Below are 60,948 nucleotides of genomic sequence, written 5' to 3'. Positions count from 1 at the left end.
GATGGATTAGTTGCCACAATACAAAATTTGAACACCTGCACACAAAAGCACTGAAAATGGCTACATGTATCAATGGCAAGAACAGGACCAGAATAATCCAGGCACATGGATGTGAAGCAACAGATAGGCCCTAGCCCATAAAAACCAATGACCTCAGCCAAGCTTAGGCATCTTTCATAAGACAATAGTTAGTTTATTGCCATATAAACTCGATGAGACATATATTTCTGCGACATATATTTTCTCATATATAGTTCCACAAAATTAAATAGAAACTTATTCCTTGAACATGCCAGTGAAAAATATTAAGTTCCACAATCTTAGGACACATAATAAGCATGCATGTAATCATGTCAAGCAGGTAGCCAAGAGTGAACACATACATCAAAGTAGACCTGAAATAAGGATACTGATAAACCTGAAATCCTTCTCCCTACTACCTGTCCACAGCTACAGATCTGTCCTAGAAAATTTAGAAAGACAGGACACACCTAAGATGATACATTATTGGATGGAAGGGACTGCTAGCTTATATTAGATATGATTATTAGAGTTCAAGTGGATTTCCATTATTATTAGTTGATGAAATTAGCAGGAATGATGATACTTAACAAGACAGGACCATCTGAGTGGAATGTCCTGATAAAGTAAAGTATTCTATTTCAAGATATATGTTCATAATATAAGCTGACATAACATATTCATCTTGGTCCCAAAACATATTCATCTTGTTATAAACCCTAAACCTGCCCTCAAAAAAAATCTTGGTCCCAAACCTGCCCATATTGTTATAAACCAAAATGTGAAATAGTAAAGAATCAAATAGAGAAAATTGTAGGCTAGTGATATTGTATCCTGTAATACCCTTTGTTTGCATGTCCAAAAATATAGTGAATAAACTAGTCCTGTATTATGATCTTTTTGATTTCATGAATGTTGTGGGATAGACCCATGTGACAGATGGTCTTTTCACAGTAAAAAAAGGTTCTGTTTACATGGAACTAGAATAAAGAATAGTCATCAGGAATTAGAAAATCATGTTAACATAAACAGTCCCCCAAAAATATTAACCTAGAACTACTTTAGCTAATCGATTGAAGTATATACTAAGAATACCTAGATCCACCCATGACCAGTTTGTTACATGAATTGAGAAAGGCTAAAATATACAATAGCACACACATGCATGCCACATGCTGACCACAATATCCAGAGATGAATCAGATGCAACCACGACCTATGCTACATATGAGCGATGGAACCCTAAAACAGACACTGCAAACAAAAAAAAACAAGTTCACTCAACAAATTCACACATGACAGAACTTCACACATGCATGGAAAACACAAAATGGCAGTGAGAGACTATGATAAGAAGCTTACCATTTCTATCCTTGGCGGCGACATGAATGGTGGGTACCCAAAATAAGGATGGATATGAACATAAAGGTAGTTCATGGAGTTGACCCTCTCAATCTTCAACGTCTTAATCTCAAGGGAATAACACGCTGCCTCCACTCTGCCTTGGTGTGTTTCAACACCTAGGAAGAATATGTATCCTTCAAATGCGCCAGCAATGTTGCAATTGTATGGCAAAGGGATTGTATTTTCCACCAGCCACTCACTAGCTTCGATCTCCTCAGCCTTACTTTTCATACTGGTAAAATAATGCATATCTCTGCCATCCCTAGTGAGACTAAACATCCCAAGCCTGCCTTCCCCTGACTCCACAATGACAACTTCCCGCCCATTGTTGCCTGGTGGGAGGTTCACAGTGGAGAACTCCATCCTGTCCATGTCGAGCTTGAGCAGCTTGTTCCTCCAGTTCACTTTCCAGTAGAAGCAGCCACGCTCATACTGCGGCCAACCCAGAACGAAGTTTGGAGGTGCTGCGCTCAAGCCTAGATCAACCCAAGTGGTAGATGTGCCAAGACTCCAGAGGTTAGAGTCTGAGGAGAAAATAAAAACCACCAACTTGTCATTCCAGTGTGTCCTGCCAATCACTTTGAACGATGTCCCCTCCTGTCCGGATGGCACAAGGAAGGCCTCGAAGAGGGTGTTCTTGTGGACCTGGGCATAGGCGGCGATTAGCTCTTCTGGTATGGGGGGCAGCAGCCTGAAACTCCGGTACACGGGGTCGCACACCGCGAGCTCGGGGGAGAAGACGCTGTCTTCGTCGTCCAAAACGAGGCGCTCTAGGAGGAGACGGCCGTCACGGACGTCGCAGCGTTGCCAACGATCGCCAGGGAGGTAGCAGTCGAAGGAGAAACCAGCGTCGTTGTTGGCGAGAGAACGGGCAGCAGGAGCGTTGGGGTGGGGCGCCGCGGCGGGCTGGATGCCATCGCAGAGGATGCCGAGGAGGAGCGGCGGGTAGAGGGAGCGGTACCGGCGCTGGAAGGACGGATTAGTGATGATGCGGCGGAAGGATCTGCACGTCGCGGCGGCGCGGGCGAGGTCGACGGGGGAGGCGACCCGGAGCAAGATATCTTCCAGGAGATCTTCGCTGAGGGCCGGCGGTTGCCGGGGCGGCGCCGTGTCTTCGAGGCGGGGGAGGATCCGACGATGCGGCGGCGACGTCATCGCTGGCTAGCCTCTCGGCATCCGATCCGGCGAGTGGTGTGAAATGGAATTCAGGGTTTGGGGGGCTGGGGAATGAACCTGGTCACGTGAATTTTGAGTGAGCTCGGGGCTGGAGCGAGGTGACTATACCGGTGTATAGGCCATGTTCACAGTGTCCATCGTGTAGCTCATCAGCTGTAACTGTAATAAGCCGTAAGTCTTCATGGCACTGTCGGCAGCCGTCACCATATAGCACCATGCTAATAATCCTGGCTTTTGAACAGCACGTAGCACGGGCATCACCAATCTGATTTTTTATGCTGAACTTGAATTAGCGTGCAGATTCTGCAGCACCTGATGATGCCATCTTTCATGGCAATAGGTCGATCAGAATTAGTTTGCCGCCTGTGCGGCGCTCCATCTCCTGCTGGGTGATGGCTGCAGAAGTAGCTCGTGGAAGAAGCTGCATTCGAGGGAGAATGGCTAGAGGTTGAAGAAAGAGATATGACGGCCATGAATTTATAGTGTTAGGCTGCTGGAGAAATACTCGGAAGCCGTTTACCACTAATAGAAAAGTCCAGGCCAAAGGTACCATCTCTTTCTCCAGTAGTGTACACAACAATATAACATGCAGGACCGGAGTGTCTCGATCATTAAAGTTGACTAGTCATCTCATTAGCGGCATGTAATAGTGTGTAGCATAAAACCGTTTTCTAAACTAAGATAAAAAAATAAACTAGAAGTCAGGCGACGTCAAAGCCGTTTTGGGAGAAGCTTTCCCAAACAGCCCTCTAGATGTCATTGCAGGTGTAGTATAATCATAAACTTTCTATAGTTTTAGTGACGAATGATGAGGCATAATTATTGCCTGGATGCTAAAAAAACTTTGTAGAGGTGCTAGTTCCGAGGCCAAACTTAATAAGGTGAGTAACACTATTTTTACCCCCGACATGTACTATTGGACATACATTTGCATAACCATTTTGCGGTTGTGATGGTCAACACAAGATAAAAACAGTGTAGCTACGGCACTTTCAATATGCTATTTTGTTTCCGTGTTGCTTCGCTCTCTATAGAAACGGAGTGAATCAATGCTGCATTCTTGATGTACAATGTCTGTATTAAAATTATTCTATATATCTAAATTTACAAAAAAAAATCAGCGCGTTGTGACTTCTTGGATGAAAAATATTACCTAATAAAGAACTAAGAGGAAAGCAATTGGAGATCAAAACCATTTTGCTTGCATCGGCTGGGGACAAGTGCCCTATCTTTTCTTGACGGGACAAAGCTATAAGGTATTTGGGACTTGGGAGGATGGTTTGGATTGGCAATTTAATTTGCATATTATCAATTTCTTTTCATACAGATCAAGTGATTCAATCAATACTGATCCATACAAAATGAAGAGAGGCAATTTCTAGTGGAATGACAAAGTGAGGATGCAATCAAATCACATATAATTTAATGTTTGTATCTTGATATAGTGCTCTTGTTCTATTAGTCATCATAAGAAATTAAAAGTCCTGAAGGAGTGCACACAAGCTATTTGCTATTGGCATGCATATAACAAGCTAAGTGATGGCCAGATTATTAGTTGTCAGTTGTCATGATAAATTTCAATAGCACCCACAAAATGGAGCATAAAAAATAGGTATATTCATTAGGGCACCCGCAGTGTATCTAGCCGGACTCGGCAAGAGCGTGGGCCCATGGAACAGGCAAAAGGAGTGATCCCTAGTTGGCGCAATGTTGATCCAGAAATAAGGTGGGCTCTATCGCATGCAAAGCAGTAATGGTACAGAGAGAGAATGAGAGAGAAGCAAGTCTGCCATATGCACATCACCTTTTTTATTCGCTCTTAACCCTATAGTAAGTCTACTACCCGGTAGTTGTTACTGCCAATGTGTAACAATCCAAATTCAATTCAATTGGAAATTCAAAAATTAAAGAAGAATCTTACACGTGGACCCCACCTGTCATACACCCACCTCCCTTCCTCCTGTGCTGCACGTCGCAGTAATGGCGGTCTCCCGAAGCTCCCCGCCGTGCGTGTCGTCGTGGAGGCCGATCCCGGTTTCCCGGCCGTCGGTGGGTCGCCAAGTCGACCACGCCCCTCTCCCGAGCTCGCCACCTGCCTCGCTCCCTCCTGCGCCTCGCCTGGCTCTCCTTCTCCTTCCTCTGCTCGCCATGGATGGCGTTTGAGCAACTCGCGTTCATCGATCGAATCCGCGAGCTCCGCTCCACGGATTTCAAATCCACCGCAACCGAAGCTCGACAACCTTTCTAGCTTCCTTCCCAACCCCGCCAAACCTAGCCCCGAGCCCCATCTCGTCGGAAATCAGTAAATCCCCGGCCGCCCGCCATTGAAGCCGCTCGGAGCTCTGGTCGCCGTCGAACTCCCTCGTCCGATCATCGATTTCTTCACTTGACGGCTCAAATCGACCCTAGGTGAGCCACTGGTGCTCATGCTCTCCCCGTTCCCTCGCGTTCGCGAGGTTTCCACGCCTTGCCGCCGCCGGCCGCCGTGCTTGTCGCCGCCGTACGCCGCGAGCCGCCTCTGCACCACCCCGCGCCACTCTTGCGCGCGCACCAGGGTCGCCCGAGCTCGCTGATGCTCACCCAACGCCACACCGCCGCCGCCTGACCCCGCCGCCGCCGGCGCAAGCGCGCTGCCGCCTCCCCTGCCCTAGCGCCGCCGCTGGCGCGACTGCGCGCCGCCGCCACCGCCTCTGCGCCACCCCCCGTGCCACACCGCCACCGCGGGCCTGGGCGCGCGAGCCAAGGGCCCCGCCACCGCCCTGCTCGCCGTCGGCCGGCGCCGCCGCCGCGGCCTCGCCCCAGCGCCGCCGCGAGCCGTGCGCCTGGCCTGGCTGCCCCCCCCCTCTCTGTTTTGTGTCGCTGGCCAGTAGGGCCCACGGGTCAGGGGTTAAGGGGGGTTTTGTTTTCTTTTATTTCGTGTTTAATTTCTGCTGTAGATTGTAAATTCCGTATAAAATCAAGGAAAAATGCTATAAATGTGAAACAAATTTTGTTAGATTTGTTAGAGTAAGATCTATAGAGGAAAAATATCCATGATGGCGAAATGACCTTTTTACCCCTACAAGAATTTAAATTGTGTTTAGTCTTGCTTAATTAGTTTCTATAGATCTGTTAATCTAAAAATTATGAAATTTTTGTAGTAACTTACTTTAAGCATGACTGATCCACTGTAAAATTTTTGTATTCATAGGACCTAGTTTAGTACATGTTTATAAAATGTACCTAGCTAGTATATTTGCATAGGGATAAATAATATCTTTATATATAAGATTCCTTAGAAATCATGAGAAGTAATTTAATAAATGTCTTTGCAAGTCATGTTCTGTTGATATTAAATGGTGCTCTAGTTGATACTTAGGTAGATTAGTTGTTCCTAGCACTTAGGGTTTAACTTAATTATCACCATACATGCGTCATGTTATGTAAATTATTAATTTGTTTAATATTTATCTTCTAATTACAAAGTCGAGTTGGCATTTACTCATTGTCTCATATGCATACATATAGAATCCGCGACTGAGGCAGTCGTGTACGAGGTGATCGCGGAGCCGCAGGAGCAGACGGAGCCAGCCCCGCAGGAGTTTCGTGACGACCCGGCCCAAGGCCCAGTTGACACTAGCACTGAGTAGCAGCCCACAGGCAAGCCCCGGTGCACATCCTATGATTTCAATTTATGACATCTATATATATTTCTATTATTTGTGCATTAGGTTTAGGAATTATTTGGAACTCTAGTTGCATGATCCCTAGGTTCCCTGTAGTTATACTAGTATGTATAGGACGATAGAAATGCTATGCTTAATAAGATCTCGGTAGAAGTCGAGTGATTTCTGGTCACTCGCGAGATATAGGATGTATCGTTATTTTGAGTATATGGAATAATGGAATAGGTTGGAGAAAGAAAAGAAAATGGAGACCGGGCGGGGAAAGGCTAGCCCATCTGTGTCGATTAAGGACCGTTCGTTGTCTGGCCCTGTGATCGAGTTTGAATTGTACTAACTGCATGCCGGGAGTAGGAGGTAGTCGAAACCGGTAAGCCGAGTACTGCCTTGCTTCGAAAGTACAGGACTCCAACTCACCTCCTGGGGTAGTCGAGTAGTCGCGGAGAAATGGGATTGCATATATTTACTTTTGGTGGTCTCACGTTGAGCTCGACTGACCATATGATGGTGGGGCGGTCCTGTAGTTCGAGGCGGGGAGGGGAATGGTTGGCATGTATAGTCCGACGGGGCAAATACGTGCCGTGTTGGTTAGGTCCACCTTGCAAGGTTAAATCGGATCGATCCGCCGTACGTCGCATCTCGGATATGAGCACCTTGATCACAGCACTGCATCGTAGTAATGTGATGGAATTTTAACGTATATGTGGAATGAAATGTTAAGATTACTAATTGATCTTCTATTATGTTTGTTTTAGAAAGGGTTCTGCAAATGGCTAGAGGATATTAATTTATATAGAATGTGAGCTAAAATATTAAAAGTAAGGATCCACCTTTAGACGCTTTTCTGCAAACAACCCACAGCCAAAAAGCCGTGCATGTCTAGATAATGGGCTATGTATACCCATAGTCGGGTAAGTCTTGCAGAGTATTAGTATACTCAGGGTTGTGGCTCAAACTATTTCAGGTCAGTATGAGGTAGACTTCTGCCCTTGTTGTGCTAAGTTCATCCAGTTTGGCGCGGATGGTTGGGAGGTGGCCGGACCAGATGCTTAGTCAGTGCTAGTTTCCAAATCACACACCCGTGGGCTGAGTGTGTGATTCGATATTGTGTTTTATGTAGTATAGTCGTTAGGTTTCCTATATCGGACCTTGTTTTAAAATAAAGTTACTCTTGTATATTGTTATGTAATTAAACCAGGTTTGTAGAACTTAATGTACTATACTCGGTATTGTAATCATATTTTTATGTACTCGTCATGTTTGTACTGCCTGCGCTCACCTTCGCGTGGGACTACTGGTGTTTGTTTCGATCGGAATGTCGGTTTCGAAAGGACTGTCAAATTAAACCGTTAAGCCAAATGTGCCTGATGTGTTCAAATGATGGCCATTTAGCTTAATTTGAGTTTTAATTTGGCGGTTCTGTCACACAATGCCCACAATGCTTCTTACCGGTAGCAAGATATTCTTTATTCCTTCTTACCTCCCATTGCGGCTGCCCTTATGAAAAAAGACCAGAATCCAGGCTCATGAATGAGAAGCAACTTACAGAAGCCCATTAGAATCAAAGGCCTCTAGGGTAGCCCTATCTTATATAAGCAGTTTTTTCCTTGAAAGAACATTTATAAGTGGCTGATTGACTTATAAACTTATTGAGCCACTTTCTGTAGACTCATAAAATGTGTTTTGGAATAAAATGCTACCACTCAGCTTACATGATCTTAAATATTTTGAGAAAACTATTAGAATATTTTTTTTCAAGAGTCATTTTGTAATTTAACATGAAGTCTCGCATATCAATTTGGAATGACATGTATGTGCGTCATACTAGCAAAATGCATTGAATTGAATGTAAAATAACAAACAAAATTGATGTTAAATTATTCGTATAGTTTATGTTTTTCGATGAAATACAATGTAAAACTTTAATTTCTTTGGTCCTTTTATGACAACATACATGGAGTTCCAAAAAAAATGACAGTTACTAATATAAAATATGAAACTCCAAAACTATGCCATTGTCACACATGCCATAAGGTATTAGGGGATTGATGCTTTGGTCGAGGCCTCCATAGGAACCTTGCATAAGCATGGCAGGCAGGCATTGAACACACTGAAGCACAACAATACCATGACTAGTCACTTCTTCAACAAGGCCATATATAAGGGGGGGAAATAAAATCACGTATATGTGGCAATATATGTAAGAGACATACCACTTAAATCAGTTTTAAGGTTCTAAGCATAGACTATGATAAAAGGTGAAGTTTGTAGACATAAGGCCACTACAAAGTTCAGTGCATTTTGCCATTTTGTTTAAGCTCAACCAATATTTTGAACATCACAAGTAAGAGGTAAACAAAGATGTCTCCGTATAATTAAGTAGTACCCACATACTATTATCATCAAATACAGATAAATTGTTAGGGCATTTCGGAATTCAGATACATACTGCACACAAATATCGCAGATATGCTTAGACAGTCTGATTGCAGCATCAACTCAATCCCACGACTGTTTACTTATGCAGAAGCACAATACTAGCTGCACTAACTATAATCGGTAGTTCGGTACAAATGCAGTATACTACAGTCGGATGTTTCTTACTACAACATCACTATGACCAAATCAACATGGCGACAGCTGCTGTGAGGGCCATGAGAATATGGAAATCTGGGACACCATCTAACAGTTCATAAAGCAAGCTCACACCTCAACTGTTCTGAGCCTTGAGAACTAGAATGTTGCTCCGACCATGTCCCCCCCAGAAAGCTGACGCAATGAAGTAAATAAGTCAGGACAAGATATTGGCACATTTTAAATATTCACAAGTAGCACATGAGAAATTAAGAGCAAAAGTTAGATTTAAATCATACCAAATGGGATTGACCTTACAAGGAAAAAAATGTTTAGGAAGAATGGTATCCATAATTGTTAGAGTATGACCTTATGACAAACCAAAAAAAATATGCGAAACTTCATAGTTCATAATGATAGTGTAGGTGCGGAAGCTCACTTTAGCCTATCACAATATTGATCTCAACTGAATTTAGAAATGTAACTGTAAACAATCTCTTTTAGTACCATCTTCGTATCATTGTAATTCATAGTACAAGTTATAGCCCATCTGAGAAAGTAAACAAAAAGAAACAAACCTTCAAAAATTTTAGACCCTACAAATTGGCACCTTCGTTAAGCAGTACTGTATAACTTAGGTTACTGTTGTGGTTCTATGTTGGGACAATGATTTATAAACTTGCCATCCCATTAGTGATTGTGAAAGGTTAATTGCAACATATTCTCTGGGTGCTCTGCCGTCATAAAGAATGAGTGGCACGCGAAGAGTCATCCCTGATGCCTTGGAAAGATTGACATTGAGGCAGGTGACAAGTTCGAACTCTGACGGTCGCAAGAAAAAATCAGAGGGCTCTGCCTCTACCACCTTTTAAGTGATATTTTGATTTCAAATCGAACAGTAATCAGAGTTATTCTATTTTAGAAATCAGGAAATATCTCCTGTTTCAGTTGTACAAACTGAAACCAAAGTCTTGACCAGTAATCTTTAAATGGGAAGATATGTTAGTGGAACAATTGGGAAATAAATTAAATGCTTGTGCTAGCTGATGACAGAAACTACAAATCACACAAAAAGCACATCAGAACAGAACTGAATAAAGCCTTAAAAAAAAGAACTGAATAGACAAAATTATCAATGACAAATTGAAGATAATCAATAACTAAATACCAAGCATCGGGAAAGTTGTGAAATAACTGTTCGAGGAAGGAGTTGTTTACCACTTTAGATACTCTGTGGAGACAGCAATGGAGGAAAGTTGGTATATATGTAGGCACGTAGAATGTGATGGTTCAATTGACACACCCTCTGAAGCTGAAAGGTCCTGACGTCCATCGAAAAACATTCCAAGTCTTCCATCTCCGCGGATGAACTTGCATGCACACCTGCTGAGCTCAGATGTTCAGGAAACCTTAGCAGGAGTATGTACCTCTCCATTGCACCCCTGATGTAATGCCGGAACTCAGGATCCAATGGGGTTGTCTTCTCCATCTGCCAATGGCTAGAACCATCGGCATCGTCTTGCCTTACAGTATAATAGAGACTAACCGCGCCGTCTGCAACGTGGTCACGGAGCGCAAACATCCCAACCCTGCCTTCCGCTGCCTCCACAATGGCGATCTGTCGCCTGTGGCAGCCCGATGGGAGGTCAGCAATGGAGAACTCCATCGTCCTCGTGTCAAGCACGAGCAGCTTGTCCCTCCAATCCATCACCCAATAGAAGCAGCCGCGGGCGTATTGACGCCCGGAGAACGCAGGGCTCCTTGAGGACGCGCCCACGCCGGACATCAGATCGCGCCAGGCCAGCGACGCGACGGCTCGCCACTGCCCGGAGCTGGAGGAGAAGGCGAAGGCGACCAGCTTGGCTCTGCACTGCGCCATCCAGATCACCCCGAACGACGTCTCGTCCTCGGGGTCCCCGCGGCCGCCGGGGGCGAGGAAGGGCTCGGACCAGCGGTCGAACTCCACGCGGAGCGGCTGGTCCACGGTGGCGGCCAGGTCGTCGGGGATTGCGGGGAGCAGGACGCACCGCCGGTGCAAGGGGTCGCACACCGCTATCTCCGTGAAGACCGACGGGTCGTCTCCGGCGCCGTCCTCGGGGGCGCGGTCGAGGAGGACGCGGCCGTCGCGGACGTCGCGGAGGACCCAGCCGCGGCCCGCGGAGGAGGAGGGGAGGAACGAGAAGGAGAAATCCGCGGCGAGGTTGACGGCGCGAGCCGCGGGCGCGGCGGCGTGGGGCGGGAGCGCCGGGTGGAAGCCGTTGTGGTCGAGGAAGCCGAGGAGCGGCGCGGGGTGGAGCGCGCGGAACCGGCGGAGGAACGCGCGGTCCGTGACGAGGCGGCGGAACGGGACGCAGGCGGCCGAGGTGCGGACGAGGTCGGCCGGCTCCGGGAGGCGGAGGAAGATGTCCGACAGGAGGTCGTCGGTGAGCGCCGGCGAGGCCATGTCGTGCCGGCGGCGGGAGAGAGGAGCGGGTCTGGGAGGCCGACAGGCCGTTGGGGTCTTGGGGAATCTGGGATCGCCCGGTCAACGTGAAGGCTGCTCGGTTGCTCTGAAACGTCAACGGTGGTGCTCGGCTTGGTGGTTGGTTCCAGTCAAAATTGTATTACCAGAAGACCGCGGAGTGACGAGTGAGTCCTGCTGGACTGCGTCAACGGACCAACGCGCCAATTGGACCACAGCAATTCTCGGCCCACCTGAACTCACTCGACGCCGATCTTTACGGGCTATCCGGCGTACGGACCAATCAACTTGGCCTCGGCGATTTCTTGCTTGAATTGAGCCCAAAAATGCTAAAGATTGACGAGCACTCAGCAGCAACAAACATTTCTGAGCTCGCAAGTTGCAAATGATTGGTTTGAATGCCTTCCCGTGTACGCGTAAGATTGCTGCTCTTTTATTTCAAGTTGTAGGTCGTTTGATTTTTTTTTACTCTAAATTTGATCACTCGCCTTATTCAAAAATTTATGTAAAATATTATTTTTTTATTATAGATTGTTTTATTAATACAAAATCTTTAAGAATAATTTAATTTTGATAATGTTTGCACAAATTATTTTTAATAAAATAAACGGTCAAAATTAAAGTTAAAAAAATATTAAATGAACTATAAAGGTAGTACTCCGTTACTGAAACGAAAACCCCGCGTAAGATGGCAACAATGCACGAGGGGCAGGGCAGCACCACGGATGGTCTACGGCGCACGGCTGGGATGCCGTCGCTTTCCGCGCGAACTTCCTCGCGGCGGCACGACATCCCTTGCTTCCTGTATTATACTCGCGCCTGCCGACCATTGCCGAGTGAAAGCAAACGGCACCACGGTTAAAGAAGTGGGCTGCAGCAGCGCCACTATGGCTGCTTGTTCTGTTTGTTTTTATTAATCATGGCTAAGCGTACACGCTGTAATTGTACATCTTGTCGAGACTATAATTGTACATCTTGGCAGGAAAATTATTACAGTCCCGTGGATAAAACATAAGTTGAGAAGACAGCTTAGTCCACGTCATATATATTTTTCGGTGCCTTGTCACTGTCATAAAATTAGTTTTATGGTTTCTCACAAAAAGGAAAAGAAAAGTTGTATAGAGTACTACTATATTTTTTTAAGATTACACAGTACAACTAAGACACTCATAACGCACGTACACTCACATTCTTATGAATACACGTACGCAAACTCTACCCTTATGAGCATTTTTGAAGACTGAGCCGGCAAATCTTCGAGATTAAATTCTCGAGATTGACGAAGGCACCACAGACGCCTCGTTGTCGACGAGAACGTCGCCTACCACTGAATGCACAACGCCATTAAATCACAGAATATTCGTTTCCATGAGGAATCGAACCGATGACCTCAGATGCTATCGAGGCTTTTGTAACCACTAGACTACAAGCCATTTCGCAGAGTACTACTATACTAGTACTATCCATTTGGATTTTTCAGGTTTGATTGGTTCGTTTCCAAAATATTAGCATGCTAAAGTATGAACAAGTTCATAAAATTTAGCACTCGTTTGATTGAATGCTAAAAAAGGAACCCATCTAATCAAGTGCTATTCTAAATTTGTCAAGATTTTAGTTAAAAAAAGCAAGCTAGCATTTATGTATGTCCATATTTTTGTATCCAATCCAGCAGACTCTCCATACCACAACGCGCAGTACCGAGTTCAACACGTGCGTCGTATAAGCGAGTGCCAAAAATAGAAAACCAACCGCGTTTTCAATGAACAATTGAAGAGTACAACCCTTTTATAAAATCCGATGAACAAAATGATATTACTCCTTTTTTTTTGAAGTAACAGGAGGAGTAGCTCCCCTACTGATTATATATTACTTCTTGCTCCCAACAATAGATAATCCCGTGCCGTACTATTACGGGCTTCCAGTTTGGCCCAGCTAATTTTATTTCAACTCCTGCAATATGCAAAGCATGGGGGCGCCCGCCGAATTTAGCCAGCGTCACCCAAACAAGCCAAAACCCGCCCAAGCTGACGCAATTTTCCAGGTACACGCTTGGTGGCTTGGTGCCCCCGAAGCGGCGGCTGGTCCCCTGCACCTCCCTGGTCGGCTGCCCGTGGATAGGAACGCAACAACCTACTCCCGCTGACACGGGGGGCCACAGACCCGCCGCCAGCCTGGCGGGCCGCCCCCAACCACCGCTAAACTACTCCGATCACGCGCGCGTTATTGTCATGGTCCCCACGGGTGATTGCCCGTTTTAACCAGCACCCCCTGTCGCTCCCGCACCCACCCTTTGCCTGACTACATAACTGACTCGTGGGCCCAGGAGCAAACGCTTCCCTGGTCCTCATTCTGGACCCACCCGTCGGCGGGTGAGGTCGACATGGGAGTCGGGGGCGTCTCGTAGGTGGAAGCCCCCTCAAGATTTACCGATCCGAATGCGCGCCTTCCTCCCCCTCATAATCGGAGGCGGATTTCGTAGACGTTAAAAACCCGGCGCGACACGGGACCCCCCGCAACGCCTATACGAAACGGAAAGCTTCGGAGAGCGAGAGGGAAAGGGGAGGGAGACGGAGGAAAGAGGAGGCGATGGCCCCGGAGGCGGCGAGGAGCAGTAGCGGTAGTCCTGCGGCGGAGGAGGAGGGGGAGCGGCGGCGGGGGGAGAGCGAGAGCGAGAGCGAGGGGGAGGAGGCCGGGGTGGCGGCGGTGCTGGACTTCGACATGCTGTGCGCGTCCGTGGCGCTGTCGGCGGAGCGGAGGAAGGGCGCCGCCGCGGCGGCGCCGGCCGGCGACTGCGGCGGCGGCGGAGGGGTGCAGAGGATGTGGGAGGGGGACGTCGTGCTGGATTGCCTGGAGGACCGGCGGATCGCGCTCAAGGCAGCCTGGTAGGTGGAGCTAACTCTTCCTTGTTCCTTCCCCTTGTTACATACAGCTGTATCTCTAGGGGTTGGGTGCCTTGTTGGTATGACCACGTCGTGGTTGGAAATGTTGGTTGGGAAACCAGTGCTTTGGGATTTGGCGTTTCGACGAACGCGGATTCCTTTTTGCTTACGGACGGACTGGTTTTTGTGTGGATTTGGGAGCGAAGGGGGTTGTTCTTCGTGCTAAGCTTTTGGAATGGAGAAGTATCGTTTGGGACGGCATCCTAGCTTAGTAAATTGGGCGAGATTTTCATTCGGACAAGGAAGTTCCGCGGAGGGAAGTCAGAAACTTTTGCTCCAATTTCAAGTTAGCTCTTCGATTGGGTGGCTGGAGACGAGCTCTCAATTGCAATTCTGCTAATTCCCGCTTCTTGTTCAGCTGTAGATGAAAAAACGTCATATTTTAGTATCAATTGTTACCATCAGAGAACATTCCCCAAAATGATGTCTTGGCCCTGTTTTGGTGCTATTCTAGTGTTTGTGCAAAAATATGCCACCTTTCTTTGTTATACTACATCTTCGTGGTCAACTGTGATTAACCTTTCCTGAGACTCGTTTTAAAAGGGTTCTTGTTTGCTTGCAACCGTTTGCAGCTGCCCGTGCTACCAATTTGGCAAGAACATGCGGAGAGCCAATCTCGGATCATGCTTTCTTCAGGTACAGATTATCCACGCACTAACGAGCATACTTCGTCCATTCTCTGCTGTTACTATACTGTGAAAAAAAGTGTAGTCAGATTGCTGTTTAGGTACCATGTAAGCTGCATGTGTCTATAGTTTCTTGTTGTATTCTTGATAAGGCATGAAAGACAAGCCGCTATCATGCTTGCTATTTGGACAATTATAGAAAAGTTGCCATTTTTCTAAGCCATGTGCTTAAAAATGTAGTGCCTGACTTGTAACTCGTTTGAATTGACTTGTCATTGTAAACAAGAGTTTAGACAATCCTTTATTCCTGTGGCATGTCTTAGACCTAGTCTACTTGCATAGCCTTTTTTTTATTTGAGCTGCATAGAGGATTAGTAAGTTCCAGTAAAACGTTCCATAATAGTACTCAAATATTCTATGCTGGAGGGGACCGGACTGGACGTTGGACTTGCTGGACAGATCTGAACCAGTATATTTTACTCATCTTAACCACCTTGTCAGTCTTGAAATACCAACTTGGTTATATATTTAGCTCAGTCAGTGCTTCATTTGCAAAAATTTCTTGGAATTCCTTCTCTCATCCAGCATCCAGTATGTGTGTTTATTATATTCAATTATGTGGTCTGTTCGTTATCCTTAGCAGAGTGATGAATTCCCTCCAAAAAAAAAAAGAGTGATGAAAGGAGACTATAACTTTCTTTGACATATCTCCTGCTGCATATATTAAGGGCACAGATGACAGTTGTTATTTCAAATTGGATGGCTCAATCCTCTGTCTGTTATAGACATTCGTTTTGTAGTACTGTGTGACAATCCCATTGTTATTGATTTTGAGTTTTCCACGTATTAAGTTTCCTTGAGTGTAGCTCCCTTTTATGTAGTTAGTTTTAATATTTTATTCTTATTCACCCTGCTTATGCTAGATGGAATTTCTTTCAGGGAATGGTTTACTTCATTTTGTTAGTGGCTGTTCTGGTGAGCCTAATTGCCTTTTCAGTAACAAGGCATCATATATATTTATATATGGGACTCGGCTCTGTCCTCTTCATAGCAATCTATACTGGTTACTTCCGGAGAAGAATCAGGAAGCAATTCAACATTCGGGTAAGTATTTCTTGGGATAGCCGTTTCCAAATATAAGTATTCAGAAAGTTTACTGTTTTCTGCTAGAGCCAAGACATAGCACTTATTGCAGTTTCTTACAGTTACAGTGCTTTGTCTTTTCTAAAATTACACCATCCTTGATGTCCTTGGACTCTATTGAAATCGCAACACCAAAATTAAATGAAAGTAAATGAAACTTGGAGGTATATTGATGGTTAAGTATAATCAAGGTCACATCTATCGACATAAATATGTTGTCAACATCTTCATAACATTAGTACGTGTATTTTAATTCCAGAATTGCAAAAAATAAAATTTAGGGAGAAGTCATTCATTGCATTTATTGGAAGTCTTCATTCTGATGAAGCTGACCATCCACCCTCTTTTGCGCTTACAGGGTACCGAGAGCAGTCTGGATGATTGTGTTCTCCATCTCATATGTCCTTGCTGTACCCTGTGCCAGGTTATATCTGCATACGCAATTTTTACTCTCTTCCTATTTTTGGCAATTGTAAACTGACCTGTACTATCTTCTGTATTCAGGAGGGTAGAACTTTGGAGATGAATAATGTCCAGTGTGGTGTCTGGCATGGACGAGGTGATACCATTTGTTTAGGGAGCAATGGTGAAGGAAACAAGGCTTTCGCTGCCCTGAAGAAGGCCTCGCTTGTGCCTATAAAGTCCCCAGGGTTGTGTGGCATGGACAGAACATCAAATGCAGCTGATGAGCACGAGCCGCTCGTCCCACCAGACCAACTGGAGCAGGTATAGGGAATAATACAATTGGTACTCTGTATCACCACGACCTCTGTGCATTCTAATTTCCAAGAAGGGCTTGGACTGTCCTGCGAGAAAATCATCTGTACTGCACTTCTGCGCCTTCTTATTGTGTTCTTCAATCCAGTTACATGATGGACTTTGCAGCAAGTCAGCAATCATGCATGGGTGTTGGGCACAATAGGCCTGTTGTTGTAAAATTCAGTTATAGTTTTTATTGTGCAATCGGTTTATTTAGGTCCAAGACCGGATCTGCATAATGTCACACGTGCTCAGGGCTTTTGCCTGCATCCAACTGTAAATTTCTGGTACGTAGACATGAATGAAATGGGAAGGTTCTCTTCACCGACTTTTTTTGTTCCTTCTTTTTGATGCTGTCCCTTGTCAAACTTGATTCCAGGAGCTTGATTAGCACCATTATTTTCCTTTCGTTTTCCTTAAGAAATGTAATTATCCATCACCAGTTTATCTCAAGATATTGCAACAAGTATTGCCTGTGTAAAAAATATTACAGGGTTAGCACTTATGAACTTAACACCCGCACAAGAAGCTATGTGAGAGTTGATTCCCAATGAGAAGGCATGCATGTGCTGGAGATCTCAGAAACCTGTGGCTTTGTTCTTGTCAGGATAAGCAGAAGCTAGCGTAAGTACAATTATTGAAAGGGGTTATTGAGCCTACTAAAGCATTGCAAAGTTGCAATGATGCAGGTCTGCTGGCTGCTGCCTCATGATGGGTCATGTCTAATGCAGAGTGTCTCTTTCTGTCCCTTTCTTTTCTTCATGTGGGATGGCCCCTTTTGAGTTCTTAATTCTGGTATCTGAGGGATAACGAAGGTGGCCAGGTGGGCAGCTCAGTGTGGTGGCTCTGGTCTCCGGGGTGTGCTTCACCTTTTGCTAACCGTACCACTAGCGGCTCGCGCTAGAACGAATGCGTGTGCGTGTGCCACGGTTTGACATCTTTAGTAAGTTCAATTATGGGTGGTGCTTTCTTGAATTTTATTGTTTCGTCTCTGGATCAATCATCATGCCTACTTTGTCCTGTGTCATGGTCAGCCTTTTTTTTTCCATTCTGGCTTTATTTCGCTTTACTTGACTGACAGCAGTAGATATATAGGAATACGGAGTAGTCGTTAGTGCTACTCCTAATATATTGTGAAACTGTTAATTACCTTGCAAAGTTCAAGAGATCAAGAAAAGTTTACTAGAGATACTTACAGTGCTAATTGATGGATCCTTTTTTTGTTAGCTGGAATAAATGTGTGCAATTTGTTTAAGACAATGAGACAGGACTAAGACTAGTAGGTTGCAATGTTGCAGACAGTAGAGGACCGGTTGGGCTAGTAGATGAACCAAAAGATAACCTGATGCTTCATGCTTAAGAATATTGTAACCTTATATATTCTGATGCAAAGAGACCCTGTAAACTTCAGGTACATGTTGACTTTGAGCATAAATGCATGTGAAGGTCATGCTCTATGAATCTCTCAAATAAAAAACAAAAAAAGCGATCATGTGTTCATAAGCCACGCGTTTAGCGCGTCCCGCGTGTGCATGCATGCACTCCACGAGCCCCATACTATAAGCTATAATAATCAATCAATCAATGCTTAGGCATATTCCAGATTTTTTTTAATCCTTCGGCGCTCAATATAATAATCAATCTCATGACCCATTCAGCAGGGCTCCTCCTAAATCAGCTCTTTGCTATAGTGCAGGAGAATCGAGAGCATATGAAGCAAAAAAAAAAAAAAACGTCTCCTAGTTTTTTTCTCTCCTCCATCTGCAAACCAAGCTTCTTCTTCTCGCTATAGTTCTGCTACATAGCCAAATCAGGTAAAGCAGAAGCACAGGAGAAGTGGATGATGGATCATGGATGCTAGTAGCAGAAAGGAGAAAAGCCATGCATCTTGACTATAGTTATATATATCCCAAGAGAGGAGAGGACCATGGCTTTTACAATTTTTAAAGGATGAAGGCTTTTAGGGTTTTGCCAAGATCGGCCCCAGCTCCGGTCTCTGGTTCCGTTCCTTAGTAACGAAGCTATGCATTGTTTGATTGTTAGAAGCTGCGGCGCATAGGCGTCTTGGCATCACTACTAACGAGCCTCTAAAGAGCCTTTTGCAAGTGTGCAGGGTGCACTGGATGGAGATGGCGATGGCGATGGCGATGGCGATGGCGATGGGCTCACGTACTGTCTGTCTGATCGTCTGAATCTCATGGACTCATGGCATAGGCAATTAGGCATACCATCATGCATACAGCATATTGTTCGTGTACGCTTCCAACACTTTCCTCCAGCAGCAGCTCACATTGACATCTTTAATTTGGACATGTTCTGTGCCAATCTGTCAGACGACTCTATTGGATCAGGATGGCTAGCAAATTCTGGCAAATGGTCAATAATGCATGAATATGAGTGAAATGCATCTCTATGAGCTGAAACCCAGGACACAAGTGAAAAGGACAAATGATGATGATCACGGGAAGCCGGTTACTGTACATCACATCAGTATACAGGACAGTGGACTATGATTATCACCCCCATCAACATCAGGACCTGGTTTTAGTTAAAAATGAGCAGTGCTTTTATCAAGCGGCCCTTTCACTTTAACTACGAACCAATGGTTCGACACCACGCCGTGACTATAATCTTTTCAGTGAACAATAGTATTATTTGGCACATTACAGGCACTTTTTTAGATAATGGAATATTCTGCCCTCTACAGTTTAGCGTACGCAGCCTTTAATTATTACATTTTTCAGCTTCAATCGCTGGATTATCAGGAGACTTAAAAGGACACATTACATGCATGTTTCCAAGATATTCAAGACGTAGGCTGTTATTCTCAAATCTCAACTAATATATTTTTTTCGCGAACGTGCCTGAGCACTATTTCATTAAGAGGAAATCTCAACTATTAAGTGACGTGTCTATTCACCTTGCAGTAAACTGGTTAGTTACGGTGACTATTGTGGGATCACAAAGTTAAAGGGTGTTCCAATAGCTGATTTATTGAGGGTGCTTGATATGCCTAGATGGACTTCCTACCAAAATCCAGTGTTTTTCCTCTGCTTCTTAACTAGAACCACACTTCCACATGTGGGGCATAAAGAAGAAGCACGAGGAAAAGAGGAGCACGAGAGGAAAAGAGGAATGCAAAGCACCAATCATTCATGAGTTCCTCAAAAGTAGCACGTTCTCGAGTGCAGATATACTTTCATAAGTGCAAGCCCTGCCAAAGTTTCATTTCCACCATATATAGTTTCGATGCCGGAGCGACAGGTAATGCATTGGGGAATTTGTTGGCGCCCACAATTCTGCCAACGCACTTTGCTTTTTGAACCTCACTGTCTTTTCTGAAAGTTCCATTGCAGTAACTGGATGGAAGCAAAGTTAACACAAGTTTCAGCTTTTTTTACCTTTCAACATCGGTTTTGTTACAGAAATATCACACTGGTACAAACTATCTTTGTGTAAGTTTGGCTATACATTATGTCCGCAGATGATATAATTACATACATAGTAAACTCTTGGATAAAAACAATTAGTTAGTGCAAAACCCTTCCTTCTCATCCGAACAAAAAGGAAGTAGAAAAAAAAAGAAACTACGGTATCATCAGTTCATCACTTCTTGCGGTTCCTCATCAAGAGCCCCTGATCCGTAACCACCTTCCTCCTCGCCATAGTCTCCTCCTCGGCGTCGGACTCCAGCGAGTTGACGCCGTCCTTCTCCTTCCTCCCATGCGTCGGCCTCGCGGGCCATCGCCGCGGGAAAAGGTAGAGCGCCGTGGACGTGAGCAGCGTGGCCCCGACCCGGCCGCAGAACACCACCATCAGCAGGCACAGGACCACGGCCGCCGCGCCCGCCGCCGGGGACGAACCCTTCTTCGCCTGCTGCCGACGCTTCACCACCGCCGGCGGGAAAAGCACCCCCGAGACGGACGCCGAGGACGAGGCGGTGGAGGAACGAGAGGAGGAGGAGGAGTAGCCCGAGTCCAACGACGCCGCGGAGCTCAGCAGCGCCGAGGACGCCACCGACGACGCCGTGGACGGGCCGAACACGACGTCGTCGTCCGCGTCCATCCCGCGCTTCTTGGACTCGCCCGGCGGTGACTTCTTCTTGCTTCCCTTGCTACCAGACAAGAACTTCCCCCGGAACGACAGGCTCCGGCGGCCTCGCTGGTCCCGGCGGCGAGCCGCAGCTCCCGCCGCCGCTTCGTCGTCGGCCACGGCCGCCGCACCGCCGAAGCACATGAAGAGCTTCATTGTCGATTGGTGGCAGTACTAACTCACAGCAAGGAGGTTTTCCGATCAGCTCGTGGGTGGGTGGTTAGGATCGCCGATCGCGGCCGCCGTATCGGCTATCGAGCGTCGCGTCGGTTCCGGCGATCGACCTGGGGTGCGTGCGAGGGCCGTGTCTGCTTCGAATCGGAGCGAAGCAGCGCGCGGCTGGATATATAGGTGCGCGCGCGCGCGTGATGGTGTGGTGTGGAAAGTGTCTGATGCGGGAGTAGGAAAGGAAGCCGAGGGGGGCCACGGTTCGGACGTTCGGTGCGCGCGTTCTATCGACTCGTTTTGGCCTTTTGGGTTGCCGGCCGTTCGCGGTGTGGTGTGGATATAAGCGTGTAGAACGGGTTTGACTGACTTTGACTGAGGTCTCTAGGGCAATTATTTGTATTTTCCAAGCGTACCAATAATTAACGCACTACTAAATACCGAACATCTGAAAAACTTTTTGAGTTTTGCATTTGAAAGAGCTTTCACTAACCTGAATGTTTTACTGAGCTTGCAAGAAGCTCCATGAAATGAAATTGGTGGGGATCCCTCAAAAACAAAGGAGTGTTTTTTTTTATTATTGTAGACTAAGGTTATTCTCTCTCAGTCATGCATGCAGATATAACAAGGACGGCTATGACCTGGTGTCTGGTGTGGTGAGGCATGGTACGGTGATTCCCTGGAACCTAGATGCCATTGACAGCATACCAAAAACGATTGGTATGGCTATGTCCAGCCTTAAATCCAGTTAGGCAACGAGGAGTCATCCTATGATGGATGAGGGGTACGGTGGTAACACGAGTTGGTTAATTAGCAAAAGCCTCAGATGCAAGATCAAATAGTGTTACAATTGGCCTCAACTATAACTTTCTCCTTTGAGGAAGATGCCTTAATCTGGCGGTTCTCTTCTAATGGAGTTTACAACTCTCAATCCTTGTATAGGATTATTAATTTTAGGGGGGTGATTCCAGTTCATGTCTCAGCAGTGTGGTCTTTGAAAATACCCCCTAGAGTCCATTTCTTTCTTTGGCTCTTAGCCAAGAACAAGGTCCTAACTAGGGACAATCTGAGTTTAAGAAGAAAAGTTGAGGATGAGTCCTGTCTTTTCTGCAATGAGAAGGAATCTGTTTTTCACCTCTTCTTTGATTGTGTAGTGGCCAAACAGATTTGGGTCTACATTTCAGAGTGCTTTGGGTTTAATGTCGGTATGAACTTTGAATCCATTGGTAATATGTGGCTAAGTAGGAAAAAGTTTATTGTGCATAACATCCTGACCTCGGCTGTTCTTTGGGGTTTGTGGAAGCTGAGAAATGAACTTTGTTTTCAGAACATGTCTTGGAGGGATATCAGGATCCTGTTGATGAAGGTGGCGATTTTGGCACAGAACTAGCTAATTCTGTGTCCGGAGACAAGCAAGGCCGAGCTGTCTGGCTTAATAGGAAAGCTAAAGTTGATGGCTGCGATGCCTGGACGACTTACTGGTTGAGCCAAGGAATGCCGCGAATCTGGGTGGATTTCTGGCGCCAACACAACTGGAGCTGGGACACGGCGGAGGTGACGACTGAGCTGCGGGAGTACATCAACAAGGAGGGCTTCCTAACTGCTCCTGCTCCAGACTCTCTCTGGGTGCGACATGCCTGAAATGCCTATTGTCTAGTACCTTTTCTGGATTAGTTCTTGCTGTACTCAGTGATATGTTAACCTGGTTTTGCTGGCTGCGACCAGTATGCTTTGTATGGGTGTTGGAACCTCCCATTTGGATGCTGTAAACGTTGTTCTGTCTTTGTTAAGTAAGACGGGAGGGCTTTGCCCTCTAAAACTCTAAAAAAAAAATAGTGTGGGCATGAGGCACAATATGAGCTCTTCTTTCATAGTTACATGGCCAAGGTCCAAGGAGGTCTCTAAGTGGTTCTTGGACTGCCCCCCCACCCAAAAAAAAACAAGCACTTTGGAGGCCAAATTAGCGAACCACCCTCCGAGTCTCTACCGTTTTATGTAATCTTAATCTTGTACTGAACTTGCTTGCTGGCCCTTCCTATATATGACATAGTTTCTTTTTCAAAAAAAAAGAGAATGTATAAGTCCTTGGTTGTAAATAGTCAAAGTTCTTGAAAAAAGGTGGTATATTCACAGTGGAAGGCAAATAGTTAATTGTCCGGCAAACCACAACCATTTTTTTTGTTTCAAATATATATACCCAGTGGACTTCGATCCTTCGACCTCCAGATGCGATATTGCAGTCTCACGTAATCCCTTTATTCCCTTCACTAGCTACTCGGTTTCGGTTAAACGCACGAGTTAGCTCTAATTGTCACTATCACTTGATTGGTTCCATTCGGGCTGGGGACGAAGACAGGCTCACTCTCTCTAGTTCAAAAGCATACATACAGCATGTGGCATGGCTTTTCAGACTTCGTTTACTTCTTCGGTCATAAAGTTGCCGCAGAATAGCATTTGGCATCAGAAGGTCCGGCGTGATAATTTTACAATCACGACGCACCTTTTTCCTTCCGGGAAACGTTGTGGTGAAAATTAATTATGTGGTCAAATTATTACCATATCAAGATTTGGCACATGCAGAGGATCGGAACTAGCAGGGTCGTTTCGTGTTTGACTGTGACGACGACTGCACTGCAACAATTCGAAAGAAGACACATACTCCTCTGGTCTCTAGTCCGTGTCTTCCAAGTAATGTTCGCCCCATGGCTTTTCTGTTTCGTCTAGATGCCGAGACCTTTGAAATCTAGGCATAACTACACCCACCATGTAGAAAGACTTGTGGAGCAACGAAGCTAAGGAGATGACTGGTGTATCAACGGTTCAGAGGGGATTTTTCACGTATGCACATGTATCATGGTCATTCATCTTAAAGTCAACGGTTGGATAGATCATCATAAGTTGGTAAGAAAATTTTAGAGCAAGTTTGAGAGAATCAACTGTTTTTCTTTTCCATTTATTTTGGATGAATGAATGCTTTCATCAGGGTTCTCGGCCCCATCTCTGGTTCCAATTCTTAGTACCGAAGCAGCTCTCTTGGCATCATGATTCATGCAGCATTTCTTATTAGGGTAATTGGTCTGCGGGACATCCTCAAATGATGATTTTGTGCCACGCACACTCCATACTTCGAATTTGTGCACAGCACACTGTGATTCTATATTTTTGTCTCCAACACACCGCAGGACATAAAAAGACTTTTTTGCCCTTGAAAAACCGGGCCCACCCGTCAACTCTCCCTGGCTCGCCCCGAAGCTGTGCGCTCCGCCGCACCACCGCCGCCCAGCCCTGCTCGCCGCGACGCCGCGCCCGCGCCGGCCTTGCTCGCCACGCCGCCGCGGCCCGGCGAGGTGAGGAGAGGCAGAGGGCGGGCGAGCCGCCGCGCGGAGGGAGCTCCACGGCCGGCGCCCCTGCTTGCCGGAGCAGGACGGGCGTCGCTGCTTCGTCCCACCGCCTCGACGCACCGCCGCCGCTGCTGCCCGAGGGTGCAACGCCGGAGGCCGCCTGCCGCGCCGCGACGGAGGGATGGCGCCCCTGCTCCTCCTCCCCCCTCCCGCACATGCGCCGCCACTGTTCCGGCCCGCAAGGACGAGGAAGGACGGCACGGGGAGGGCCGCCGGGGAGGAAGGTCGGAGGAGGGACACCGGGGTTCGGGGGCGACGGCGTCGGGGAGGAGGGCCACGGGCCATGGCCGCCGCGGCGCCCGCCGTCGAGCTCGAGCCGGCCCGTCCGCGTGCGCCGTCCTCCGCGGTGGAGAGGGCGAGCTCCCGGCGGCGCCCGGCGAACGGAGCAGGGGAGGCGCCGGCCCCGCGGAGAGCCAAAGAGAGGGAGGGCCGGGAGGAAGGGAGGGAGGAGCGGCGTCGGGAGAGAGAAAGACGGGGAGGGAGGAGCGGCGTCGGGGAGAGAGAAAGACGGGGGAGGGAGCGAGCGCCGCTGCCGGTGCGTGAGCGGCGGAGGCAGGCAGAGGGAGGACAGGGAGAGAGAGGTACGGGGAGGGAAAGGAGGAAGGAGGAGAGGGAGAGAGCTGACGGTGGGCCTGATTTTTGCAAGGGCAAAAAAGTCTTTATATGTGCTGCGGTGTGTTGGAGACAAAAATATAGAATCACAGTGTGCTGTGGACAAATTCGAAGTATGAAGTGTGCGCGGCACAAAATCACCATTTGAGAATGTCCCACGGACCAATTACCCTTCTTATTAAATACCGATCTTCTAAAGCGCCTTTTTTTGCGATTATATATCCTGCTGGATGGCGATGCTCACTTCTGTGGATCTCATATATTTATAAATGGCACGCCAGCAGGAACAAAGGCTTGTAGGCAGTGGCGGAGCTGGCCAAAAATTTTAGCTGGAGCAGGATTTACATCAACTTTGAATGGTGCAAATGCTAAGTCCATCTTTGCTCGCTGGCCATAGCAGTCATGTTGTTGCCGCTTTGGTCATAAAGAATTATAATTTGCATCAATTTTGAATGGTGCAAATGTTAAATCCACCTTGTCTAGTTCCTACGACAATTGCGGCTTTGCTCGCTAGCTATAGCAGTCATGTTGTTGCCGCTTTGGCCATAGAGAAACATAAATGAGATTGTTTCATCTTTAATTCAACCAATTGTCATACAAGGTAAACTAGTTCAGTGGCCCATTTACATTCGTGATGACCACCATCGATGCATCACAAAGATCATGGAAACACATGAATAATCCCATAACCATAAAGGCATGTATTATAGTTCCATTAGTTTTCTAGGATATAAGACGTTGACCGGCTCCAGTGAATGTCTTGTGCCATATCTGAATGCTACAAGCAAAGTATGCATTTCTGTGATGCCTCAACATGCACAGCTGCACAAACGCATATAAAAGAGCTAGCCCGTTTGGGTATACCCACGTTCTTTAGGTGCTTTAAAACTGAAGCGTCATCTTAGGCCACACCACCCACCTAATGTCGACCCACCAAATGGGCTATTATCGACTTATCTACTCCCGGCCCATATCTATTCATCGTCTTCTTCAATTAGCCACAAGATGATGTCTGACGTCCAGTCATCCAGACACTGCCGCAAGCTTTGATTTGAGAGCCACTAGATCGCAGGGAAGAGAGGGGAGGGAGGTTTCGTGCCGCGGAGTAGGTGGGGCAGCTGCCCTACCGTGCGGTATGGGCAGCTCCGCCTATGCTTGTAGGCTTCTCTTTCTTTGGCTTCCTAGGTGCAGGAACACAACTTATACTCCTTGCATGTCTCACATTAATGAATCATCAAAATGGCAGTACTCCTTGCATGTGAGTTAATACTAATGAGACGAGGTAGAGCAAGAGTATTAGGCTAGTCTCAGTGGGAGTTTCATGAGCACATATATCTAGACTGTGAGCTAGATAATCGTGCCAGATGGATTTTATGGTGATGAAACTCTCCTCACATCTCATGAAACTCTATCCTTCTTTCTCCTTACCATGTCAGCAAAATTGATGGTATTTAATGTCATGAAACCCTCTATGAAACTCCCACCACTACGGGACACTCGCGGTTTGCCATGTGCAAAGGCACACGGCAAAGGCTGGAATACACACAGTAAAATCTTTGCCGTGTGCTTTTTATCGGGCACACGACAAAGAGTTTACCGAGTGCTAAAAACACTCGGCAAATTTTTTTAGAAAACCTATTTTAAAAATAAAAAAACAAAAAAGATTTAATCCAGGGAGGACCCCACCGGCCAGCGACACACCCGCTCCATCGAATTCACAAGTTGCGGCATTTTTCGCAAATGTAACCTTATATAATATCTAATATAATATCTAGCCGGCCAAAGGCGGGGTAGGCCACCTAGTTTTATAATTAAACAGCATACTCCCTCTAGTTAAATACATACGTGTCATTTTATGATTTCTGCTGGTCAAACTTTCTAAAATTTTCAACTATATAAACTCTTTTGGACAAAAAAAAGTTAATCGCTGTAAACTCTTCGTCCTTCATCCAACAACAAAAAAAATGAGAAGAAAAAAATGACGGTGATCAGCTGTTGCGGTTCATCACCAAGAACCCCTCTGTATTTCCATAACCACCTTCCCTGTTCACCATCTCCGCCTCGGCGTCGCGCTCCATCGATTCCACGCCGCCCTCCTTATGCGTCGGCCTCCCGGGCCATCGCCGCGGGAAGAGGTAGAGCGCGGTGGACGTGAGCACCGTCGCCCCGACCCGGCCGCAGAACACCACCATCAGGAGGCACAGCACCACGGCCGCCGCCCCCGCCGCCGGGGACGACGTCAACGACCCCTTGCTGCTCGCCTCCCGCTTCGGAGCAGGCGGCGGGAAAAACACCCCCGAGACCAAGGCCGAGGCCGAGGCCGAGGCCGAGGAGCGGGAGGTCGCCGAGCACGGGTCCAAGTCCAGCGACTCCTCGGAGCTCAGCAGCGCCGAGGACGGCACCGACCATGACGCCGTGTGCAAGCCCCAGGCGGCGTCGGCGTCCCCCGCCCGCTCCTTCTCCTCTGACGGAGGCGACGGCTCCGGCCCCGACGACGGTTTCCTCGTCGTGCCCTTGCTGCGGCTACCGGACAAGAAGAACTTCCCCCGGAACGACGACGACGACCCCCGCTGGTGTCGGCGGCGGCGAGCTGATGCCGCCGCCGCCGCCTCGATGCCGCCGGCCGCGTCGTCGTCCACGACGGCCGCCGAGCCGCCGAAGCACACGAACAGCCTCATCGGAGCAGGTGTTCACAGCAGGGCGGGTGCTGATGGATCAAGCGATCGAGGTGATGTAGTCGAAGCAGCGGCCGCGTCGGTTGAGAAGGGAACTCGGATCGATCCGGGGCGCCGTGTCCGCTTCCGAGTGAGGCAGCGGCTCGCGGCCGAGCCCGAATATATAGCGTCCCGATCTGTTGGTGCGCGTGGATGTGGACAGCGGCTGCTGCCGGCTGGTGTGTGGGTGGGACCGTGGGAGCCGGGAAAGGAGGGTGCACGTCCTGTGATCCGGCGCGGAGGGAGACGGTTCGGCTGCGTTGCGTTGTTGTATCGCTCGCGTCGTTTCGGCAGGGTCGCGCCGCGCGGCGCGGGCACATTTGGGTTGAGGCCTTTGGGGGATTATTGACCGGCTTTGACTCAGTCTCGGCAAGACACGCTGGCTGGCTTCTGGGTTCCCATGCCATGTGGGGCCCGGCGCGGATCGGTGATTTGGGCTTTGGGCACTTGCACTCTCGCTTTCGCTACTCGGTTTCCGATTAGCAACAGCAAGGTCTTGCCCGGCCGGGGTGTAACGTGGTCGATTCCGCTCGCAGCTATCGTTGTCCAAAAAGCACACAGGCAGCATCTGGTGGATGGCCAAACTTCCCAGACTTGTAAATCTATGTAAAGAAGGGGCGTACAGAGAGACACCAAAGTATTAAGTATATATTTTCGGGGAGAATATAATGAAGGTCCACAGCGTACGTTAACAACAATGTAATAAGGAATAAATTATTAATTAAAACGTCGTGACGAAGACTTATTAGTGGTCAAAATGATATATATATATATATATAATTATATGTAGATGAAATGTTTGAGGGAGTAGCTAGCAAAGCAAGGACCTGGCGATCGAAAGGAACTAGCACGGTCGTTTCGTGTTTGACGGTTGCGACGACTCCGTGGAAAGAACATGTGTGCTACCAAGTCTCCTCTACTGGTCCGTGTCTTCCAAGTTTTCATCTCGATCCATGGCTTTTCTGTTTCTTCTAGTTCTAGATTCCGTGCGCGACCTTTGAAATGTGGACGTAACTACTCGCTCGCTTTGTTTTGTAGATTTGTAGAGTTAGAAAGCAAGGCTTGCCTGCCTTCATGATTGTTAAGCCCTTCACACGGACATGCAGAATTGAAGCAGGCACTTCACTCCACTAGGTTAGCTAGGTGCACACGCGGCGTAGGGCGTGACCCACGAACGCAGCGAGTCAGTCAGGCAAAGCCAGATTGCTGTCAAAAGTTCACGCGGCCGCATATATGCCCGGCTCGATCAACCTTGCTCATTGGGACATGGGGTAAAGCGGTCAGGGGAGCGCGCCGGCGTTTTCCTCATGCTGCTGGACAAAAGGCAGGGCAGCCGGAAACTGGCAGACCAAAAAGGGGGCTTCTCGTTTCGTGCCTTCCTCTTGTTCAGGTCGGAACCCACTCGCTCACAGAGCCACCACACCTGTGATCAGATCAGATCAGATCCCTTCGTCACACTCGCCTGCCGCGCACTCCTATTCTGCGCACCTGTGAGTGTACCCTATGCTTCCACTGCCTGCCTGCATTTGCTGCAGAGGGTACGGGTGGTAGGGTTCTCTTCTTTGGAGCCGGTAAACACACACAAGCGATGGACCGAAACGGAAGAGAGGACACGGCAGTCATCAGGCTCGCGCAAAGAAAGACGGTGAGAATGCGGAAGGTTCCTGGCTCTGCCTCATCGTCTGAACCGTCAACATTTATGTCATTCTGTCAGGTGAACTGTTCCCCTTCTTCTGAAGATAAAAAGGGTGCGCTTTTCCTATTCCTGCCCGTAGCTGCTGAGTCTGCAACGACCGACTGACTGCCATGCCTATTCGATAGGAACCACCAGGTAGAAAAATGACAAATTATGCATACCAAGCTAGCATGATGCGTGCTACATTATCCAGACGCAAAAAAAAAAAGGTCAAGCGATTTTTTTTTCATCTGCACTGCACTTTAGTTTCCAGAGCTAACATGTAGCTTCAGATTGAAAACGAGGAGATACCTGACGACGGTGGGTTGCAAGAGATAGGCTTGGCAGAAAATGAAGTGTTCCAAAAGTTGGATTGACCGGACAGCAGAGGAAGAAAACATACAAGGTTGTTTCCTGCATCCGCATGATGTTTCACAGATGCACATGGAAGATTTTTACTGTGCGTTCCAACATTTTATTTTTCGGGGGTGGAAAAAAACAATGGATTCCTATCTTGGCTCTGAAGCTTTGTGCTCTTCCTCTTCTTCTTTTTTATTTTTTGAGGGGAGGTGTGTGCTCCTCTTCTCAATCAATTATTCTTGTCTATCGTTATCATCCTTCATGTTGGGTAGCAGCATCCCTCATCCAGCGCTGCAGCACGGGCTGCCGGCCGCGGCGACCAGAAGACGGCGGCGGTGAGGACGAGGAGCATGAGGGCGCGGGCGCGGGCGCCGGCACGTGCGCAACGAGGAAGACGGCGGCGACGGAGGCCTCGCGTATGCTGTCAACCTCACGGTACTTTTGCTGGGCCGAGGCCCAGGACGTGGGATCTCCAATAGATGGAAGCGCAGTCGAAAAGGGCCGCCGACAGCAGACGATCTGGTTCCCTCGAATTCGTGCTGGATTGGGATTTGGATTCGGATTGGATTGGGCCGAAAGGCCGAGTTCTCAACTCAGCACGAATTCGAATCCAATCCGAATTCGAATCCCAGAGTAGAAACCGTTCTATTTATTGCGCGCCAGGGCTCTGTCGATAGTCCAGAACCTTTGCTGTGCTCTTGTGATGGAGTGGTGGCCTGGTGGGAGGAGAGGGAGGCGTTTTGGAAGATGAGCGACAGCGAAGGGGAAGGGGCCGCAGCGGAGAGGGAGCGTTTGGCGGCGGAGGCGTTCGCAGGATGGCAGAGGAGGAAGGCGGAGGATGAGAAAGCGGACCAAGAGAGGGGTTCGGACTTGTACGCCCTGCAGGCTGCCGAGTTTCGCGACGACTGGATTGCCACAAGGTCCAGAAACTACGGTTCATTCGAGGACATCAGTGAGTTCACGAATCACGATTTACGATCCTTTTTGAAACTACTAGTACCTAGGTTGGTTTTGTTACCTTCTCTGTTAGCGATTTGTTTTTATCTCGGTTGGGTGAAACTTAGTACTATTCAGTGATCGTTTCTTCATTACTGGCAGATAGTAATTTACTCTGATGTTTCTAAATCTCAGATTAGATAGGAGTACCCTGCACATGTCAATCCTTATCACTGTTGCACGAACTCATTTGATATCTCTTTCAACTATCTGCAGCGAAGATCCCGCCCATGCGTTTTACAGATAAGCCTGCCCCTCGGCACATTGCCTACCCCTGCGATACTCTCCAGATCTTTTCAGCCAGAGTTGCAGAAATCAGAGGCGACTTGCACTGGCCACTCCGTGTCTTCGGTATGGTTGCCTTGCGTGATCCCGTTGATTACAATCGCAATGTTATCTTCCACCGGACAAGGGATAACTGTACGTCAGACCCTCACTGAAAAGGTTTGTATTCATTGTATTGTTTGTTTCTTGATGTGCTTCCTAAATCAACAATCGTGATTTTCTTCCAATTAGGTAAAGAATAAGCTATACCTAGGATTTGCGACAAAAAGAATAGGCTATAACTAGGATCCAACAAGGAGGTTTAGCCAGTCATATATAGATTTAGGCTTCAGCACAAACTAATTAGAGGCACTTTTTTAGACAGAACAATAACATCTGCGTGTAAGACTAGATTCCACATAGCACAACAATCACAAACTGACACCTGATGATGTTGCATGTGCAGGATTCATTTTTAGAACTGACAGGTCCTACCCGTGCGGTTACGTGGCCGGATACTGTAACAATTGAGGCTGTGCTAAAAGTGAAGGGCACTGTTTTTTTTTTGCGAAACAGAAGATATATTAAGCAACAGCACAGTACATCCGCCCTTTTATAAATAAGACCCCGAAGAAAAGAAAAATTACAAAAGAGCCCCTATAGCTACTGTTCATCTTCCTCTTCATCTCCGGCATCCCGTTCGTCACCTTCACCGCCTGGAACCTCCAAATTCGCCTCCCATCACGCCAAGGGACCCCAAACCTTGGTGAAGCCGCAAGATCCACCGCCTGATACGCTACCAAGCGGGTCGATTCCGCTGAACGACTATCGGCCGTCACCTTGACAAGATGGAAGAGGAACACGATATCTGCCACCGCCGGCCAGACGACCAGCGACCGGAATAAGAGTCCGTCGCCGCCGAGGAACCCAGCGACCCGGACAAGCCGCACACCCACAGGGATGCACCAGTTGCCTACCCTTTCACAAAGGAAAAGGAGAAAAGAACTCACTCCGACATCACCGGCGAGGTCGCGGAAGCTCCCCCTTCGTCCGCCAGCGAAGCACCTCGCCCCGCAGCCACTGAAGCAGAAGCCCCCCGCGCCATCGCCGGATTCAACGCCAAGGAGACAAAAGGCCTGGCTGCGGGGCGAAGCAGGGGAAGAAGAAGCCGAAGAAGACCGACGTGAACCTGGATCCATCGCCTTCACCTTCACCCCCCAATCCAGCGCAACACAAAGAGCAAAAGACGCCGCCATGGAGACCGAAGCGCCATCACCATCGCCGCGAACGGCCGAGGCGGTGCCTCGCGAACCACCGGCACACCCTAGTACCTAACTACCTAGATCTACTAACCTAGCTAGGACTAACTGTACAGCACGCGGGCGGATCCGGCTTCCCCGCCCTCTCCGGCGCCAACAAGGCCACCGGAGAGGAGGGGGAAGCAGGCGGATCAGGACCGGGCCGAGGGCGCTCTCCTTTCGCCGCTCTCGACTGAAGCAGAGAGAAGGGGAAAGGGGATCTCTATAAGGTCAAAGTGAAGGGCACTGTTGAATCTGAGGACAGAGACCTAAGCTTCCTTGCTGTGCCAATAATGCGTCAAGCAACACTTCATTCTTACCTGCTTAATAGAGACTACACTAGCATGCTTAGTACACTGGAGTTTACCCTTGGCCATATTGTTTTCTCTACTGAGGCCACTATATCTGTGCGAGTCATTGATGGTTCGTGGAGAGATGAATTCCATGCCCTATTTGCTGCTAGTACCACAAGCATTTATCACAAGAAGATTGTCTTGCTTTATTCCAAGGATGAGAAAATAGTTCTTACTGATGATGGCAACATCAAACTTTCACCGTCTGTTGCTTCTGTTGAAATTGAGGGGAAGCTAAAAGTATCTGTTAGGGCATGGGCGGCATCAGGAGATGCTAACAATGCCTTCGAAAATGAATTGGCTTGCACACCCAATGAATTGGCAGCATCTCCAGGTGACAATAATGCCTTGGAAGGTGAATTGGCAGTATCACATGCTCAAAACAATAATGTTGTGGAAGATGAATTTGATTTCACACCCAAGGAATATGATAGAAGCTACGGTATACTTGATGTTGGTTTTTGCAAAATGGAAGTTACTGTTGCCTGGTCGCTTATTTCGTCACGAATTTGATGTTTTTTGCAAAATGGAAGTTACTATTGCTTGGTGACTTATTTCGGGCATTCGTGCCATATATTTAGACTTGGTCTTTCTTACTTGGTACTGCATAGCACATGCTTTTGCGTTTTCAGCCGCAAACTTTTACATATGTAAAGTAATGTGCTGTAATCGTGTGGCACTAGAGAGGCCCGCGGCTTTGCCGTGTGGGGCTCGTATCCCGTATCATAATATTGTAGTTGATATATGTAGTAGTTTCCGTCGCTTTGTTATTTTTGCATGGGTGTCATGCTCTGTAGCCGCTATTGCATTTGATATATATTTTAGCCATTCTATTACCTTGACGCTATTGTTTACTTAGTATATTATTTTGGGTATCGAAATGAAGCTATGACATTTCTTGCAGTATTTATTGTGGTGAAAGAAGGGGTAAACTAATTTATTAGAGAGGGTGGAGCACAATTAGTCGGAAATTTAATGTATTTGCAAAATTATGTTGCAATTAATATGCGTGTTATTTTTTTTAAGAAAGCAGTGGTTATATTAAAATATGACGCATTATTGTGGAGGTAGCGTAAGAAACCATGGAAGAACAGTGGTATGATATTATACTTTTAGTAAAATAAGATGTTATGTTGAACGAATTACGAACAATTTGAATTTACTAAATTTTGCTATATATAGTAAAGTTGTAGATTTTAAAATTCTAGATAACTTTTATAAAAAAACAGGAATATAAATTTTTGAAGGGGCCATTTAAGTACAGGGTATAAACAAAATCAAGCAGAATATGCTAATTGACACAAACTTGGATATCGCATAATATGGTTTATATGGATAAACCATTAGACCAAGAAGATAGAATTCTTGCGTGTTACAGATTACAGATATATCACAAGAACACATAGTTTATATAGTACAAAAGCCTTATATCAGAATGCAAGATATCCCATAAGGAAACATTACACTCATCAATTGCCATGCCCATGAAGTCATGAGCAAATCAGAATCAAATCCAATTTATAGATAACTCAAACAAATGTTCAACCAATTATAGCTACACGATTCAGAATCATTCTGATACAGGTTCTGAATGAAAATACAATTTAACTGCTCGAACGGAAAATGCAATATGCACTGCCAACATGTAGTCAGAGTTTTCACTGACAGCAACATCAATATATCAGGACAATGACATAAAAATCAGAATTCAGCAGAAAGGAAACAAAAGGAAGAACGACAAGGTTGATTCCATGACTACATAAGCGCCTACTTATGCATGTATCTCAACAAGTGGATCAAAAAAAGTCTTGTTCCTCCACTAGCAATAGGGGATTCAGTGTCATTTCTATTTCTTTCTCAAGTCTCAACAAAAGGGCCGCTTCGTGCTTGCCGTTCCAATTGAGATAGCCCCAAAACAATTCAGACACGAACACAGAACATTCCAAGCACCACGCGAACTGCAGAACGGGAACGAGTCCGAATGGGAAGGTTAGGATGCACGGGTGAAAATGAAGACACCGGCGACGACGGGCTGAGATGGGGCGGGTGATGCCGGCGATGATTCGTGACCGGAGACGGGTGGCCGCCGGGCGAGTCTGGGCGCGGCTGTAGGATACGCCGGAGACAACCAGGGGCACGGGACTACGGGTGGATGGGGGCAGCCGGGCAGGTTTTTTTTTTTTTGGAGGGGTTGGGTAGGTAGGTACAGACGTGGAGTGGGGATGGGGGATGGCGAATTGGCATTGGTCCGTTGGGCCGAACAAGGTAGGAAGACCAAAGGGGATGGGCCGTTGGGCTCTTTCTCTCAGAGCGTTCGTCACTGCAACTTCAACTTTGGGCCTCATCTTAAATCCAAAATGAAACAAGAATCGGCCCATCAATACTCGTCACATCATGCTGAATTGCTAAAAACACAGGATTTATATTTAAAAAATAATACTATTTCTGACCAACGCCATACAGGTGTGTTCGCTATAGACTTGCTTAAAGAATCGCTCCATAGATGACGACAGCTCCGTAGAGAAATAAGCATGGCACATGACACCCGTACTGACATCAACAAACACAGGGACGTAAACAAGAAAAAAAATTACAGATTTGAGACTCCAAACATCGCGCTTCACATATTTAAATATTACAAACATCGACTTGGTAAATATTTGGGACTCCAAACATGCGCCTTTTGCATCTACTACCATTGAGTGTATTTCCCCTCTTTTCTATTTTTTTTTCATGTATTCCAAAGGGTGAAATGACCCTTGTATCCTTTTCTCCCGCTGGACGCATCGCTTCGACGATCCTTTGCCACTGCCCACGCCCGTCGGGGCCCTGGCTGCGCGCAGCCTGCCCGTGCCCGGTGGCGCCATGGCTAATGGGGAGCAGCGGCGCCATGGCCGTCGCAAGGGCGGGTTGGGGACCGGCGGCTTCATGGCTACGCCTGGCCTGCCGGCGCCCGGCGGTGCCATGGTTTCGCTTGCTCGACGGCAAGGGCGGGCTGGGGACCGGCGGCGCCATGGCTGCGCTTGACCGGCGGGAAGGGCGGGGCGGTGGTACAAAGGCCCAGCGAGCTGAGGACCATGCGTCTAGCGAGACGAACGAGGAGATGAGGGTACAAGGGTCATTTCACCTTTTGGAAAATAAAAAAAATAAAAAAAAGGAGAAATACACTCAATGGCAGTAGATGTAAGAAGCACATGTTTGGAGTCCCAGATTTGCCAAGTTGACGTTTGTAATGGCGAATATGCGAAACGTGATGTTTAGAGTTCTAAATCTGCAATTTTCTCAGTTTAACAGGGACGCATATATCATGGCATGAATTCCAAGCGGGAGCCAAAAGCGTTCCACTCCTCTCCTGGACAGCAGATTGCTGCTCTGTGCTCCAGCCGATCCACCGTCGGTGTCCGGGTACTGAGGTACTTGATGGCCCAATCCTCGTACCAAAGGAAAAGGCCACGGAAGAGTGTTCATGGTCAGGAGCAATGGACCTCTTGACAGCAGCAACCTGTCCTGAAGTGATGCATCTTCAGCTGCCTCGGGTCTTGTTCGGTTGCAAAAGGATTGGAGAGGATTAGAGGGGGTTGGGAGGGGAGAGGGTATTGCGGGGGATTTTGATTTGTTAGGAATTTAATCGATTTTGATCTGTTGGAATTTTAATCCCTCCAACCCCCTCTAATCCTCTCCAATCCCTCCCAAAACTTTTGTGGAGTGGAGGGGATTCATCGAAAGTATTCGGAGAGAGGGCGCACCTGCACCGTGGGTTCATGAGTGCCTGGCCTCGAGGCAAAGGCACCTCCGACGGCCAGGGGGCATGAACGCTAAGAACGGTGGAGTGTGCGTCGCCGGAGAAATACACCGGAAGTGGACTAGTGGCCATGGCTGCTGTTACTAGTGTAGCTCGAACCAGCAGAGCAGAGCCAATGGCCCATCCGACGGTCGGCAACTCTCCAAGTTGTTTTCCTTGTGCGGTGCACATGGACATGGTCACCGGGACACAGCGAGACTTCAGTTGCAAACGCCAAGCGGCCAGGGCAGTCGGGCAGACTTGTTCTTATCCCCAACACTTTATGGAGATTTACAGTACCTCCAATAAATGCTAATTAATGCCGGGTCTCCTAACATAACGCTCCCTGAATTGCTAATAGACATGCTTTTGACTAAAATTTTAAGGACGACTGCGACCGGAGTGCCCAAGTTCCAATCGTCAAAACTCGGCCACTCTGTTTTCTCCAGTTAGTCCTGGCTGATGCTAGTTGCGCCCAGGACCCGGCTTTGCCTATTGACCAAATTACCCCCATTGAATGTGGATTGGTCAGGAGGCAATCCACCTCACCACCAAAATATCTCCTTTCGGCTCCATACAGGACATTTGCTGGAATTTCACAGGAATAAGTTTAATTACTGACTCGGTAAAAGTACATGAGCATTAGCATTGAACAGAGACAGGCACCCAAATCTCTGGTGCTATCATGTTCTTTTGTCTTACCCGTGCCATTCTGGAAGAGAAGACCCCTATTTTTTCTTTCCGAGAAAGTGAGAATAACCATTCTACAAGATCTTATAAGAGAAAGCAGTAACATCACAATTGTCCAAAAAAACAAAAGGTGACCAGATCAAAGGTTGAGTTTCTTTTTTTAAGAAAAAAGAACAAAGATTGAATAATCAGCAGTGGAAATCGCGAAAGATTAGCTAAGTACTCGCAAGAGGACAAAGTCTTAAAAGATTTGCCGTGAACGACCGGCCTCTGCTGAACTATTCCAAGTCAACCCTGCCTTCTGGAGCTTTGGCCGCCGACGCAAGAAGTCTGCAACCATTCTCTGGCTCATACCATTCTCTGGCTTCATACCATTCGCTTTCTTGCTCCTAAAAAAATAATTTCAACCAGGGGAAAGCATCATAGCAGATGTTGGCGTTTCTGTTCCATCACAGGTATGAATAAAAGAAAATATCAGAAAAATATCTTAAATTTATTCTTGTGTATAATCATTTCCCACCACAAGACTGCAATTATGTCAGTCGCTCTATCATTCAACACAAGGGCGTTGGACGTGTACCCGTCAAACACCATAGCTGCTATACCAGGTCAAAGACGCCACCTTTGTACTTAATCCATCAAGTGGAGCATTGTTGTCCATCAAAACATGTGTACCCAACTACCACCGCCACCAATTACTCAGAAGTCCAAACTCCCCACCTCACAGCCCTGGCTGCTCCTCCATGGCTCCGTTCTTCCTCCTCCTAATCAGCCAGATCCTACTCTGCGCAGCCGTCGACACCATCAACTCCTCCGCGCCGTTGTCTGGTGTGCAGCAGATTGTATCCAAGGGAAACAAGTTCACTTTGGGCTTCTACACACCGCCTCAAGGTAAAACCACCTCCAGCTCCAGCAACTACTACATCGCCATATGGTACAGCAACATACCTCAGAAGACAACCGTGTGGACGGCCAACTCCGACGCGCCTGTGACGGACCCAACTACCGCAGCCTTGACCATCGGCAGCGACGGCAACCTTGTCCTCCTTGATCAATCCAAGAATCGGCAGCTGTGGTCGACCAACATGAGCATCGGATCCAACTCCATCATCGCCGTCCTCCAGGATGACGGTAGCCTCGACCTCATTGATGCCACCAATTCATCAAATGTTTACTGGCGAAGCATTGATCATCCCACAAACACATGGCTTCCGGGGGGCAAGCTTGGGCTGAACAAGACCACAGGGGTCAGTCAGCGTCTTGTTCCATGGAGGAACACAGCCAACCCATCTCCTGGCTTGTTCTCGCTGGAGCTGGACCCAAACGGCTCAACACAGTACTTCATCCAGTGGAAGGATTCCATAACTTACTGGACCAGTGGCCCTTGGAATGGCAATATTTTCAGCCTTGTGCCAGAGATGACGGCCGGTTACAACTACAACTTCCAATTCATTGACAACGCCACAGAGAGCTACTTCACCTATACGATGAAGGATAATAATATCATCTCAAGGTTCATCATTGATGTGAGTGGGCAGATCAAGCAGGAGACATGGGTGAGCGCCACACAGTCGTGGACATTGTTCTGGGCCCAGCCACGGTCACAGTGTGAGGTGTATGCTCTCTGTGGGGCATATGGCAGTTGCAACCTTGATGCCCTGCCGTTCTGCAACTGTATCAAGGGGTTCACTCAGAAAATTCAGAGTGATTGGGACCTCCAGGATTACAGTGGTGGGTGCAAACGGAGAGTACCACTGCAGTGCCAGACCAATTCTAGCAATGCACAGTCTCAGTCTGATAAGTTCTACACCATGGAAAGTGTGAGGCTACCTGATAATGCTCAGACTGCTGTGGCTGCTAGTTCTCAAGACTGTCAAGTGGCTTGTCTGAATAGTTGTTCTTGTAATGCATACACTTACAATAGTAGCGGCTGCTTTGTTTGGCATGGGGACCTCATTAACCTCCAAGACCAATACAGTGGAAATGGAGGAGGCACGCTCTTCCTCAGGCTTGCAGCTTCTGAGCTGCCAGACTCCAAAAAGAGCAAGACAGTGATCATAGGCGCAGTTATTGGAGGAGTTGCTGCAGTTTTAATAGTCATTGCTATTGTATCATACTTCCTATTTCAGAAATACCGCCGAGAGAGAACTCTTCGGATATCCAAGACTGCTGGGGGCACACTGATCGCCTTTAGGTACAGTGATCTGCAGCATGTCACTAACAACTTCTCGGAGAGGCTTGGTGGAGGTGCCTTTGGCTCAGTGTTCAAAGGGAAGCTCCCAGATTCAACTGCCATTGCTGTGAAGAGACTAGACGGAGTCCACCAAGGGGAGAAGCAATTCCGTGCTGAGGTGAGCACCATTGGGACAATCCAGCATGTCAATTTGGTCCGCTTGCTTGGATTTTGCTCTGAAGGATCACGGAGGCTGCTTGTATATGAGTTCATGCCAAAGGGCTCCCTGGACTTGCAGCTATTCCCTGGTGAGAAAACGGCACTGAGCTGGGCTACCAGGTACCAGATAGCACTTGGAACAGCAAGAGGCTTAAATTACCTGCACGAAAAGTGTAGGGATTGCATTATACATTGTGATGTGAAGCCAGAAAACATACTCTTGGATGAGTCATTTGTGCCAAAAGTTGCTGATTTTGGTCTAGCCAAGCTCTTAGGCAGAGACTTCAGTCGTGTATTGACAACAATGAGAGGAACAAGGGGTTACCTCGCACCTGAATGGATCAGTGGTGTGGCAATAACAGCAAAGGCAGATGTCTTTAGCTATGGTATGATGCTCTTCGAACTCATATCAGGCAGGAGAAATTCTGATCACGGAGAAGAGTGTGGAACCACCTTCTTCCCAACCTTTGCTGCAAGCAAGCTTCATGAAGGGGATGTACGGACCTTGATAGACCCCAGGCTGAATGGAGATGGAAATGTTGATGAACTCACAAGAGCTTGTAAGGTTGCCTGTTGGTGCATCCAAGATGATGAAAATGCAAGACCCACAACTGGTCAGATTGTTCAAATCCTCGAAGGGTTCCTTGATGTTAACATGCCTCCTGTTCCAAGGTCATTGAGAGTTCTTGGTGAAAGCCCTGATGCTATTAACTTCTTTTCAGATATATCTTCAAGTCAGACTTCTCAGACACAAAACAGCACGACAACTTCCCAGACGCACAGTGCTACTTCAGGCACCTAACATTTCCAAAGTTCAAAAATCAGATAATCTGCAATTTGTTAGGGTGAATTTTTGAAGATTATTATTATGAGTGAGTGAAGCTGTACATAATAGAACCTAATATGCTCAGCTTCTGTATTACACTATGCTTCAATACTGTAGGTTTAGTCCAGAGTGTAGCAACGAAGATAAGAAAGGGAGTACTGTTGCATTTACACATGCAAGCTTCCCCATTTGTCTTAATAAATGTGAGCACCTTTGGAATCTAAATACAGATGCTTTTGAGGCTACAATGCGGGAGGTTGATCATCAAAATAAATATAAAATACTCCTCCCGCCACAAACTATAGGTCGTTTTGGCTTCCAAAACGACCTATAATTTCGAACGAGGGGGGACGAACTAAGCAAGTGGCTCCCAAAATTTCAGTGTGCATCATTTCCCCTGTTCCGCTAGGCGGCGCCTAGGCGCGCTTAAGTGCGAGGCGGAGGGTCCCCGCCTCACCTATGGGGGTAGGCGGAACCCTAGGCGGGCTGGGTCACCAGCGAGGGAGGAGCAGGCGGCAACAGGCGGGCTAGATAAAGAGATGGCGGCGGGCGGCGGACGGCGCGCGAGCAGGGGGCGAGGAGAGGCGGGCGACACGGGAGCAGGGGCGAGGAGTGGCGGGCGTCGGGCGGCGCGGAAGCAGGGGGCGAGTTGAGGCGGGCGGCGCGGGAGCAGCGGGTGGAGGAGAGGCGGGCGGCTGGAGCGCGTGAGCAGGGGATGAGGAGAGGGGATGAGGTTAGGATATGGGCTTGGGCTGTTTATGGGCCTTTCTATACAACTATTGGCCTACATGTGTTCTGTTTTTCTTTTTCTTATACACTTTTACTGTAAAATATGAATGGATTTAAAACGCCTAGGGAAGCGCCTAGGAGCGCCTAGGCTCCGCTTACTCCCGACTAGGCTGTGGGTCACCGCCTAGATTCCGCCTAACGCCTAGCCGAACAGGGATCATTTCTATGTTACTGTTTCCTAATATATCACATGTGAATGCCACCAGAACCGTGTTTCTGGGACCAAGAAGATCCTGCACCAGGTCCTCTCTCCTTTCATGCAGATATAATAATGATGAACCAATGTCTAAATATTTGTATAGAAGAATATGTCTCAATCTGGATTCTGGAATCACTTGGAAGTTTACTGGCAATCTAAAAACAGGGATAGGAAAATCATTCACATCCAACCCTGGAATGTGATAGAAGAGTGGATACAGCTATGATTTCGTTAACAATAGTTGTGTGCTCAAGTTTAGGTGCACCACATGAAGGATGTGTCCACAATCACAAGAATAGTTCTAAGCCTTAATGGTCAACTCCAACTTGACACATGTTCCAATGATTCAAAGGAATGCATAACAAAATGGTATTTTCCTGCAGCTTTGTGTGATGTATATTATGTACCTTTTAGAGTCTGCAGGACAGGATCTGATGAATGTTTCTGCTTACCAGGTCTCAGACCAGCTTCCTCAAGGAGTTGGAATCTTTGACCATGGAGTCAAGGATATGTGAGGCAAACAGATACCCAATGTGCTCACTCAAATAAATCAACAGACGAAAAGTGAACAATGCATTTCTCAATATCACCAACACCAAAATTTCACGAAACCCAATAACATTGAATGTCCAAAGCATGGAGGAGTACATATTAATATGCCTGAGAAATTGCACTTGCACTGCATACGCACATAAAGATGGTTGCAATATCTGGAATGGTGAGCAAATGCACACAAAGATGATCTTAAGCAATTATCTAATGGTAATACTGGTGGTGTTATATACTAGACAATTTGGCACGCTATGCGCGCCCTATCATGTCTGCAGCAATGAATGTTTCAATGTTCTGTACTTGTTGAAAACTGTTTAGATTGGGCATTATACATAAGAAAGATGATCAGCAACATCGATTAATTTAGCTCTTAGACATACAATTAAATCTATGGTGCATATCTCCTAGATGCCAAGCAAATCCTGCATAAATCCTGCATACACAGACTACAGATACGCTGAGATTGAGTCAAGTTGTGCGGTTGTACACAATCCTTCACCAGCTTGCTGGCTTGATGCTTTAGTACGGGTGATTGCAATGGTCATGTTGCTGTCAAGATCAGAGTAAAATCACTTAGTTATATAATTATTCGTAAAAGGTTAGTTTGCTTCTATCTAAACCAGACAATACTTATTCAAAAGAAATAAACATATTGAAGATACTTGAAGATAACTAAATCATATCACAATATCTTTATGTTCAGTGATAAATACAAACAAAATTGCTATTCCGATTCCATGTATGGTTGCTGGACAGGTTATCAAATTAAAATATATGTAAGTTGACATGAATCGCTCTCAAAAGAAATTGTCAACCTCTATGTCATACACTATGTGACAGGGGAAGCAAAAACAAAAAAGTGCAATAAAAAATTGGACTGTAGATAGTCTGTCAGTAGTCAAAACATTTTTTTCTCATATAAATACCTCCCAAATGATCCATCTTATTATCTAAAACACTGTTTCTCCCACATATGCCAAGCCAAATGTCTCGGATTAGTAAGAAGAGACTAAGAGATTATGAAAAGAATGATAATCATAACTGAAGATGCTAAATGCATCCGATCAGCAAGAAGAGAGTAGATAGATCACAGAAGAAAGGTAATTATCAATGCATAAATCAGATGTCTCAAAGACAAATTGATGGACCGTAGATGCATATACCCAAATGCCTCAGTAGTCAGTATAAAAAGGTTAGTACTGCAGTTTTATATGTCCAAATGCCACAGATCAGATAAAATTAATAATATCATTCCATATGAGAGTGCATGGATAGGAAGGCATGCAGAGCATATATCTTAGCACGTAACACATCCTAGTACATGACATTGGCTAGGGCATGCTCAGTAATTTTTGTAGGATCAGTGGCATGGAAATATGCATAGATTAAAACTATGGCATTGCAAGCATTGGCATATATTATCAGAGTCAATATGTTCAAACTTCAAAGTATAGCAACTACCGATTCATGAGATAAGTGGCTGTTGTTGCAAAATAACCATAGAAAACGAATCAAATATTAGTGCAATCTACACATAATCAACTACAAGTCATAGAAGAAACCCACTTTAACAAAATTGTTCCATGCTATTTTTAATTTTCAAGTTCAGCGTTAACATCACTCTATGAGCCGACGCATTCTGCTGCATAATTATTTTTTCATTTATGGCATTATTAAGGATATTATGGAATTTGCGAAGCTATGACCAACCACCATAACAAAGAGGAAATGTGCTTTGTACAGAAGAACCGTAGGAGCCAAAAAAACAACACCAAAAGCAGAGGAGCTTTAAGTTTCTTTGATAGGAAAACAAATCTCATAACAACAGCATTACATTTCATAATACACAGCTAGAGAAGCTTTTTGGAAGATGAAAATTATTCAGAAGACAGAACAAAGTACCTCCAAGAACTTAGTTAATCCCAATCAGCATTTTCATTGCTGATCAAATTCCTCCTTTTCTTGCCTGTGTAAAAATCATCTAGCAAAAGTCAATCCAATGTAGAACAAATTGCTTCTAGGAGTACCGATGAACAGTTACTCGAGACTTGACCTCCCTAACTCCAAATAGCTAAATTGCTTCTAGGCTTATGGATGAACAATTACTCTTGGTTACCTCAGACGAATGTGATCACCTCCTACTGCAGAACAGCTTCTTAACCCCTCGCTGCTTGATCACACCGAACATCGATAACCGCATAAGCATGTTTGATATCTAATAGACAAAGCAACCAGATCAGTCAAAAGAATATGGGAGCAACAATGGCCATAGATAGGAGACACAAATTAAAACGCAAAGCATGCTGTGAGGACACATTTCCTAGTAACAAACCTACATTCAATCTTATGACAAGAAGAAATAGACTAACAATTTTCTTATCTGAAATACGGTCATTTAAGGACTGCAGACACATCCAAAGAGACAACTAAATGACTGCCTACCCAAAGAGGCAAAAACTATCAAATATCATTCATTAGAATCGCTCACCGGCTTCATACCAAAGCTGTATTGTTTTGGTATTTACTAAGAAGCATTGCATCAACATATTTTAAGAGCAACCAAGAAATGTACACATTAAACACAGCTGAATAAAGTGAATACCAAAGGGAATCTACCTGTGCACAGAAACTGAATCAAAGACAAAATAAACATGATTTACTTAGTGGCACACAACAGACATTCAGACTTATCTTAGTAGGCTGAAGAATCCATGGGTAGAGGAGAGGAAATGACATAGGAGGATATAGCAAGCACTCAATGACAATGATTACTAATTCAGGGGTAGAAACATGACTACTCAATGACAAAAAGCTACAAGGACACCCTTGAACCCTGATATCTCAATAGCATCACTATTTTGAAATCCACTCATAGTAGGCAAGTTAAGTTGAATAAGAGACACAGGGGCCAGTTGTTTTTGTTTCTTAAATCGCAACTAACAAATAACTTGGCAATCGGAACAACAACAATATACAAAGGTTTCAGGCCTTAAGCTATAAATTAATTGCATGTCAGGGATGTGGTGCTCACCCTGCCGAGTCCCTTTGGAGATGATCTGGCTCCCCAGGCATTCAGGCAAGTAGTTTCCGGATGCAATCCAGGTTCCCACTGCGAGCATCCAGATGCAATGATGTGCTACCAGAGAACCTGCAGAGCAATAACGAATTAGCATCCGCAACCTGCAGAGCAATAACGAATTAGATCCTCTGGCTAATGGAAACAGTAGTAAGATTACCCAGATTATGAGCTTGTCAAAGCGGATAGAATGGCACCGTTCTACAGTAACATCTGCACGCCCCTGGCCGCCCCGCCTGGCCGCGAGATGCAGCGGCGTGGCGCTGTCGTCATCCCTGACTTTGACGAACTGGGCCCCTGCCAAGCTTCGAAGGCCCTCCTCGCCGTAACCCGAGGTGCTGGCCGCTGGTGCGGACGACGTCCTGTTCAACTTCGTCAACGGGCTCCATGCCGACCAGGCAACCGGCGACGTCTACACTGGGCATGGGTGCGGCGGTGCTCTCGCTCAAGTGCCGGCCGCGCATCGAAGCCGGCATCAGCCCGTCAAGTTAGGGGGAGGCGTGGTGTAGCCGGAGGGGTTGGCAGGTGCTGCGGAGGTGGTCTTGGAGCTTGTCGCTGTCGGAGGAGCGGGACAGGTAGGCTCGCCGCTCTCGGCCGCGCCTCTGTCTCCCACGCGCTGCCGCTACCGGCCGCGCTGCGAGCAGGTCGGCCGGATCCACGCAACCCGTGCCGTGCGGAGGGGTGAGGGGCGAGGAGGGGCGCCGCCGGGAAGAAGGCGCCGGGAGAGAGAGAGAAGAGAGGAGGCGCCGCCAGGGTAGAGAGAGGAGGGGTTGGGGAGAGGGGCGGCGTGGATCCCCCGGGAGTGGGCGGCGGCGGAGGAGAGCTGGAGGAGCGCCGGCGGGGAGGGGCGATGGAGGCGGGCAGAGAGGGATTCAAATTAGCAGTAACTTACCCCTCTCTCAGAGCCGTCCATCTCATGATGAACGTCCGTGTGAACAGTAACTATGCTACATTATGCAACAGTACCGTTCAACGGTAACTCTGCTACAGTGCTCTCTCTACGGTGATCGTTCTTGTCTTTTAGCGTAACTTTCATTGTGACGGCAAGGGGCAAGTTTCACCGAAACATGCCATTACAATTTCAAGTTTCACCGAGCCACATCATTTTCTACGTATCCATCGGCACAGGGCCCACCCGCAGTCGTACGCATACGGTAGGACGCCCATGGGTGGACGCATTTGCACCCCCGCTCGCGAGTAAAGACGCTGGCAGCCGTCTCCCTCCTCTCGCCCGCTCTCACTCTCTCCCCTCTGCCTCTCCTCCCCCCCCCCCCCCCCCCGGCGACGGCGGCGGAACCCTAACCCTAGCCCGCACGGAGCACTGAATCCATTCCCGCGGCCGCCTCCAGATCTAGGGCTAGAGCTCTGATGCTGATCCACTGACCGGAATGGCGGATCCCGCGGAGCCGGAGCACGGTGAGGAAAGGTATGGATCTACATCCTTGATCTGCTTTTACAGCTCCGTTAAGTTGCACTGACGCAATAGGCATTCTCGTTGCATTGACCCTAGTATCGTTTTTCATCGGCTCTTGATGTTTGCTGGTAGGGTTTGTTTATTCTCGTTGGAGATTAAAGTCGAAGGGTTATGTACAACAGACAGTAATGGTAGGAAATCATATACGAAGGGTAGGATGATTAAGTGGGATGCCGAGGTAGGATCATTCTCGTTTGACTTGTAGATGCAAAGCTTGAGCAATGAGTTGAAATGGTCCCCCCTCCAGAGTCCCTGTTTGTGGTTCTTTGACAAAGGGATGTGTGAAGACGTCAGACTAGTGAATGACCTTCAGATGCATGATTTGTTTGAGATGTATAAGGAGCAGATGCAATGTGAAGTTGTTGTAGGCATATTTGACAAAGAAATTGTAGATGCTGATGAGTTTGCCGACCTAGAGCCCCTTGAATTGATTCCACCTAATAATCAAGAACCAATTTGGCATGACAGTCCCCATCATGAGCAACCTATCCCTCCTGATGCTGATATACCTATCCCTCCTGATGTTGAGCAGCCTATCCTTAGTGATGCTGACCCAAATGGAGGAACAGAGTATCCTCCAGACAGAAAGCCAGACATATTTGATAATGAGGAGTATGTGGGTTTTGATGATGAGGGAATGTACATGCCAGTACCTAACACTCAAAACACTAATAATGCTGGTCATGCTAACAATGATGGTGGTGGTGCTGACAATGCTGTTGCTGGTGGTGGTAACAATGCTGGTGGTGGTGAGTCTAACAATGCTGCTGCTGAAGGAGGCTTTCCTCTTGAGGCAGATGTTGATGATGCAGATCCACTGGAGGTGCATGTGATTCATGATCCAGAGAACCCCAAGATTATCAAGGGAGTGCAGTATCCTGATATTATTACATTCAGGAAGGCAATTAGACATTTTGCAGTGAAGAAAGGCTTTGAGTTTGCTAAGCTCAAAACTGACAAGACAAGGTTCATTGCCCAGTGCAAAGTAGAGGGGTGTCCTTGGCGTATACATGCTTCTAGGATTTGGGATGGCAAGACAATAGAGGTAATTATGTCAGTAATGCTTTATTTCACTTGTTTTCTGTCTTTGTGCAATGCTCCATTCAGAATGTAACCCATTGCTATATTTTTGTAGATCAAAACACTAGTTGATGAACACAACTGTGCTACAACAAAACTTAGAGAAGGCAAGATGGCAACTCAAGGTTGGTGTGCAGACAGGTTGGTAGACTGGCTGAAGAAGAATCCAACCAAAGGTGCATCTGACTGCAAGGAGAAGTTAGAGACTGACTATGACATCAAGTTGAAATACTCCAAGACCTGGTCAGGTATGAAAGTAGCATTGGAGAAGATTCATGGTAAATATGAGGAAAGTTTTCAGCTTTTGTTCAATTGGGCTGCTCATATTGAAAAGTCTCACCTGGTAGCTTAGTACAGATAGAGCTAGACAAGATTGGTGAGAAACACAGGTTCAAGAGGATTTTTGTAACTCTTAGGCCTTGTATAGATGGATTCAAAGCTAGGTGCATACCTTTTGTTGGTGTAGATGCATCCAGTTTACATGGCAAGTACAGAGGCCAGTTAGCTTCAGCAACAGGTGTAGATGGACACAATTGGCTCTATCACATAGCCTATGCAATCTTTGACTCAGAAACAGAAGACAATTGGAAGTGGTTTATGGAGCATTTGTACAAAGTCATTGGAGATGTTCCAAACTTGGTCATATGCACAGATGCATGTAAAGGACTAGAGACATCAGTGGGTGCTGTGTTCCCACAAGCTGAGAATAGAGAATGCATGAGGCATCTCTATCAGAACTTCATGAAGCACTTTTCTAGTGAGGTGTTCACTGATCATTTGTACCCTGCAGCTAGAAGCTACACACAAGGCATGTTTGAATGGCACATGAAAAAGATATTTGAGTTTGATCCTGACACAATAGATTACCTAGATCAGTACCAAAGTAGGATCTGGTACAGATGTGCCTTCTCTGAAAGCTCAAAGTGTGATTTTTTGATAAATAATGTCTCAGAGAGCTTCAATGCTCAGATAAAGAAGTTCAAAGGTTTGCTAGTGCATGAGTTAGTTGACAAAATCAGAGAGCTTATAATGGAGAATAGGTACACAAGAAAGGTGCTTGCTAGGCAGTGGGAAGATGGGGTACTCCCCAATGTGATGAAGGACCTGAACTTGATCAGCAACAACCTCAAAGTGGTCAAAGTAGCAGTTAGTGATTTTGACATTGCAGAAGTCACCATCTTGGATGACTGGAACAATCAGAAAAGGCACACAGTAGACATCCACAACCAGAAATGCTCATGTAGAGAGTGGCAGGTGACAGGCAAGCCCTGCAAACATGCTTTGGCATGGATTCTGTCCAATAGAAGGTTAAAGATTGAAGATTATGTCCATGAATACTACTCTGTGGCTAAGTTCAAAGCAGTCTATAAGGACAGAATTGAGCCTTTGCCAGATAGGTCACAGTGGCCCCAAGTGCAACTTGGATTCAATGTCTATCCACCATTGCTGGGTAGAGGAGCAGGAAGACCCAAGGTGCAAAGGATTAGAGGTTTCTTGGAGAAAAGAGCTTCAAAAAAGAAGGTTAGATGCAAGAGATGTAGAGATTTTGGTCACTTTGAAAAAACTTGCAAACTGCCAGAGGTTGGAGAAAATGGTCAGACAGCTGCACCTAGGAACAAGTCCAAGAAAAGGTACCATTCTGTCCACAATTGCAATCTATGTAATCTCACCTTGACAATATCTAATCTCACCATGCTAATGTAGGAAAGAGCATCCAACAGATGATGCTGGTCCCTCCCAACCCAAGAAAAAGAAAGTTCAGAAGAAGAAGAAGGGCACCCCAAAGAACAAGAAGACGCCAATCAAAAAGAAGAAGAAGAAGGCCGCAGCTAACCCACCCACTACTGTTGTCAGTACCATCAAGAAGCTTATGTTTCCAAACTGATGAACATGTGTGTTCAACCTGTGTTGTCAAATATTGTGGTTTATAGAATATGAACCTGTGTGTGCAACAACTCTTTGCGGTATTCTGTGAACATGTGTATGGCCTTGTAATGGTCTGATGGTTTGTGAACAACTGTGACATTTCTGTCAGCTAATGTGATGCTAAGTTATGTCTCAATTTCTGTCATTTTCTGTTATATTGCTATGTCACTTTCAGTCATATTGCCGTGTCACTTTCAGTCATATTGCTGTGTCACTTTCTGTTAGCTGATCATTTCTGTCAATAGCAAAACAAGCATCTCACTCTGAATTCAGCATTTCATTAGCATTCAAACAAGACATTCCAGTGCAACTCACAAAACACACATGATAGCATTCAAACAAGTCAGCATTTCATTCATTTCAGAGCATCTCACTTCCACATTCCAGCAACAACAACACCAAACAGAACACCTACAAGGCCTACTAATAGAGGCACTACAACTGATGACTCAAGCACAATTTGCAACTTCCTAGACTCCTGTTCAGACTTCTGCTTCCAAACAACAGCTCCAAATCTATCAAGCTTTTCCTTCACCTCTGCCAATTCTTGCTTCAAATCCTTCAATTCGGCGCACCAGTCACCACCTGTAGCTTCGCACCGTCGTGGATGTGCTTCCAAGGCCTCATACTCTTCCTCAGAGCGGATAAAGCCAAAAGTAGTGGGATCACCCTGCATCGAATTCGAGAATCAGAAGAAGAAGGAGGCAGTTCAACCAAGAATTGCATGAACCCAAACCTTGATGTTGAACGGGCACTTCAAGAACCACTGCCCAAATGTGTCCTTCTGACGGCTCTGGATCCACACCAAAGGAACCAGGCAAGACGGGCACTCCCTCCTGCCGCTCGCCATCGTGCTTGAGCCCGTGGACTTCATCGGGCTGCCCGTCCACTTTGACGTCATCGCTTCACGACCTAGGTTTAGGGTTGCGCCACCATCGGGGGGAGAAGAGAGACAGGCTGAGAGCGAGCGAGGAGGCGGCCGCCGGGATGGATTCAGTGCTCAGGAGGGTTAGGGTTCGCTGCCGTCGCCGGGGGGGGGGGGGGAGGAGAGACAGAGGGGAGAGAGTCAGAGCGCGCGAGAGAAGGGAGACGGCTGCCAGCGTCTTTACTCGCAAGCTATCGGTGCCTTGACCTGGCGGTCCGGACCCAACCAGTGATGATGTTGCGTGTTCCTCGTCTCAGATGTTGATGCAAGAGGCAATACAGTAACACACGGGTTTATCCTGGTTCCGGCCGTGGGGCCGTACGTCCAGCAAAGGGGTGTGCGAGAGCACTGTACTATCTCGCACCGGGGGTGCCTGTAGTAGGGGGTACAGGCGAGGCGAGAGAGGGAGGGAAGCTCCCAAGTCTCTACTAGAGAAGGAGTTGATTGAGGCGAGTGCCAATATCGGGGTTCAGAGGAGCGTGTGTGCTCTGCTAGTAGTGCGAAGCGTTGTGTCCTACCAAATGGGCCGACCCCCTTAAGGGAACGCCCACCTCCTCCTTTTATAGACACAAGGAGGGACGGTGTACATGCACAGGGGGTCATGAAAGTCGTCGTCTTTTCCCCGAATCGCGGGGGTGCAGTGGTCGAGCACTGTGGGAAGTACACTATGGGGTATGGCGCCGGGCGTGGCAGTCGTCCTGGGCATCGTCCTTGGTCTTGCGGAGATCACGCCGGCGTCCTGGCGGCTCCAGCAGGCGGCATGGCGGAGTTCCGAGGGTCCTGCAAGCCAGGGTCTTGTCCCGGTCAAGGCCGGAGTCGCTTCCGAGAGTCGTGCCCATGCCGTTCGGGGGTTCCGCGAAAGGGAAAGTACGAAGGAGGCAGGGAGAGTTGGCAGCATAGTAGCTAGAGCAGTGCCGAGCACGTCTTGCACTGCGTCGCAGGTTCCCACAGTGTCGTCACAGCATCCGGAATGGTAGAGCAGGGATCGGAGTTGGCGGACAAGACTCCGGTCACAGCCACTGTGGGGGATGGCGGCCTGGTACCGTTAGACCCGGGCGCTGTGGAGGAGTGGTTGGCATTTAATGCCTTTGCATGGCGGGCGGGTGAGTGGAAGGACCGTTTGTCCTTTCTGTTGAGGGGTGGCTTTGCCCGGCGTTAGAAGAGCATGCCTCAACCACTCGCACTTAATACGGGTGGGTGAGAGAGCTTCAAGCGGAAGGCTTGTGCCTGCGCCCGCGTCCGCGTGACACATGGCGGCTCCGGACCCCTCCCGAGCAGCTGGCTGAGCCGAGAGCTCACAGGGGTCTGGATAGGCACGTGGGAGTCCCGGACCCATATGCGGGGGTCCGGGTCCTCGACCACAGGTGCTGAGCATTTCCATCTCTGGGACACGTGGTGACACCGGACCCATCCTCGAGCGGGAAGCGGGTCCGGGACCGGGACCGTTGGTCCGGTGAGATGGAGTCGGACCCCAGGGGTCCGGCTGCTCAGCTCCTTAGGGCGTAGACGATCCGCTTTCTCGAGGGCAAGCTCGCTACCCTCGAGGAGGCGGAGGCGTGGGGCGCGGTCGATGGCTTCAGCGGGGAGCCCTCGAGCGAGGCGGAGATCACCCCGCGGGTCCGAGGGGGGTGCGGACGGGTCGTACTGCGTACGTGGGCCGCGTGCTGGGCTTCTTTGAGTCCTTTCCTTTCTTCCAGATTAGAAGGGGGCTGCGGGCATTTGTGGGCCCGGTTGCCCAGCATGCGTTCGTTTTAGGGCAATTTTAGTCCCCTGATTAGGGTGCCCCTAATCATGGTACCCGACACAAGCGGATGGGCAAATGCATCCACCCATGGGCGTCCTACCGTATGCATACGCCTGCGGGTGGGCCCTGTGCCGAGGGATACATAGAAAATGGTGTGGCTCGGTGAAACTTGGAATTGTAATGGCATGTTTCGGATTAGGCGAATTGTAATGGCATATTTCCAAACTTCAGAAATTGTAATGGCACCAATAAAAAAAACTTTATTGCAAAAGCGCCCTGCGGGGTGTTTTTCATAAAAATGATAGGATTTTGAAATTTTCTCTTCTTTGTATAAAAATAAACACTAATTGGAGGGTTTAAATGGAAAATATCTGAATGTGGGCAAGGACAAGATAGTTGTAATTGCAATTCTTATGAAATTGGAGGATTTTTTTAGAAAATGTTCAAAACATGGGCTGCACGACACGTGTTCTCTTTTAACTGTGGAATGCGGCGGTGAAGCAAAGGGGTGTAGGTTTTAATCATTCTGATTTCTTGCAGCATCGGATCCTCTAATTTAAGGTAGGAAAAAGAAGTTGCATCATTTGAGCTTATCATGTTGTCGGTGTTCCGAATCACCGGCTAGTAAATTTGTATGCGCGTCATAGGATCGGATGGTAATACAAGGATAAGACACAAAAATTATACTGGTTCGGGCGGAATGTCCCTACGTCTAGTTCGAACTCTTGTGCTCTTGTATTCAAGTTTGCAATAGGGGTTACAAACAGACAAGAGAGGGAGTGAGGGTCCCAAGTCTCTAGGTTGTGTGTGGGTATGCTTGTGTGTAGTGGATCCGTCCCCCCTGCGTATCGCCTACCCCCCCTCCCCCACTCTTTTCTCTATTTCTATCTCTACTACTAAAAAGAGACTAAAGATCACCTTTTTTTTCCTTCATCATCCCCCGTGCTAGGGGTGGGCACAATTAACCGGAGACCGAACCGAAATACCCGAGACCGAAATCGAACTACCCGAAACCGAAATATTTCGGTCACTATTCGGTCTCAGGTTTTTACTAACCGAAATAAACTCGGTCATTTCGGTTTTGGGCCTCGCGTAATCAAATTACCCGAAATAACCGAATTAGGCCCAGCAAATATTTCATAGACTAACTCCAACCGGCCCAACAAAGCCCACGAACAACTAAACCCTAAATCACTACTAGTCCCATGATTCCTTCCCATCAGACTCGATTTTTTTATTTTTATATTATTTTTATTTTGATTTATCAAAAATATATAACAATTTTTTTTTGCAAAATTGTCACCCTGCCGCCGGTTCGTTTGGCGGTAAGGAGATACCGCCGGATGAACCGGCGGTATGCGCTCTGGGCCACCGCCTGACAGCATTTCGCTGGTTCAACTGGCGGTAGGAGGCCAGGCCTATGGGCCTTAGTGGGCCGGGAACCTACCGCCAGTTGAAACAGCGGTAGCTGGCGCTTACCGCCGGCTCATCTAGCGGTAAGTACCTACCGCCAGACCAACCGGCGGTAAGACCCCCCCACTTAATCCCCGCCCGGCTCCTCAAGCGCCGCCGCCCGCCAAGTGCCGCGGCCCGTCCGCTCCGCCGCCCGCGTCGCGGCTGGTGAGGGCCGCCCCCCGGCCGCAGCGCGGCGGCCTGCGCCCGGCCCCCGCGCGCCGAGGTTTGGCCGGCCGGTGCTCCCCCGACCGCGCGCTCGCTACCTTGGGTCGCGCGCCTACTCGTGTCAGGTATATTTTAAAATTTAGTTTTATTAATAACAATTGGTAGATTAGTATTAGAAATATTAGTGATTTAGATATAGTTTTAGGTGTAGAAATAGTTTTAATAAATATTAGTGATTTACATATAATTGTTTTTAATATAAAATCATAGAACATGAAATTGAAAATATTAGTTTACATACGAATATAATTTCATATATAAATATTAATGAGTTCAAACAGACATATTAGTCTCATAAAAATATTATTAATTGATATTATATTACATAGAAAACCTACGAATATATGTCAGTGATAGAAATTGTAGAGAAACAATTAAGATAGATGTAAAAATAGCAGAAATATTTATTAGCCTTGATTAAATTATTGTCGTAAATATTGGCAGGCATGTCAGATGATCTGTATTTTCAAGTGTTCTATGGGTCAGGAGAAGTTAGATATGGTCCTGAAGGGGTAGATTTGTCAGAGTTTAGCTCGATCACAAAAAAGTACCCCGAGCTAGAGAGAGGACTTGGATTTCAATATCCAATTGGCTATTTAAAGCTTTCGGCCTTAGTCGAGATGAACATGAGATCTCTGTCATGGCAGTGGTCAGTCGAAGGGAACCAATATTTTGGGAGCTATTGCCGCTTGAAGGGACGCAAAACTGGAGGAACTATGTCAATATAAGTAGTAGCCGAGGCTTACCGCTTATGTTGTTTGTTCAAGCATTCGAGAAGATTAGTTTTAGAACTGAAGCGGGTGGGGATCATGAAGGGCAGGGAGATATAATATCGGAAGAAACCGAGACGATGCATGAACCTCATGAAGAAGGTGGTGAACTCGAGATTTTAGAAGATGATAGACATGCTGCACACGAACCTCGTCAAGCAACTGGTCAGGCTGATGAAGGGGAAAACATTCTAGAGATAGTTGAAGAGTTTTAGAGGGAGGGTGAACAACAGCACAATGCAATGAATGATGACTCCTCGGATGATGATGATGATGATGACGATGATTATCATGTCCCACACAACTGGTCCGAGTATGATTTTTCAAAATTAAGTGTAAATGAAGGTGAAGCGGTCCCTTGGGAGTACAGGCAAAATGAGGTATGCATCGGTTCGGTGTATGCCAACAGTGACAATATGAAGGAAGCTATAAAACGTTTTTCGACTCTCTTTGCAAAGACAGTTCTAAGTTGTCAAGAGCAGTCCGTGAACATATGACGTGCGTTGTGTGAGAAGCGAATGTCCTTTCAGGGTGTACGCTTCTATGGGCAAGTGGCAGGATTTCTGGGAGGTCAAAAAAATTGTGGAGCACACATGCCTGCTTGAGCAATTAGAACCACAACACCGCAACCTCAGTGCAGGTTTCGTAGCTAACTACATGTACCCTTTGATCGTGGACAATCCTAGTTATGAACCTAAGTCAATTATTTGTGCTATTGAGGAGGAGTTTAAATATAAAATTAGCTACAACAAAGCTTACAGAGCGAAACAGAAAGCGCTGCAGATGAGGTGGGGGACGTATGAAGCTTCGTATCACAATATGCCGGCATTTCTGCACACCATATGTCTTAGAAATCCTGGTAGCTACTACGACTTGAAAACGTATACATGTGCCCAGAAGCTTGGAAAGCAGGTACTCCAACGGTCATTCTTGGCCTTGGGCGCTTGCATTGAGGCGTTTCCGCACTACCGGCCAGTCATTTGTATAGATGGGACATTTTTGATAGGAAGGTATAAAGGCACAATCCTCACAGCTGTTGCAGCTGATGGTAACAGACAATTGTTGCCTTTGGCAATTGCCTTTGTAGAGAAAGAATCAGGGGATACTTGGTATTGGTTTTTGTAGAGGGTGAAGCAAATGATTGTCAAAGATGTAGAGAACGTGTATTTGATTCATGATCGGCACAAGGGTATATTACAAGCAATCAATGACATACAGAATGGTTCTACTGAGCGTTGTAGGACTGCACTTTGGCCGGACCTAAAGAGTAGGTGGTGCATGAGGCATATGGGGGGCAAACTTTCATAGACAGTTCAAGAACAAAACCCTTATGAAGCTGTTCAAGCGGTTATGCAGCCAGAATCAGGAAAGGAAATTCAACTTCCTATGGAAAAAATTTGATGAGCTAACAAAAAAGCAAACGGCCGAGCTAGCGAAGAGATCTGTCAATACAGAGGAGGACCAGGTCTCACTTGAAAACGTGGGCTTGGACGGTCCGAATGTCAGGCGCAAAAGGAGAAGGGCAATTAAGACATTCTCGGAGTGGATTGAGCACGAACCAAAAGAGAAATGGGCTTTACTATTTGATGAAGGAGGTGCTAGGTAAGGTTTCATGACTATGAACCTAGCCGAGGTATACAATTGGGTGCTGCGTGGTGTAAGATCATTGCCACTGGTTGGGATCATGGAGTTCTTCTTGTATCGCACTTGCGAGTACTTTAGAGACCGTTACGCTGTGGCACAGAAGGATATGGTCGATAATCGCAAAGTTTACGGATACAAGGTTACGGAGTATATGGAGGCAGCTTTCAACAAGGCCTATTTACATCGGGTGACTCCACTTGACTCTATGGAACGTCGGTACGGGGTGATGTGTAGGGACAAAGCCCGAATGGGGGGCCGGCGTGAGAAGCATGTGCAGGAGTGTGTTCTCCGTCCCGATGCTTGTATTTGCTCATGTCATAAGCCAAAGCTGCTGCACCTGCCGTGCACACATGTCATTGCTGCCTGTTTTGAAGCTGGTAGACTACAGCCTCGTATGTATGTCTCAAATTACTTCATGAAGGAAACTATTTGGATGACTTGGAGGCACGAGATTTATGGGTTCCGCATCCTGGGAGACTTCATAACTGATCCTGAACACAATGCAACTTACATTCCAGATCCAGATCCAGAAATATTTCAAGGGGTGGGCCGACGCAAGAAGAAACGCATTAGAAATAACATGGATCGATCGGAGGCTGGTCGAGACGTCCGCCTCTGCTCGAAGTGCCATGAGACAGGTCATACATACAAGTATTGTACGGCATTGAGTTATGGTGGCTGCACAGATGGAACGGGCCCATCAGAAGCTGCTCCAAATCCGGCAACGCAGGCAACGGGTCGTCGTGGCTGCCGTCCGAACAACGATGGCCTTGTGTGATCGATGATGATTGTCATCTGTGTCATTCGCTATTGAATCATGTTTAATGTTAAATTATGTAATATTAAGAACTAATATCTCATAAACTGATTTCGTCTTGGTGTACGAATATTTGTTGTAATGTGTGGTGCAAACATATGTTCAACTTTATTTCTGTAATTGGAAATTGAAGTTATATGATATGTAATTTGTTGTGCATCATTTATTAGTTTATTACGTTACGCTTCATTTAGTATTTTATTAAGTATTTGTTGTATTACTTAATGTTATTATGCTTAATATTGTTATTTATGTTCTGAAAGTTTTTCTAATAAATCCTATTATACAGGTATGGCGCACGAGGAAGGAGCCACCACTGAGTTGCTCAATGCTCTCGTCGACAAGCGCCACCGGTCATACATGTCTGCGGTCCGTGGCATAAGCTTAGTGACGTTTCGGGCTCGTGTGCCCATGTCGACGATGCCGATACACCGTCGCTGGGTTCCTAGGTACGGGTTACATTTGTCACATATTTTAATTGTTTCAGTAACCGTTTGTTCTAACTTGATATTTCATTTTCGCAATGCAGGCTACGCGCTTCAGGTCTTCTCCCGATTGCGCGACTTGTGGAGGGAGATATGGCCGACCCTGCACGTCGACCTAGGGACAGGGCTCCACAGTTTCAGTTCGACATGTCTCTCCTAGCGGCACTTCTCGACCGTTGGCGTCCGGAGACGCACACGTTTCACCTCCCAGTCGGTGAGATGACCCCTACTCTTCAGGACATGGCAATGCTTCTAGGCTTGCCGTGTGCTGGACGAGCCGTGGGTGCAGAGGACGTGGGACTTTCGTGGCGCGACAACCTTTTGGATCGGTTCGCCGGGGTTTAGCGCAACGAGCTAGCGTTGCCGTACCAGCCCTTGCCTTCGAACCACGGACACGGACCGACAAAGAGGTGGCTCCTACATTTCAGTTTGAGTACATAAATGTTGAATCTTTCCGTACTTATATTCCTATGTATTTGCATTGACGACTCGTACCATTTTGAAGGCGGACTACATGAGGGAAGATGCAGACGACTTTATGGTTGCCAGGCACTTGGAGGCCTACTTACTGTGGCTGTTCGGCTGGGTCTTGTTCTACAGCTCCCAGGGTGACTCGTGCCTCAAACAGCTCATTCCTTTGGCGAGGTCGGTAGCTGATGCTCCACTTCACGAGGAACCACAGTTCAGCTGGGGTTCTGCCATTTTGGCTGCAACTTACAGGGGTCTTTGCACGGGCGTGACGAAGGTCTCAGCAGAGGAGCCCATTTTTGTTGGGTGTCCCCTACTGTTACAGCTTTGGTCGTACGAGCGCTTCCCTGTCGGTAGGCCAGAGATGGACTTCGAGCCGTACGTCCAGCTGTCCGCAGACCACGACAATGTCGACAGACCTACGATGGGTTCGTTGTGGTGCCTCAGGAGGGTACGTTATATTGTTTGTTTTACTTATTGTTACATGCCTTCACAAACTGTACGATTTAGCGGTTAATATTTTTTTTCTTTATATAGCCTTCTTGGGTTGGCGTGTAGACGAGGAAGTCGTACCACGACTTCGTGGGACAGTTTGACGCTCTTGTGGACACGGACGTGAGGTGGACTCTGTACACTGCAGCCGACATTTACGCCCGGGCACCGAGCGGTCTTTCTTCCATATGCCTGCGAGACCACGAGTACTGGATGACGAGGAAGCCGATCCTTTACGACATCCACGTCGAGGAGTACCACGTGAACCGGGTCATGAGACAGTTCAGTCTCTACTAGCAGACCCCGGTCCCGATTATGCACTCAGTGGAGGCCAACGTCCACAGGTACCGAATAAATAGTTCTGTTAATAATTCATCTTTTTTTATAACCTACCATTTAGCATTGAATCGCTCAAGCTTTGTATTATAGGTGGACACGTCAGGGCCAGCCACCAGGCTCGCGGTGGGCCGACAAGGTCTGTCCTTACGTCAACTCTTGGGCCGCGGCCCTCGACGACGTCGTTTTCGAGGATTGGCCGCACAGCGACGAGGCGTTCGCGGACTACCTACGGTGGTACCTGCTGAGGACGCGCACACATGTCGTGCACGTTCCACCAGATGCTCGGATCGAGGCCGCAAGGGTGTCCGAGACGTACCCCGTAGTTCGAGACCAAAACTTTGCCATAGCGGTACGTTTCTCTGATTGATTTTGCATTCTACAAAACTGATTGCATATGATGTTACTACTTTCTCGGTTCAGTACGATGTCATACGAGCGATTGAGTCCGAGGCTTTGTCGAGCATGGGCCAGTACCATGACATGACACCCGCGCAGCACTAGAGCACGCTGCAGAAGATCGTCGACATGTGCAAGCGGTTTCGGCGAGCCGTGACCTGTCGTGAGGACAACACCTTCCTCCCACCTCGCAGTTCGGGGCCGGTGCCTGTGCCCGGTCCATTGTCACGACGGTCTGCACCTGCGGCACAGTCAGGTCCACCGCCACCGCCACCCGTCACGATGGAGACACCTTCGGGTTCTGCAGTTCGGCCCACGTACGTGCCGCGGCCGGCACATTTGTACTCGGCAGGTAAATCATACTCTAACCTCGTGTCACTTACAATACCGTATCATGTAAAACTTTATCCATTAAAACTTTATTCATTAACTAGTACTTCTCATTCGTGTAGTGCCCGGCTCGTCGTTGTTTCCTCCGATAGATCCGTACGGCGCCGGATCTTCGTCTCTTCGTCATCCAATACACGATTTAGGTACGTCTAAGACGAGTTGTTAATTTGCAATAACAAGTACATACTTAATTGAACATTGATGGATGGAGATTTGTGAATCAGAGTACCGGCAGGTGGGAGGGACAGACGACGATGAGGAGATTCAGGACGTGGACGACCTCGCGCAGATGAAGTGGGTGAACACGTTCTTCTCTACTGCACCGACGTAGGAGGTCGTCGGCACTTCACAGCTGGGGGGCGCCCCACTCGCGATGCAGGACTACAGTCAGTTGGAGCAGACGCCTGTTCCTGAGCAGGGTCGTCGATCCACTCGCGAGACCATCCCGCCGGATCCACTGACGTACTCCCAGCACCACACTAGGGCGGCCCAGGCTGCAGAGCGATGTGGCAGGAGGAGAGGGGGCAAGCGCGGACGCATCTAGTGTATAGGTTGTAGCTTGTTAATTACTTTGTTCCGTTATACTATGTTATGTAGGCCTGTGCAGACTATGATGGGATGTGTCCGTTACGTACCATTATGATGAGTAGGCCGGTGCAGTGTTTCGGGCGATGGTATGTGTCTGTGCAGTGACATTAGGACGATTAGGCCGGTGTCGTGCAGTGTTTGGGGCGATGGGATGTATCGGGGCTGTGCAATAATCACGAGTAGGTCGATACAATGACAGTACGACGATTAGGTTCGTGCGATAGTACGCTCGATGTGATATCAGTGAGCGCTGTGGAGCGTGGAAGTGCTGAAGTCATGAGCAGTGAGACGTCGTGTCGTTGTTTAAAGTGGGAGGAGTGAGCGGTGTTGAGCGTGCGAGGGTAGAAGTCAGGAGCAACGAGAGGTCGTGTCCGTGTTTAAAGTGGTAGCAGAGAGCTCTGTGGAGCGTGCGAGTACTGAAGGTAGGAGCAGTGAGAGGTCCTGTTGTTGTTTAAAGTGGAATGAGTGCGCGCTGTGGAGTGCAACGAGAGGTCGTGTCCGTGTTTAGATGCTCTGCATGCACAGAGATGCATCGAGTACTCAGTTCGAGAATTGAATCTAGCCTTTTCAGTGTTCGGTCAGCTAGCCTGTTCACTGTGTTGTCATGTAGGCTTTTCAGGTGTATTTACACTCCACACTCCGGGTATCAGACCATTGTGCGCCTATAAATACTCCAAAGTTTGTGAACTCCCAGCAGCACTCAAACACCAAAGTTCATTGTATACCCAAT

At 47.3% G+C, this 60,948-nt stretch overlaps 5 protein-coding genes, 1 long non-coding RNA gene and 1 pseudogene across 6 annotated transcripts; 3 read left to right on the top strand and 4 right to left on the bottom strand.

The window, feature by feature from the left end:
- Positions 1 to 8,608: 8,608 nt before the first annotated feature.
- LOC120691050 lies at positions 8,609 to 11,341 on the bottom strand. Its single transcript, XM_039974013.1, has 2 exons — positions 10,056 to 11,341; positions 8,609 to 9,032 (listed from the first exon to the last, which is right to left on the bottom strand). The coding sequence occupies exon 1, from the start codon at positions 11,278 to 11,280 to the stop codon at positions 10,060 to 10,062; it is 1,221 nt and encodes a 406-aa protein (XP_039829947.1). The 5' UTR covers positions 11,281 to 11,341; the 3' UTR covers positions 8,609 to 9,032; positions 10,056 to 10,059.
- Positions 11,342 to 13,684: 2,343 nt separating this feature from the next.
- On the top strand, positions 13,685 to 17,105 carry LOC120691056. Its single transcript, XM_039974020.1, has 5 exons — positions 13,685 to 14,180; positions 14,810 to 14,873; positions 15,803 to 15,967; positions 16,365 to 16,430; positions 16,511 to 17,105. The coding sequence occupies exons 1-5, from the start codon at positions 13,885 to 13,887 to the stop codon at positions 16,736 to 16,738; spliced, it is 819 nt and encodes a 272-aa protein (XP_039829954.1). The 5' UTR covers positions 13,685 to 13,884; the 3' UTR covers positions 16,739 to 17,105.
- Positions 17,106 to 20,140: 3,035 nt separating this feature from the next.
- On the bottom strand, positions 20,141 to 21,220 carry LOC120691065. Its single transcript, XM_039974030.1, has one exon. It carries the CDS (start codon positions 21,011 to 21,013, stop codon positions 20,372 to 20,374), a length of 642 nt encoding a protein of 213 aa, XP_039829964.1. The 5' UTR covers positions 21,014 to 21,220; the 3' UTR covers positions 20,141 to 20,371.
- A 5,600-nt stretch (positions 21,221 to 26,820) lies between these two features.
- On the bottom strand, positions 26,821 to 27,821 carry LOC120696190. Its single transcript, XM_039979326.1, has one exon. It carries the CDS (start codon positions 27,711 to 27,713, stop codon positions 27,024 to 27,026), a length of 690 nt encoding a protein of 229 aa, XP_039835260.1. The 5' UTR covers positions 27,714 to 27,821; the 3' UTR covers positions 26,821 to 27,023.
- A 2,773-nt stretch (positions 27,822 to 30,594) lies between these two features.
- LOC120695539 lies at positions 30,595 to 33,208 on the top strand (annotated as a pseudogene).
- Positions 33,209 to 35,175: 1,967 nt separating this feature from the next.
- On the bottom strand, positions 35,176 to 37,384 carry LOC120691043. Its single transcript, XR_005682077.1, has 2 exons — positions 37,179 to 37,384; positions 35,176 to 37,064 (listed from the first exon to the last, which is right to left on the bottom strand). It is a non-coding gene; the product is annotated as an uncharacterized LOC120691043 (long non-coding RNA).
- Positions 37,385 to 37,669: 285 nt separating this feature from the next.
- Positions 37,670 to 40,632, top strand: LOC120691035 (G-type lectin S-receptor-like serine/threonine-protein kinase At2g19130). Its single transcript, XM_039973994.1, has one exon. It carries the CDS (start codon positions 37,910 to 37,912, stop codon positions 40,358 to 40,360), a length of 2,451 nt encoding a protein of 816 aa, XP_039829928.1. The 5' UTR covers positions 37,670 to 37,909; the 3' UTR covers positions 40,361 to 40,632.
- The last annotated feature ends 20,316 nt before the right edge of the window (positions 40,633 to 60,948 follow it).

Source organism: Panicum virgatum, chromosome 2K, assembly GCF_016808335.1.
Source record: "Panicum virgatum strain AP13 chromosome 2K, P.virgatum_v5, whole genome shotgun sequence".
Taxonomy (NCBI): Eukaryota; Viridiplantae; Streptophyta; class Magnoliopsida; order Poales; family Poaceae; genus Panicum; species Panicum virgatum.
This window is presented reverse-complemented; position numbering and strand designations above follow the sequence as displayed.

Bases quoted from the DNA above. Each gene is read 5' to 3' on its own strand.
- LOC120691050 (XM_039974013.1), bottom strand. From the start codon at position 11,280: ATGGCCTCGCCGGCGCTCACCGACGACCTCCTGTCGGACATCTTCCTC.
- LOC120691035 (XM_039973994.1), top strand. From the start codon at position 37,910: ATGGCTCCGTTCTTCCTCCTCCTAATCAGCCAGATCCTACTCTGCGCA.
- LOC120691056 (XM_039974020.1), top strand. From the start codon at position 13,885: ATGGCCCCGGAGGCGGCGAGGAGCAGTAGCGGTAGTCCTGCGGCGGAG. The intron at 14,181-14,809 runs GTAGGTGGAGCT...AACCGTTTGCAG, and splicing joins ATCGCGCTCAAGGCAGCCTG to CTGCCCGTGCTACCAATTTG. The intron at 16,431-16,510 runs GTTATATCTGCA...TTCTGTATTCAG, and splicing joins CTTGCTGTACCCTGTGCCAG to GAGGGTAGAACTTTGGAGAT.
- LOC120696190 (XM_039979326.1), bottom strand. From the start codon at position 27,713: ATGAGGCTGTTCGTGTGCTTCGGCGGCTCGGCGGCCGTCGTGGACGAC.
- LOC120691065 (XM_039974030.1), bottom strand. From the start codon at position 21,013: ATGAAGCTCTTCATGTGCTTCGGCGGTGCGGCGGCCGTGGCCGACGAC.